Genomic DNA, 71,362 nt, shown 5'->3' with positions numbered 1-71,362 from the left:
AACAGTCCCTTATCTTTGAAAGATATTTAAATAATTTTTAAAAATTCATATATTTACCAATGTAGTCACTACCATTTCCAGTATTCTTTATTTATTTGTGTCAACCCAGGTTTCCATCTGGTATTCTTTTCCTTCTGCCTGAAGAATTTCCTTTTACATTTCTTATGGTGTGGTTCTGCTGGTGGAAATTCTCTCAGCTTTTGTATGTCTGAAGATGTCTTTATTTTTGAGAGATGTTTTTGACGGGTATGGAATGCTAGATGGACTGTTTTCTCTTTCAAGTGCTTTAAAGATGTTGTTCCAGTCTTCTTGTTTCCATTGTTTCTAATCAGAAATCCTTATCTTAATTCTTCCTCTGTATGTAATATGTCTTTCTCTAGCTGCTTTTAAGATTTTCTCTTTAACTTTGGTTTTTAGCAAATTGATTATAATCTGCCTCACTGTAGTTTTCTGCATATTTTTGTGCTTTGGGTTTTGTTTTATTGTTTGCTTATTTGTTTGTTTGATTGGTTGGTTTCTTGGACCTGTGGGTTTACAGTTTTCATTAAATTTGAAAACTTTTTGGCTCTTATCCTTTCATATTTTTCTGTTTCCCCTCTCATTTGCTTTTAGGGAACCCAGTATTAGGCTGCTTGAAGTTGACTCACAGCTCACTGACGCTGTTTTCTTTTTCCTTTTCATTTTTGATGATTTTTTTCTCCTGTGTTTCACTTTCTGAACTATGAGCAGTTTCTATTGCTAAGATTTCAAGTTCACTTAACTTTTCTTTTTTTCTTTTCCTTTTTTTTTTTTTTTTTTTTGAGATGGAGTCTCTCTCTGTCGCCCAGGCTGGAGTGCAGTGGCCGGATCTCAGCTCACTGCAAGCTCCGCCTCCCGGGTTTACGCCATTCTCCTGCCTCAGCCTCCCGAGTAGCTGGGACTACAGGCGTCCGCCACCTCGCCCGGCTAGTTTTTTGTATTTTTTTAGTAGAGATGGGGTTTCACTGTGTTAGCCAGGATGGTCTCGATCTCCTGACCTCGTGATCCGCCCGTCTCGGCCTCCCAAAGTGCTGGGATGACATGCTTGAGCCACCGCGCCCGGCCACTTAACTTTTCTTCTGCAATGTCTACTCTGCTCTTAACCCCATCTGGTATATTTTTCATTTCTGGCATTGTTGTTTTCATCTGTAAATTAGAATTACATCTTTAAAAATATTCTTCCATGCCTCTACTTAGCTTTTTGAACATATGAAATACAGTTACAATAGCTGTTTTAACATCCTTCTCTGCTAATTCTAATATCTGTGTCAGTTCTGGGTTGGTTTCAATTAACTGATTATTTTGTCATTATGACTTTTGTTTTACTCTTTCTTTGTATGCCTGGTAATCTCTGGTTATATGTTAAATGCTGTAAATTTTACCTTGTTGGGTGCTTGATATTGTGGTATTCCTATAATTATTCTTGAGCTATGTTTTGGGATGCAGTTAAAGTATCTTGGAAACAGTTTGATCCTTTGTGTCTTGCTTTTGTGATTTGTTAGGTAAATTTGAAGTACTGTTTAGCCTAGGGCTGGTTACTTCCTCCTACTGAGGCAAGGTCATCCTGAATGCTCCACCTAATTCCCTGTCAAATATGTTTCTCTTGTCTGTATAGTGGGAACAGGCACTATTCCCAGTTCTGTGTGCATACCAGATAGTGTTCTCTCTCATTCTTTCAGAAGCTTCTTTGCCTGGCCTCAGAGATTTTTTTCTTACGGGTATAATAATCAGTATTCTGCTGAACACTTAAAGGAAACCATCTTTAGATCGCCAAAGTTCCCTTTGTGTTCAGCTCTCTCCTCTGGCATTCTGTCCTATGAACCCCACCCACATAGGAGTTGAGTTCCCCCACCGACCTCCACCCCTACCCATGCTGCAGCCTGGAAATTCTCTCAAGGCAATTTGCTGGGGGCAATCATATGGCTCTACTTGCTTATTTTCTGTCTCCCAGGGTCCCAGACATTTTTTGCCTGATGTTCAAAGTCTCAAAAACTATTGTTTCATACGTTTTATCCATTTGGGTAGGGCATGTTTCTGGTGGGAGGATAAATGCAGTTCCTGTAACTTCGTCTTGGCCAGAAAGGGAAGTCCTTACTTTCATTTTTGAAATATATTTTTGCTGATTATAGACTTCTAAGTTGGAAGTTATTTTCCATCAGCACTTTATTTTTTTAATTTTTATATTTGTGGGTACATAATAAGTGCATATATTTATGGGGTACCTGAAATATTTTGATATAGCATGCAGTGTGTAATAATCACATCAGGGTAAATGATGTACTCATCACTTCAAGCGTTTATCCTTTATGTTACAAAAAATCCAATCATATACTGTTAGTTATTTTAAAACGTACAGTTAAATTATTATTGACTATAGTCACCCTGTTGTGATAGCAAATACTAGGTCTTATTCATTCTTTCTAACTATTTCTTTGTATCCATTAACCATCTGCACTCCTTCCCAACTCCACCCCCACTACCTTTCCCAGTCTCTGGTAACCATCCTTCTACTCTATCTTCATGAGTTCAATTGTTTTAATTTTTGGCTCCCACAAGTAAGTGAGAACATGCAAAGTTTGTCTTTTTTGTGTATGGTTTATTTCACTTAATGACCTCTAGTTCTATCTGTGTTGTAGATAATAGGATTACATTCTTTTTTATGGCTGAATAGGACCCCATTATGTATATGCACCATATTTTCTTTATCCATCCATCTGTTGATGAACACTTAAGTTGCCTCCAAATCTTGACTACTGTGAATAGTGCTACAGTAAACATGGGACTGCAGATATCTCTTTGAAATACTGATTTCCCTTCGGTTGGGTATATACCCAGCAGTGAGGTTGCTGAATTGCATGGCAACTGTATTTTTAGTTTTTTGAGGAACTTCTAAACTGTTCTCCAACAGTTGTCCAACACCAACAGTGCTCAGAGATTCCCTTTCTCCACATCCTTGCCAGTATTTGTTATTGCCTGTCTTTTGGATAAAAGTCATTTTATCCAGAGTGAGATGATATCCCACTGTAGTTCTGATTTGCATTTCTCCGATGAACAATGATGTTGAGCACCTTTTCATATACCTGTTTTCCATTTGTATGTCTTCTTTTGAAAAATGTCTATTCAGAACTTTTGCCCATTTTTAAATTGGATTATTAGATTTTTTCCTATAGAGTTGTTTGAGCTCCTGATATATTCTGGTTATTAATCCCTTGTCAGATGGGTACTTTGCAAACATTTTCTTCCATGCTATTCGTTGTCACTTCACTTTGTTGATTGTTTTCCTTGCTATGCAGAAGCTTTAACTTGATTTGATCCAATTTTGCTTTGGTTGTCTGTGCTTGCGGGGTATTACTTAAGATACCTTTGCCTACTCGAATGTCCTGGAGAGTTTCCCCAATGTTTTCTTGTAGTAGTTTCATAGTTTGAGATCTTAGATTTAAGTCTTTAATCCATTTTGATTTGATGTTTGTGTATGGCAAGAGATAGGCATCTAGTTTCATTCTTCCACATATGAATGTCCGGTTTTTCCAGCACAATTTATTGAAGAGATTGTCCATTCCCCAATGTATATTGTGATGGTTAATACTGAGTGTTCACTTCATTGGATTGAAGGATGTGAAGTATTGTTCCTGGGTGTGTCTGTGAGCATGTTACCAAAGGAGGTTAACATTTGAGTTAGTGGACTGGGAGAGGCAGACCCACCCTCAGTCTGGGTGGGTACCATCTAATCAGCTGCCAGTGTGGCTGGAATAAAGCAGGCAGGAGAAGATGGAAGGGCAGACTTGCTGAGTCTTCCAGTTTTCATCTTTCTCCCTTGCTGGATGCTTCCTGCCATCAAGCATCAGACTTCAGGTTCTTCAGATTTTGGACTCTTGGACTTACACCATTGATTTCCCAGGGGCTCTTGGGCCTTTGGCCACAGACTGGACTGCACTGTTGGCTTCCCTACTTTTGATGTTTTGGGACTCAGACTGGCTTTCTTGCTCCTCAGCTTGCAGACGGCCTGTTGTGGGACTTCACTTTGTGATCGTGTGTGTCGATGCTCCTTAATCAACTCCCCTTCATATATACATCTATCCTATTAGTTCTGTTCCTCTGGAGAACTCTGGCTAATACATACATTCTTGACACCTTTTTTGAAAATGAGTTCTCTGTATATGGATTGATTCTTTTTTCTGTCTTCTCTATTCTGTTCCCTTGGTTTATGTGTCTGCTTTTATGCCAGTACCATGCTGTTTTGGTTATTATAGCTCTATAGTATAACTTGAAGTCTGGTAATGTGATTCCTCCAGTTTTATTCTTTTTGTGCAGGATAACTTTGGCTATTCTAGGTCTTTTGTGGTTCCATATAAATTTTAGGATTGTTTTTTCAATTCCTGTGAAGAATATCACTGGTATTTTGGCAGACATTGCATTTAATCTATAGATTGCTTTGGATAGTATGGACATTTTAACAATACTGATGTTTCCAATCCATGAACATGGACTAAATTCCCCCACTCCTTTTTTTTTTTTTTTTTTTTTTTTTTGGTGTCCTCTTCAATTTTTTGCAACAGTATTTTATAGTTTTCATTATAGAGAACTTTCACTTCTTTAAGTTAATTCCTAGGTATTTTATTTGTAGCTATTGTAAATGGGATTACTTTCTTGGTTTCTTTTTCAAGTTGCTTACCTTTGGCATATAGAAATGCTACTGATTTTTGTATGTTGATTTTGTATCCTGCAACTTTACTGAATTTATTTATTTATCCATTCTAATAGTTCTGGTGGAGTCTTTAGGTTTTTCCAAATATAAAATCACATCATCTGAAAACAAGGATAATTTGACTTCATTCTTTCCGATTTGGATGCCCTTTATTTCTTTGTCTTGTCTGATTGCTCTACCTAGGACTTCCAGTACTATGTTAAATAACAGTGGTAAAAGTGGGCATCCTTGTCATGTTCCAGCTCTTAGAAGAAAGGCTTTCACTTGTTTCCCATTCAGTATGATATTGGCTGTGGATCTGTTACATACATCTGTCAGCACTTTAAAGATACCATTCCACTGTCTGCTGGCTCCTATTGTTTCTGTTAAAACGTATATTAAGTTTCTAGGGCTTTTGTAACAAAAGTGCCACTTGGGCCTATCTAGAGGAACAGTTTTGGGTCTTTGGCTTAAACAACAGAAATTTATTTTCTTGCAGTTCTAAAGTCCAAGATCAAGGTGTTGGCAGGGTTGGTTTCTTCTGAGACCTCTCTCTTTGGCTGTAGATGACCATCTTCTCCCTCCATCTTCACATGGTCTTCCCTCTGTGCAAGTTTGTGTCCAAATCTCCTCTTCTTATAAGGACACCAGTCATACTGAATTATGGCCCCACTTTAATGACCTCATTTTAACTTAATTATCTCTGATAAGACACAGTCTCCAAATACAGCCACATTCGGAGGTACGGGAGTTAGGATTTCAACATATGAATTTGGCAGGGGGTGGGAGATACATAGTTCAACCCATAACAAAAAGTCAGTCATCTTATTTTTGTTCCTTTTAAGATTATTTATCTTTTTCTTCCTGTTTTTTTTAAAGATTTTATATTTGACTTTATCTTCAGCAGTTTTACTATGATGTGCCTAGGTGTGGTTCTCTTTGCATTTTTCCCGCTTGGAGTTTTTTAAGCTTTGTACAAATTGTGCTCAGTCGCTCATCAATTGTTTGGAATTCTCTTGTGTTCAGTGGCAGCTTTGTCTGTGCCCCATTCCTTGGATTTTGCACGCTCTGGTTCCCTACAGCTGGCTTCTTAACTCTCCCACTTTGAAGATTCATCCCCTTTTAAGTACTCTAGGGACAGGCAACATTAACAAACCCTAGCATTTGGAAGCAGTCCCATCTTCTAAACAATGTGATTTTGCAATGGTTTCTTATTTAAAATAAAATATGCTTTTCTTCATTTAAAAGGGGTGCACTTTATTAAAGACAATTTGGAAGTGCAGAGAGTTTACAAAGAAGGAAAAATAAATCATTCATAGCCCCGTGACATGACCACTGCTGCTAGTTTTTGTTTGTTGTTTTTTGAGAGGGTCTCTCTATGTTGCCCAGGCTGGACCTGAATTCCTGAGCTCAAGTGATCCTCCTGCCTCATCCTCCCAAGTAGCTGAAATTATAGACATACTCTGCTGCTAGTATATTGATGTATTTTCTCCTTGTCTTTGTTTTAGACATAGATTAAGCAGTCTTTTAAAAACATAGTTTCATTCATGCCAGAAGTATGATTTTGTATTTGCCTTTTATATTTCATATTCTATCATTGTATTTTACTAGATTATCAAAGGGTGGCTCATATTTATTGAAAACTAAAAGTTGAGCATTGTATTAATGTATTTTTTATTAATTATCTTAATCTTCACAACTATTATATGAAGTAGATACTATCATTATCCTTACTTTACAGGCAGAAAGTTGGGACTTAGACAGGTTAAACAACTTGTTTAGGAATTGGTAGAGCTGGTATTTCCAACCCAGATCTGTTTGAGTTCAAAATACAGGCTTTGGACCACATTCTATACCACACTAATTTAAAAAATTGTGACATAATTACATACAGTAAAATCCACAGATTCTAAATGTATAATTTGGTGAGTCCTGACAAATGTATGTACCACACAACCACTTTTACTGTCTGCCTAACTCTTCTCTGAGTCTTATTTGTGTTTTGTTTTTGTTTTTGTTTTGATAGAGTCTTACTCCATTACCCAGGCTGGAGTGCAGTGGCGCTATCTCAGCTCACTGCAACCTCTACCTCCCAAGTTCAAGCAATTTTTGTGCCTCAGCCTCCTGAGAAGCTGGAGGCGCATGCCACGATGCCCAGCTAATTTTTGTATTTTTAGTGGAGACAGGGTTTTGCCATATTGGCTAGGCTGGTCTTGAATTCCTGACCTCAAGTGATCCAACCACCTCAGCCTCCCAAAGTGTTGGAATCACAGGCATGAGCCACAGTGCTGGGCCATTACTTGGATTTTCAGCTTAGTAAATAAGAGCAGAACCATCTGTGCAGCACCCAATCTGTCCTCCACTCCAGGCTGCCCTGAGCATCGCTCCCGAACCTTTCCACAATTTGGCAACTAAAAGGTAAACACTTGTATGGGGAAAAGAGAGTCGTGTTTCTGGGAAGCCAACCCTGACTGCTTGGCTTTCCTTCTCTCTCGTAATGGAGACATCGGATGCCTCCTCCAGCACACAGGGGACGCCTTACAGGCCAGCAGTGCCTCCCATTCATCTTTGCATCTTAAAAGCTAGCACAGCCTGGCACATAATCAATAGTTGTTGAATAAATAAAATGAGTATCTCCTATCTACTCTGCAGAAGGCACTGCTCTAAGTTTGTTCACATACAGTATTTTATTTGATAGCCATAACAATCACAAGAGGCTGGCTTCATTATCTCCATTTTCACAAATGAGTAAATTAAGACTCAAAGAGGGAAGAAATTTGCCTGAAGCCACGCTGCTAATAAGCTACAAAGTCAAGATTTGACTCCAGATACAATATTTCTTTCCATTACCATTGGAATACTTAATACCATAGTGTCAATGTGACATGAAAGTCAAACCATTTTCAAAACCAGTGGCTGGGGCTGTCCGTGCTAAAGTTGAAGCAGACATTGAGTTTCCAAGGCAAGGACTATGGGTCCAGACATCCAGGGAGGGGAGACAAGACTCTCCCCATTTTTGATCTGGTGCTATTGCTATCTCTATGTTAGCCTTTATGTTTGTAGAAGCCAGCGAGGTACAAGGAGAATTACAGCCTTTACATTCTAGGGCTTCTCAGAGAATGGGCCTGAGACCACCTGCATCAGAATCCCATGTATAAAAAATGCACATTCCTGAGCATCCCTACAGCTATTAAATGATATTTTCTAAGCATTGAACTCAGAATCTTGCATTTCACCAAGTGACTGTCATGAACACACACTCAAGTTTGAGAACCATTGCCTTAGAAGAAAGGGTCCCTGATCAGAGCTGAAGGCCCCGTGGAAGCACTTATAATCAGGGGCAGGTGTTCTCTGCTCATATTTGGGTGGCCAAGGCATACGAGGACTGCCCAGCATGACTGAGAGAGGGCCCTGGGCCTATCACATGTAATGTGTCGCATCTTTGACATTTAGAGCTTCTCCGTGCTGTGATATCACCAAATCAACAGTCCCATCTCAGTTGACATTTGTTGGAAGCAAGATGTCATATGCTAATTACCAATGACATTGTCATGGAAAACAGACCAGAGAAGTGGTGACAGGTTCAAAGCACCAGGTTCCTCTGTTTACTTTTCCTTCGTGCTCATAGAAATATTTTTTCATCTACACCTGGCTTCTGGATCATGTCCTGGGGCCAGAGATTGCAAGGGCAGAAAAGCAGGGTGGGGTGGGAAGTAAAGGAGGGAGGGAGAGAAACTTAATAACTTTTCAAGAGAGGAAGTAGGTGGGGCCTCTTGTTTTATCAAAAAAACCACTAGAGAAAAATGTCAGCTGTGGTTGTTTTGGGTAGAAAAGACTCTGAGGTTAAACAACTGATGTTTCTTCTAACTTTTCTATATTTTTGGATTTTCTTCAACAGACTTGAAACAATAATACCTAACATTTATTGTGCACTCTCCATGTGTCAGAAGCTGTTCTAAGCACTTTCTATGAATTAACTCATTTCATCCTCACAACCACACTATTTTAACTCCTTCTTACAGATCAGTACACTGAGGCACAGAGATGTTAAGTCATTTGCCCCGGCTACATAGCTAGTAAGTGGCAGAGGTAGGATCGGACAGTTTGGATGAGAGACTGTGTGCTTAGCTACTATCATACTAGCTACTGTGTGCTTAGATACTATCATTATCCTTACTTTACAGGCAGAAAGTTGGGGCCTAGATGGGTTAAACAACTTGTTTAGGAATTGGTGGAGCTGGTATTTCCAACCCAGATCCATTTGAGTTCAAAATACAGGCTTTTGACCACATTCTATACCATAGTAATTTTAAAAATTGTGACATAATTACATATAGTAAAATCCACAGATTCTAAATGTATAATCTGGTGAGTCCTGACAAATGTATGTACCACACAACCACTTTTACTGTCTGTATAATTCTTCTCTGAGTCTTATTTGTGTTTTGTTTTTGTTTCATCTACGAAGGAAGGAGCATGAAGGAAAAGTAAACAGATGAAACACTACGAAGTTCACGCACCTCTGTTGTGAGGGTTTGTTGCACACTGCGTGAGCAACTGGTTTCCTGAGGGTTTGCACTATACACTACTACATACCATGTGTATAATGTGAAAACATGAATAAAAAGAAAATCTTGTTATGTAACTACTCAGTCACCTGCGCACTGTCCATCTGAAGTGAAGAGGTAATAATGCCAACATTTGCCATGTACCTACTTGGGATCAGCTCATTTACCTCCATGTGCTCATGTGGAGCTATGGTCCTGAGCGGCAGCTACTCCCCAGGTGGCTGCTAGGCACCTGAAAGCTGGCTAGTGTGACCTGCGATGTGCCCCTGTAGTCCCAGCTACTCAGGAGGCTAAGGCAGGAGAATGGCATGAACCCAGGAGGTGGAGCTTGCAGTGAGCAGAGATCGCACCGCTGCCCTCCAGCCTGGGTGACTGAGTGAGACTCCGTCCCAAAAAAGAAAAAAAATACACACTGGATTTCAAAGAGTTCATATATATATGTGTGTGTGTGTGTGTGTGTGTGTGTGTGTGTGTGTACACACACATATCCCATTCATTCTTTAATTGATTACATATTAAAATGACAATATTTTGGGTATCCTGGGTTAGAGAAAAGATATGACTAAGGCCAATTTCATTAAAAAAATTTTTTGTGACATGTAGGTACTACATTTAAAAAAATCACGTAAGAGTCTTGTGTTTGTGGCTTGTGTTCCATTTCTAATGGGCAGTGTTGGCCTAGAAGGGAAGGGTTGCTCTCTGCCCTGCTTTTCGTTGAGGACACTGAGTAGTTAAGTAACCTGCGAGGGTCCCACAGCCGCAAGGGGTGGAGGCAGGGTTGGCATCAAGCCTGTGACCCCCACCTCGCCACACTGCTCTTCTTTCTGTCCTACTAAAGTCTTGAGTCTGCACTGGTCAGACAAGCATACGTGCTGAAACAAGTCACGAACAAGGAGTTTGCACCGATCCCCTGAGTCAGACATGCATGGCACCCGCTGTGTGGGAAGTGTGGTGTGAGGTGCCAGCTCCTGCTCCCAGGCTCTGTGCAGGGCGTGAGCCCACACACGTTGAGTGCTCACCACCCACCAGGCATGGTGTGAGGCACTGCGTGTGTCTATCCTGATCTGATCCTCACACTGACCCCTTCCAGTTGCAGTCAGGAGTCCTGGTTTATAGACGAGGCAACTGAGGCTTTGAAAGATGAAATCTATTGCCCAGGGTTACACAGCCAGTATTCGGTACAGCTGGGATATAATTCCAACTTTGCCTGAGCTGCCTTGCCAACCCTAGACTTAGTGGGGAGGGTGACATACATGCTCAGGTGACACTAAAACAGTGTAGAAAGTGACCAGTGATCTAGCACAGGGCCAGAGTGAAGCAGACAGGTGCCCCCTGAACTAGTAGTACTGAGAAACAAGGGACACAAGAGAGCTAAACTAGAAAGTCAATTCATCCCAGAACAAATCTAGAGACCAGCTGACTTGAGGCTGCAGAAAGACTCAACCACAACTTGGTCTATGTACCAACAAGAGGAAGAAAGCTTCCGTGATGAGGAGGGCCTCCAGTGCACGCTACAGGTCTCCCTAGAACTGAGAGGCAGAGCTTGAAGGTCGAGTGCATTCAGCACAAGAATCCTTCTAGAAGGACCTGGTGTGGTCAATCCTGGGATGAGGAAGGTCCTCTGGAAGGCTGAAGAGCCTACGAAGTTTATGCACCTCTGTTGTGAGGGTTTGTTGCACACTGCATGAGCAACTGGCTTCCTGAGGGTTTGCTTCGGTGGCTGAGTCTGTCTGTAGCCTGAAGTGGGCATCTCTCTGGGGACAGAATTTATTGCTCTGCTGACAAGAACATTCTGGACTCTGTGGCCGTCAGGTTTCTTGTGGTAAATGCATGCACGTCACTTTGGAGAATTCACTGACCTTTGTCCTGGGTTCTCTCCCCTTGGCTTTGTCTCTGCAAATCTCAGACTATCTCCAGGTCTGGATCTTTCTAGAAAAATTGCTTCTGTTTACCTGTTCCCCAGGTGCCACGACAACAGCCCTGGACAGGTGGAGTCAAAAGTGGTGCTGAGCTGCAGGTGACCACCCAGGGTTTACTGCCCAGTTCCCTGGATGGATTCCAGTGGGTATTTGTGTGTATGTGTTGGCGGGGGCAGGGGAGGGGTTAATAATGGGAAAATTCTTGCTTGTTTTGGGTCGGAAGGGGATAACTGTGTTTTTCTAAACAATTAAAAATCAGTTTCTTATGCCTTTTGGTTTGATGTGAATCATTTCTTCAGGACCTTATCATCTCAGAGAATTCACAAACTTGAGGTTCTGGGCTTGACAAACTGAGAAACAAACCCCAGGCTGAGGTTAAACTATCAAGATAACATCACTCCAGCCAGCCAGCTGCTTTCCTTGAAGGCACCCTCTACCGGAGAGTTTCTCAGCCTCAGCATTTGTGACATTTTTGTCTGGATAATTCTCATGGATGGCAGTCTTGTGCATTCTGGGGTTGTTAGCAGTGCCCTGGCCTTGATCCACTTGATGCCAGCAGCATTCCTCACCACTAGTTGTGACAACCAAAAATGTCTAGACATTGCCAGCATGCCCTGATTGAGAACTGCTGCCCTATGGATTCAAAGGTTCTTTCCAATTTCAACCCAGAGCAACTGCTATGGAAGTTCAAAAGAGAGAAAGTGCTTTTATCTGAATGTTGGGGCAGGCGGGCAAAAGAAGCATTCTTTTTTTTTTTTTTTTTTTTGAGACAGAGTCTCGCTCTGTCACCCAAGCTGGAGTGCAGTGGCACAATCTTGGCTCATGAAACGTCCACCTCCCGGGTTTAAGCAGTTCTCTGCCTCAGTCTCCCGAGTAGCTGGGATTACAAGTGCATGCTACCATGCCCAGCTAATTTTTGTATTTTTAGTAGAGATGGGGTTTCACCATCTTGGCCGGCCTGGTCTTGAAATCTTGACCTCGTGATCTGCCTGCCTCAGCCTCCCAAAGTGCTGGGATTACAGGCGTGAACCACTGTGCCCGGCCAAGAAGCATTCATTTTAAAATTCATTCATGTATTTCAAATGTAGAGCAAAGTTCAGGGCACAGGGATGGACTCAGACCTGATTTTAAATCCTTCTCCCACTTATTAGTTATGCCATCTTCAACAAGTTACTTAACATCTCCTGGCCTTAGTTTCCTCATCTATAAAGTGGGAATAATAGCAGTCCCTGGATGCAGAGATGAAATGAGATATTGAAAGGAAAGAGCTTGTAAGTGCTCAATACACATTGGGGATTATGTCCTAAAAATTAGCCAGGGCTTCCCTGGTCCTCAAGATTTAGATAAAACAAGCTTGAATCTCAAGCCCCAGGCCTGTGTGGTCTGGAGCCCTGCTCAAGAGGAATTCCCAGGGGGACGTGTGAGCCACCTTGCCTTTACCTCTGGGCTTCTGTTTTCAAACTTATGTTTTCTGTTCTGCTCCATGGGTAGCAATCTCAGTTCTTTCCTTGATTTCCACCAAAACCACTACAGAAACCAAACTAAAAAGTAAAAATCCCCTTGCATAAAACATCCATGACTATGATCGATTTCATGAAAAGGAAGGGCTCAGAGGAGAGAGGACATTGTGCCCTGATGGGACACACGATTGAATGCGCACATTGATCTTCCTGGCTTGAGAATCACGTCGGGTGCCTTGCCATGGGAGTCTCTTGTTGAGGCATCACCCTAAGGTGAAGTGCCGTTTCTCCTCTCTCCCTGTCTTCTTTCCTCACTGTTCAGTCTCCTCCTCCCTCCTTCTGTGTCTCCTTTTCACCATTCAGGTGTCATCTTACATCACCTTCTTAGATACATCCCTGACCTCATTTTTAGAGATGACTCCCTTCTTTACCACCAGCCACTTCCTTTTTATTTTATCATTTTATTTTTGAGACAAAATGTATATATATATATTTTTTGAGACAGAGTCTTGCTTTGTCCCCCAGGCTGGAGTGCAGCGGTGTGACTTCAGCTCACTGCAACCTCCACCTCCCAGGTTCAAGCGATTTTCCTGCCTCAGCCTCCAGAGTAGATGGGACTACAGGCGTGCGCCATCACGCCCAGCTAATTTTTTTTGTATTTTTATTAGAGAAGGGGTTTCGCCATGTTGTCCAGGCTACTCTTGAACTCCTGACCTCAGGTGATCTGCCCACCGTGACCTCCCAAAGTGCTGGGATTATAGGCGTGAGCCACCACGCCCCGCCCTAATGTCCTTTTTTTATTCCAGCATCTGATCCAGGGTGTCATAATTAGTTGACATGTCTGCATAGGCTCCTCTTGACTGTGACGGTCTCTAGGTAGAGGTAAGCCACTGTGCCTGGCCAAAAATATTTTAAATTAATTAATTAATTATTTTTGCGGGGGGGAGGGGTGGGCGTCTGACTCTGTTGCCCAGTCTGGAGTGCAGTGGTGTGATCTCGGCTCACTGTAGCCTCAATCTCCTGGGCTCAAGTGATCCTCTCCTCTCAGCCTCCCAAGTACCTGAGACTACAGGCACACTCCACCACGCCTGGCTAGTTTTTGTATTTTTTGTAGAGACAGGATTTTACCATTTTTACCAAGTTGGTCTTGAACTCCTAAGCTCAAGTGATCCACCTGCCTTGACCTCCTAAAGTGCTGGGATTACAGGAAGCCACCACACCCAGCCCCACCAGCCACTTCCTATCATTTCATATCATTTGCTTTTCTTTTTGTTTTTGAGATGGGGTTTCGTTCTTGTTGCCCAGGCTGGAGTGGTGCCACGATCTCGGCTTACTGTAAACTCTGCCTCCCGGGTTCAAGTGATTCTCCTGCTTCAGCCTCCCAAGTAGCTGGGATCACAGGCATGTGCCACCACATCTGGCTAATTTTTGTATTTTTAGTAAAGACAGGGTTTCTCCATGTTGGTCAGGCTGGTCTCGAACTCCCGACCTCAGAGGATCTGCCCACCTCAGCCGGGATTACAGGCGTGAGCCACCACACCTGGCCGTCATTTTCTTTTCTTTATGACACTTAATCCTACAGAAATAATCAGTTTACTTACTTGTTCAGTTGTCTGTTGCCTGTCTCCCATTCCTTACTAGAATGTAAGCTTCTTGAGAGCAGGGCTCTTGTCTATCTGCACAGGGAAGACTTGGAGCCAGTCTTCCCACTATAAGGTTAGGTCTGCAAATGGCATCACGTTGACCTGATCCCTGTACCTTCATATCCTGCACAGATTGAACAGGGATGTCTAACGCTCAGCTTTAAATGATTTGCCAACGTCGTCACCCCCTACGCGCTTGATCCCTGCCTTCTGACTCTGGATGTTTAGGAAAGTGTGCTCTTCACAGTGGGGTGTGGAGGCTGGGGTGTTGTCTAATAGGGTACATGGTGTACAGAAGGAACGGCATGAATAAGATGCAGATATAGAGGTAAAACTGGGAAACTTTAAGACCTCTCCAGAATCCTTAAGGTTTGGAGAGTGCCCCCAGCTCCGCCCATACATGGGCTGGATCACCCTGAGAAGAGGATGCCTTAAGGACATCTAAGAAGCTGACATATGATGACATTTTTCCTCAAGAGGATGCTCAGGGCCTAAGCCACACAGTGCGAATATAGTCATGGGGGAGGAGGACTTGGAAGAAGGTTGAGTTAGCTGTGTTGGGGCCCTGGTTTGCGGTTGTTCTAGCCTGGGGGACTCAGGCTGGCCAGCATGGTGGAGTGAGTGGAGTGAGCAGGAGAGCCTTTCCTAGGCCTGCCACCAGGTGGCGCCCTAAGCCAAGTCCTGGAAGGCTAAACGAGCCAAAAGGGAGCTTGTTCTCCAAGCCACTTCCCAGGAAATGACTCAGGGGAGATGACTTCATCAGTGGGATGTTCCTCACTGGGATCAGTGGGGTGAGACCCAGGAGCACTGCATCACCCCATTAGAGCTGAGCTGTTCTCAGGGTGATGAGTGCCATTGGGGGTGGTCTCTTGACTCATTCATTCTTTCTCTCATTCTACATTCATCAGCATTCTAATGAGTTGCTGCAAGGTACAAGGCAGTGCACCTGTTCTAGAGCGACATGGCAAGCATTTCCTCAAAGAGACTCCTGTCCTGCTCCCTCCTGAGTTCGGACAGTGTGGTGGGAGGGTGGGAGTGAGGGCCAAAACCTGGTGTCTGAGCATGGAAAAGGGGTGTGGATGATGCTATGGGGAACACCCTGGCTCAGCCCGGCCCACATTTCTATCTCAAACTCACTCCCAGAGTGCTGGGATTACAGATGAGAGCCACTGCACTCGGCATAAGCTTTTTCTAAGCACATATCTCATCTCCCCCACTAGCTGAACAGTAAAACAGGCCGGGTCATATCGCATTCACCACTGTCTCACCAGCTCCCACCCAGCCCTGCTTCCCCAGGATTTAGCACAGTACCTGGGACATTAGGGTGTTCAGTGAAGATCTGATGATGATGAATCCGTGAGCCATCTGCAAGGAGGTAGTAGGAATGTGACAGAGGCCCTGCCTGGCAAGGTCTGAATGTCACAGATATTACTAAAGATGTCAAAGGTCACTGAGGCAAGGAGGTGCAAGACACTGGACATGAGAGTAGCCAGCAGCTTTCTTTTTGGAAGCAGCCATATCTCAGGCAGCAGCTAGCACAGAGAGGCCTCCCAGCAAAGCCATCACCACTCTCATTTTTATTCTTGTGCCTCCATATTGCAGATGAACATGGATTACATTTATTGTAACAGTGTGGGTCCCACTAGACAAAGACTTCACACTCATCTCCTACTGGCTTGAAATCTCCTGGTGATAGAAGGATACAAGACAATATTATTCCCTGGGCTCAAGAATAGGTAATGATGTTTATTATGTATTCGTTCATGTATTCATTCATTTGTTGAGTGCCTACGACACATCACCCACTGTGCTAGGTAGATACTTAGATGCCATAATAAGCAGAAAGAGATATGGCCTGTCTTCACTGAGTTTAAAATCTTGACAGACAGCAATCAAATTATCATACAAATATAAAATGATGACTCTGATTAGTGCTATGGATAGGCACATTGTGGCATGAAAGCGTGTCACAGCAGGATTTAACCAGGAAACAAGCCTCTCCTGCACCAGTATGGAAGAAATCCAGGAAACCAGTATGGAAACAGATGTCTAAGCAGAGCTGCATGTCCTTTCAGCTGAGACCCCCTGCTTCCACACTGACTTCTGTCCCCCTAGAGGTTGACTGCTTTGCATTTGGTTTTGGGGGCCGTTATGGTCTGACGGCCAGCTAGAAACACAAGCTCTATCACATTATGGATTTGATCAAATAACAAGATACTCAATGGCCCAATGGACTGTCCAGGATTCACTAATCACTTATTCTATCATTTCAAGTGGAAAGAAATTTTCCCCAATTTCATGGAGATGAGAAAATAGGGAGATGAGAGTTTTAGGATGGCCAACGCATCCAGGTTTGCCCAGGGCTTTCCCAGTTTTAGCACTAAAAGTCCCACATTCTGGGACTGTTCTGGTTTTAGAACTGAAAGTTCTGCATCCTGGAAACTCCCTCAGCCCTGGACAAAACAGGACCTCAGTCATCTTAACTCTAGTCTCTGCCCAACACTGCTTCTCAGCTTCCTCTTCTGTAAGATGAAGAAGTTAGACTAGAACAAGGGTTCTTGGTCCTGGCTGCTAATTAGAATAGGCAAGGAATCTCTTTAAAAAATACCAATACTCAGGCTTCCCCACCAGAGATTTGGTTGGTATGACACCCAGGTGTCAGTGATTTGTAAAACTTCCCGTTGATGGTTTTGATATGAGGTCAGGAATGAAAACTATTGCTCTAGTTAATCTAAAGTTTTTTGTGGCACTCTGATTCTCATCTAGGATGAGTTAGTTATATGTGCATCCATTAATTCATTTATCCCCAAGCTCCCAGGGTTGGCCGGAGTTGCCATTGCTGTTCCTATTGATAACATAATATACTTCTTTCTCTCCTTCATTCTCTCCTTTGCTGCTCTCTCCTCCCTACCTCTTATTGCCTGAGCTTCTAAGGCTGCTTGTCTTCGACCGTGATCACAAGGTCAGGATCACTTGGTGATGTCATTTCCTCTGTCTCATCTCTGTCCTGGTCTTCCCCTTCCCCAGGATCTCTGACTCCCACTAAAGAAGCTGAAAGAGATTTCTGGGGAAAGAGCCAGGTGCTGTCCCAGAAAGTCCCTTTCTCATCCTCCTTTCCATGAAGACCATTTCCAGTGTATGCCTCTTCCCAGGTGGGTTGTATCTGGGGGTCAGAGGCTGACCCTCCTTCACACACTAATGTTAGGGACTGGCACAGTCCATGTGAAGACCCTAGTCTACCTAATATTCTGGGATCCAGCCTTGAAATCTCCTCAGTGCTAATGGCAAACGGGCTTGGTATGTGGAAGAAAGTTCCAAGAACTACAGTGGTCCACGGCCTCCACCCAACACAGACCTCTTCCTTTACATGAGATAGAAATGGCGCTTTCATCCTCTCAGTTATCTAAGCACAACCTTTTGGAGTCATCTTAACTTCATTTCCCTCATGTGATCTTGCAGCAAATCAGCTCTACTTCTAAAACAGATCCACAGCTACCAGCCTGGCCCACGCCCCCATCATCTCTCACCTAAATAATAACAGGGACCTCTAAACTACTCTCCCTGCCTTTCTCTGGTTTACCTCTGAGAGTTATCTTTTAAAAACATAAATCAGGGAGTGCCATCAGTGTAATTCACCATATCAATATACTAAAAAATATGATCATCTCAATAGGTGCAGAGAAAACATTTGACATATTTTAACTTCTATTTATGGTTTAAAACTCTTGGGAAACTATGAACTTCCTCGACTTGATAAGGGACATTTGTATCTATAGCTAACAACATATCTCTTAATGGTGAAAGACTGAACAATTTCTCCCAAAAATCAGGAGCAAGGCAAAGATGCCTGTTCTCATCATTGTATTCAACATTGTACTAAAACCCCTAGCAAGAAATAATTACATTTTAATTCAATACTGTACTAGAACAGCAAAGTACTAAAAACAAATAAAAGGTATATATATCAGAAAGAAGCAGGTAAAACTGTTTTACTCACAAACAACATCTGCATTAAAAAAAAAAAAAAACTCAAGGAATTGACAAAATATCTCATAAGTAATTTTAACAAGGCCAAAGTGTCCAAAGTCAATATGCAAAAATCAATTGCATCTCTAGCAATGAACAATTGGAAATAGATATTTTTAAAAATACCATTTACAGTCACATCGACAAACATGATATCTTTAGGGATAAATTTAACAGAATGTATGTAAGAGCTATACACTGCAAACTACAAAATGTTTCTCAGAGAAATCAAAGAAGACTTTAAAAAAAGAGAGAGATGTACTATGTTCATGGATCATAAGACTCAATATTGTTTATTTCTCCCCATATTGATCTACAGAGTTTTTGCAATCCTAATCAAAATTGTATTTGACCTTTTTTTGTAGACTTTATCAAGCTCATCCAGCTTGGTGGCTTATTCCTGTAATCCTTAGCACTTACTAAAATGTGGATTCCTTATTAGAATCCTCATGTATTGTTCACCAGAATTTGTTCCTAATTTTTCACAAGATTTGTTCGGAACTCCCAGTACCTAGCCCAGACCTTTCATATAGGAGGCCCTCAAAATTATTTGTGGAAAATTTCCCCAGAAGGTTAACAGAGTTACCATATGACCCAGCAATTCCACTCCTAGGAATATCCCCAAAAGAACTGAAAATATATGTTCATGCAAAACCTTGCACATCAATGTTGATAGCACCATTATTCATGATAGCCCAAAAGGGGAAACAATTCAAATGGCCACCACCTGATGAACGGATAAATAAAATGTGGCATATCTACACAATGGAGTATTATCCACAGTTATTCACAATACAAAGAAATGAAGTACTGATACAAGTGTCAAGTCCAAGGGAAAACTTCCGCTTCACCCTCTGAAGTTTTGTTGAAAATCACTCACATGAGGCAGCTTAATAGGAGAAAGGGTACATAAATTTATTTGATCATAGTTTTAGGTGACACAGGAGCCTTCAGAATGAAGACCCAAAGATACAGGGGAAATTGTCCATTTTTATGCTTAGGTTCAACAAACTATGGACAGCCGTGTAGAGAAATATGATTGGACAAAAAGGGTCTGATCTAATGCTGACAGACTGAGTATGGAAATCCAGTAAGGCTGTCCATCTAGACTGTTGTTGGCCCTTTTGAGCATGTGTTCCTTCCTTCTGGGTATGGGGGTCTAACGACCTACAGTCAGACAAGGTAGGCCACGTCATGTTTTATGGCCAGTTTTTACACTGGTGGTGTGGAGTTGGGGAGAGAGATTGATACTTTTAGGTTTTATGGCTGGCTTTGGAGAAAAGAAGTTTGGGTTTCTATGACCCGCTTTGGAAAAGAGGGATTCCAGTCTGGGATTCCAGTCTCCACGGCTGGCCTTGGGGGAGAATGGGACTAAGAAACAGGAGGGCAGGAGCAAGTCAGAGAAAAACTTTTGTTTCTGAGGTCTTCATTTTGAGGTGTTGTTTTCTAAGTCCCAACATAAGCCACAGTGTGGATGGACCTTGAAAACATGATGATAAATGAAAGGAGTTGGCCACAGAAGACCACACACTGCATGATTCCACTTACAGGAAATAACCAGAATAGACACATCTACAGGCACAGAAAGTAGATTCATGGTTGCCTAAGGCTGGGGGAGGGAAGTTGGGGAAGTGAGTGCTAAAGAGTAGGGTATTTATTTTGGGAATGATGAAAATGTTGTAAAATTTATTGTAATGGTCAATCTTACACAACCCTGAATATACCAAAAACCATCTAATTGTATACTTTAAATGGGTGAATGGTATGGTATGTAAATTCTATCTCAATAAAGCTGTTAAAATGAATGAACGGATCTGCCCCTTCCGATAGCCTCCTGGCTCTAGAGGAGACACAGCAGGTGGCCCATGTCCCATGAGCTGGTCTCTGGACCCAGAAATGCACAATTGACAGGTGGCAACTCATACTATTTGTGAACATGCACCCTTCCCGTCTAGCACCTCAGCTGCATGGCCTTTGGAAGTGCTGGGAGATGGTGGGAAGGGGATCTTGGAGGGCCAGACAAGGTCCAGGCTCAGGAAGCACTTCTGGCAATGTTCTCCCAGCTCTCTGCATCTAGAACAAAGCATTCTTAGTCAGCTGGGTTCACCCCACCCGGGGTAATTACCCTCCTTAGCCCCTCTGTGTGTGTCATCTGCACACGTAGGCAATTAAACTGAACCAGGGGCCGTGACTCAGCTGCTCTGCCTCACACCAGCCCTGGCCCAGTGCAGACTGGGAGAACTGGCTCTGCCAGGCACTGGGGGTGAGTGGACAGGCAGGGCACCTGGTGCTGAACAGAGGATCGGGTGGTGGCACAGGAGGACTCTCTGGTCTTCCTCACTCCTTATCCCAAAACTGGAACTGAGAGCAGGTGGGGCCCAGGTGGGTCCAGGCAGGGCTGAAGATGGTTGGCTGGTTAAACTTGGGGTTAGCCTTGAGGCTCTGAACTCACTCCTATGCCGGAATCTGTGGTTCAGTGTTGAACCAAAGGAGCCTGGGGCAGCCTCACACTCCGAGGCATGGGCTGAGGCCTAGGAGGACAGACCAAGCACAGGAAGTGGATCTTTAGCATCCTGGCCTCTCAAATACCCTGCCGCAAGATGTCAGAGGGCTGCTTTGGAATCAGAAGTTTAAGGGAACAACTGCTCAGAAGAGAGGATCTCTGAAATTCCTTCCAGTTCCTATGTTCTGTGCTTCCGATTGTTAATATTCGCTGCACACTTACTCTGTGCGATGGCTCTATCCACATGATCTCATTTCATACCCACATCCCTATACGGTAGATCCTGTTCTCCTGCCTGGGTTACAGAGGAGGACACGGAGGCTTGAGAAGTTGATTATTTGCTCCAGGTCACGGGCCTTCCATGTGGTGGAGCCTGTATTCAAATCCAGGTCTGCCTGACTCAGAGACCAAGGTCTCAACCATCCATTGCCCATACTCCTTAAATCTGTAATTCTAGAAATCCAGGCTCTCCTTCTGGTTACTTTGAAGAATGTATGTGTGATGTAAGAACCATCTCATGAGGGTAGAGCTGTGATTAATTCAATCAGGGTTATTTTATAGGACACAGTAATTTTTCTTTGTGATGAGAAGACCAGAGGAAGTAATTAAGTTATTAAGCAACTATTGTTTGGTACATAGTAGAGATTTGATAAAGACTTATTTATTGAATAACTGATTGCTTACATTTGTGCTAGATCTTCTGAGGGTATGCAAAAGAATTATATCAATTAATTAGTAATTATTTATTAAGTGCATGGTAAAGACAAAGTACTGGTCAATTTTAACAGTCAGACCAGACTTCTTTGGATTTTTAAATTCTGGCAATTAATTCAGATAATAATCCTGTCCAAATGGAATGAAATACATTTGTTAATCCAGCTTGACAGCAGCCAGTTTGCAACATTTGTTTTAGACTTTCTTAATATGTTAAAAGTTCTCACACCCAAGGCTATTGAAAAAATTATGATTAAGAGAAAAATCGTATAATAAAGTTGTATAGTGCCATATACTATCATTTTCATTGATGTTATCTCATTTAATCTTTACAACCTGAGATAGATGTCATTCTTCTGGTTTTGTGGAGAAAGAGACTGAGATTCAGATAGTAAGCTTGTCAGGAATGCAATCAGAATTCCAACAGAAGGTGGAGGAACCTGTGCACTTTACAGCTTTTATAAAAGCCGTAATCTGGTCTACACTCTGAACCATGATGTTATGTTGCCTTAGAGATAGGGAGCTGTTTCCAACAGAAAACCAACCACAGAGAACACTGGAAACTTGTCTACACAAAGCATTGTCAAGTAACCCTCTCCAAGAATCTCTGTGTGGATAGACCTTACTGAAAGCTTCATGCATTCTCTGGAGGACAGAATGACAAAAACATTTCCACATCTGAAGGTGATGTTGAATTGGGAGATTGGATAGAGAGCACAGAGCAACATTAAAAGCAGTTTCAGAAGTCAGGTGGATTTGGACGCAAACCCCATTTCCAGAACTTGTCAGCTATGTGGTCTTGGACAAATTGCTTACCCGTTGTTTTTTCTTTTTCTTTCTTTCTTTTTTTTTTTTTTGAGATGAAGTCTCACTCTGTCACCCAGGCTGGAGTGCAGTGGCACCATCCTGGCTCACTGCAACCTTCGACTCCTGGGTTCAAGCGGTTCTCATGCCTCAACCTCCTGAGTAGCTGGAATTACAGGCACACGCCACCACACCTGGCTAATTTTTGTTTTTCTAGTACAGACAGGGTTTTGCCGTGTTGGGCAAGCTGGTCTCGAACTCCTGACCTCAGGTGATCCACCCGCCTCGGTCTCCTAAAGTGCTGGGATTACAGGCATGAGCTACTTACCCTTTTTGAGCCTCAGTTGCCTCTTCATCTGTAAAATGGGAATAAAAATATCTATGCATAAGGTTGCTATGAAGACACTGCACATAAAGAGATTTCAATAAACATTAGCTATTGTTTTTCTAGCAGCAAGGCCCCAAGGTGAGGAGGGCAAGGATAAAGGGGCATGAGGCTCCTCACTGAAGGTGAAGGTCATGAGGACAGGCACAGAGTCAGGCTGTTCCTGCTCTATTTTAGTAGCCTGAGCAGTATTTGGAACATGACCGGTACACTGTAAAGAATTGTTTATGGAATGTATAAAAACTAAGCAAGATTTAGGGGCTGAGTGAGTGGGTTTTGATTTGCTAAAATGGAAGGGAGAACATCCCTGCAAAATGCTTCATGACTCTCACTTTAGGGCCACGGGTCCTGAGCCAGATATTTTGACTCAAGGAAGGAGTGCTGGCAGGTATGATAGACAATTCTGAATGCAGCCTACTCATGGGCGGTCCAAGGTGGCAACAACCCAAAAGACCAATGGAATCTGGATGTTTTCAGGGAGGATTCTGGAATTCAACTGGAAACCTTTTCCTCTCTTTGTGTTATGCCCCTCACTCAGTGCTTTTATGGTTAAAGGGTCTCTATCAGGAGCTACCAGAAACATCATAACCCCTCAGTTTGGGAAAACTAAGGCTGAGAAGGAAAACAATAGAAATCTCTAAATCCTCCAAGGCTGAACTGAATTCTGACAGGTTAGAAGAGGAGCATCTTAGAACTCACAAGTATTGGGTGAAGACAAACGGTAGGAAGATCTGTTTGCAGAGAGTTTTAAACTTACAGTAAGAATGTCCAACGTCATTACAGTACTTCAGAATTCCCCAAGATTCGTCTCACATATCACTTGATCTTTAAGGGACAGGCAGAGCAGACACATCTTTGCTGGATCACAGTTGACAGAACTAAAGTGAAGTGATTGACCAGGGTTCCACTTCTGGGGGTAGCCAACCCAGGGCTGGACCTGGGCCATGACGTGTTGTCTCTAAGAAGTACTACAGGTTGGAAATAAAGACAGGTTCAAGGGCAGTGTTTACATCTTTTTTTTTTTTTTTTAGACAGAGTTTCACTTTTGTTGCCCAGGCTGGCGTGCAATAGTGTGATCTCAGCTCACTGCAACCTCCGCCTCCCGGGTTCAAGGGATTCTCCTGCCTCACCCTCCCGAGTAGCTGGGATTACAGGCATGCGCCACCATGCCTGGCTAACATTTTTGCATTTTTAGTCAAGACGGGGTTTCACCATGTTGGCCAGGCTGATCTAGAACTCTTGACTTCAAGTGACCCACTTGCTTCGGCCTCCCAAAGTGCTGGGATTATAGGCGCGAGCCACAGCGCCTGGCCCCAGTGTTTATATCTTCACAGATGTTGTATCTATCATAGCTATGAAGGGACTCTGAGGCTGTCTGGAATGTACCATTAATGTTGCGAAGGGCATAGCTTTGGAGGTATTTTGCTGCGAGGCTCAGCCAAGCCACCAGCCTTGTGGCTTTGAGCAGGTTGTCCAGCCTCTCTGGGCTTTAGCAAGAATGGTACTTGTCCTGTGTACCTTGGAGGATTGTCCTGAGGACCAGATGAGATAAAGGAAGAGAATGTGATGTTACAAGTCTTAATATCACACTGGAAGATATCACTAAATGTCCTCTGCTGAAGACAGCCTCCTGGTCCTGTTTGCCTGTGGGTCTGACTCAGTGTGTATAAGCTTCTCTACCCAGGGCCAAATCAGATTAAGTGAGGTCAAAGGATGCAGAGTGGCATAGGCTCCTTCCGAGAGCTAGAGCAGGAATGTAACACTTGGGTTAGGAAATGGCCTTGGAGTTTGTTCCACTTTTCTATGTGCACACACACAAAAAATCTTATTCCTTTAGATGAATTTGTTCTAAACAGAAAAGTCTTTTGAAAGCTGAAAAACCAGAAAGGCTCATGTTTTCTTTCCAAACTAACTCTAGAATACTACAAGAGAAATGAAATTGTATAGCTGCATGCTCAAAGATCTGAAATTTATTACGTTAACTAGGCTTGAAGTCTGGGTAACTTTGTATGCTTTTTAAATGATTCATATTCGAAAAGCAAGAAAAAATCAAAATGCATAAAATTTCCTTTTCACTGAGCAAACAATATAAGTGTCTGTCTTTGGGTGACAGTTGACAAAACACAGCATGATTAATCTGGGGACCTGCAGGAGTTCACCTTCGGTGACTTCACACTCATCACCTGCTCGGATAAAAACACATCTGTCTGAAGCAGCTGAGAAATGAAACTGGGAAAAGAATGGCATCAGAATCAAGTATTTCTTTTCAAATACTGTGAGTTGTAAAGAGAATAGATAAAGGTTCTAGCAAGAATGTACGGATTTAACATTTTAAATTTCATTATCAAAACAGTAGATTGACATTAAGAAAATTAAAAAATACAATGACTCATTATACCTCTCTATGCCAGCTGACATTGTTATGGTAAGAACATAGATGTGGAGACAGAAAACATAGCTTTAGAACAAATCAATGCAATGAATGTGAGAATTAGCTCCGTCCTTCTTAAACTGTTGACGCTGGGAAGTGTATTTCTTTGTGTCTTTGCTTCCTTGTTGGAAGATGAAGAGGGTAATAAGAACTGTATTCGAGTGTGCTCAGAGGACGAAATGAAATAATATGCATGTGCTAGCACTTTGCAAATGTGAGTTATTATTTCCTGGTGTTCTTTTAATTTTTATCCATAAAGAAACATGTAGTTTCTCCTTATAATTTTTATTGATTGCATCTTGCACCTGTTTTTGCTTTCCCTCTGGTTCTGACCATCCTTCTGTTCTTGTCTTTCTGGACTATGCTTAAGGGCATGTTTTTCTATCTCAAACTGTGACTCTGTGTCCCCCCCCTGAGATTTTCTGTTTCACAGTTCTTTGACAAGGAGCTCCAGATCACCTGATTACCTTTGATGACTTCCTTCTTCTGTGCCAAATCTTCCTACCTGGAGACCTCTAGTTTCTCCAGAATTGAAAATGACCTCACTTTTTAAGATGAGAAAGCTGTAGTCCAGGGGTCAGCTGGGAGGAAGTTGCCCTGCTTAGAAGTAACAATCTCAACAAAAGCCCAGGTCTGAAGTCTTAAGCCAGATCTTTCTCCAACAAATCTCTAGCAAAGGATGCTTCTCTTTGGACTTCAGATCCAAAGCACATATCTTGGCCAGACATGGTGGCTCACATCTATAATCCCAGCACTTTTGGGGGCCGAGGTGGGAGGATCATTTGAGGCCAGGAGTTTGAGACAAGCCTGGGTAACAAAGTCAGACCCTATCTCTACAAAAAAAAAATTAAATTAGCTGGACATGATGGCACACACCTGTAGTCACAGCTACTTGGGACGCTGAGGTAGGAGGATGGCTTGAACCCAGGAGGTTGAGGTTGTAGTGAGCCATGATTGTGCCACTGCACTCCAGCCTGGGTGACAGAGTGAGACTGTCTCAAAAAAAAAAAAAAAAAAAAGCACATATTTTAATACTCTCCTCTCTTGCTCAGAGTCCTATTTGTTGTTGAAACCATGACCATGTACAGTATATATGTGTGTGTGTGTATAATGTGTGTATAATCATATGTGGGCACTAGGTACCAGGTCCTGTGCCATATGTGTTATACAAACGATTTCACTGAATGGACAGAAATACTCTAAGAGGAACCATTATCCCCATTTGATGGATGAGGAAACTGAGGTTCTGAGATGGCCATTAGCTTGCTCAAGGAACATAGAGGCGGTACATGGCAGAGCTGTGATTCCACAGCTGTCTGACCTTAAAGTCCCTTTTACAAACCACTCCACACTCACCTCTCTGAATGTCCCCTTGGCGGGCCTGTCAAGTGCCCCCTGGCAGCCTAGAACACCAGGCTGTCTCTCTGTGGTTCGTGTAGCCTCTGGAATCTCACCTCCTACTCGAGAAAGCCTTCTCAGGTGGTTCAAAGGGAGTTAAAGATGGTCCCGTCTGAAGGTGGGATTCTCAAGGTCACAGTAGTTGGCCACTCTCACCCTTACCCGCTCTGTGAATGTTCGACTCCAATGTGTGTGAGTGGGACCCATGCTTGTCCCTACCAGGCTTAAGCCCTGTCTGTCAGCATCACAGATCTGTCCGCAGCTGCCTCATTTCTGTGGAAAAATTAGCAGCAGCCCACTGGGTATTTCCAGTGAGCAACGGTGGGGGTTTTATGTAAAGAGTCAGAGTAAGCATGTGCAAACATGGCTGCAGCCGGCACTTCAGGAGGGCTGTGGCCCTTGGGCCTTGTTTTGGAGAAATCCACTGAGGGAGGCGTTGGAACCACCTCCCAGCAGAAGCAAGTGAAGGAACAGGTGGGAAAAGTGCAGACGCAGAGGGTCATTGAGCTGTCGCCCTCTAGTGTGAAAAGGGCTGTCTTGGGGAGGTGGAATTTGACTTCCGCTGTGGGTCCCCTCAGAGGGGAACAAGGAGCTACAGACACACCATAGGGGTGAATTACAAGGAAAAGCAACTGTATCAAATCCTTCTTTGGAAACAGGTGGTGCCTAGTCAGTCAGAACTGTCCCCAGATGGAGCGATCTGGGCACAGGCCGGGCAGCCACCAGGCAGGGGTATTGCAGAGGGTCCACCTGAGAGGGCTGGGCTGCTTTTGCCTGGGAGGTAATGGAGGCCAGGGGCAGCCTCTTCCACTGCCCACTGCCCACTCTTCAAGGGGATAGGGGCCAACTTGACTGAGACTGACAGGGTCCTGCCAGAAGCTTCTTACCTAGTTTATCCCATGTAATCATGGATTTATTTTATTTTATTTTATTATTTTATTTTAATTTAATTTTATTTTATAGACAGGGTCTGGCTCTGTTGCCAGTGCAGTGGTGTAATCATCGCTCATTGCAGCCTCAAACTCCTGGGCTCAAGGGATCCTCCCACTTCAGCCTCCTGAGCAGCTGGGACTACAGGCATGCACCACTGCCCCCAGCTAACTGGACTGATTGATTGATTGACTGACTGATTGTAGATGGAGTATCTCGCTTTGTCCAGGCTGGCCTCAAATTCCTGGTTTCAAGCGGTCCTCCTGGCTCAACTTCCCAAAGTAATGGGAAGTAATAGTAGTGAGCCACTGCACCCAGCCTTTAATCGTGGAGTGTTGATCGTGCAATGACAGGAATGCCGATTATCAGAAGAGCGGGGATTTGCCCCTCTCCGCCCCCTGTTGTCCTGAACAAGACACAAAGGGGCAGTAAACTCCATGACTAACAGAAACCCTGTGGCCCCTGCGTTTAAGATCCTAGACTGTCTGAACCACAGGCCTGCTGAGGAGTCATCAGGTGGTCTTTTGGTTTCCTGCCCACACTTATTTCCCGGCATCCCCTTCTGGGTGTGCCAGTCTTTTCTCCCTCCCCTTTTCTCTTTATCCAGGGGAGAAACCCAGTATCTGCTGGAAATAGGGATCCTCAGAGTTGCCCCACCAGCAGAGTCCCCTGAAAGCTTCCCTTAGAGTTGCTGAGAGGCTAGTTGGGGACCAGTGACTCTGTATGGACTCATGGGCTGTTTTCTCTCGGCTTGAAAAAAAAAAATGATCCACATGATCTGACCTCCTCTTATCGTATCTGGATGACCTGGCACCTGAAGCGAGTCCTGGGGCAGTGACCCTGCTGGGCTGCGCTCAGGGTTCAGCATTAAATCTTAGGGGAGATTTAGATGAGATTCCAGAAAAGGGAAAATTAACCTCTAGTGACAGGAAGCAGATTAGTGATTGTCTGGGGCTGGGATGGGGTGGAGAATTGACTGCAAGAGGTGGGAGGAAACTTGTTGGGGTGATGGGAATGTTCTAGATTTTGATTGTCATAGTGGTTACACAGGTGTGCACATTTGTCAGCATTCATTTAATTGTTAACTTATTACTGATGCATTGTTAATTTAAAAAACCAAATCTTAGAACAGATTGGTAGCAAGTGCCATGTTCAACAAATGGTCAGGCAGGCACCAGTTTGCTTAATTCTGAGGACTCCTGTTCAGCCACAAGAAAGAACATATAAGCCATGCACATTCATGGAAGACTGAAAATGAAGTAATACTGCACAGAAAAGAAGGAACTAGGGTGGATATCATAGTGAAGGCAACAGCTCTCTGGGCTTCAGGTCTGCTTTGTGCAGAGAGGGAACTCACGCCCTGGGAAGAGGCCTTCCTTGCTCTTGGTTGGCCCGGATGTTTTGAGCAGCTGGAACAATATCCTGCAGAAAGTAGAAGGAATAATCACAAGGGAAAATGGGGCCCCGCTAACATGTGAGTAATAAAAATGGGAGACAAAATCCAGATGGAAAGCTGATCCTGCCTTTACTTAAAATTCTGATATTTTATTCACCTTGGACTTTTTCCATTAATGCAGATTTTTAAAGTAGTTCATTAAAGCATGATTTATCTTGATTATTGGGGCACTCTCTTAAATTGTGCAGCCTGGGCAAGTGCCTCACTTGATCACTGATGTCCAGCCCCAGGGGAAAAGCAGGAAGAGAGAACCGGCCTCTAGTCCAGAGAACTCAGCAGCGATCAACCTCTGCAGGCCTGGAGTGGGGAGAAGCATGACTGAGACCACAGCCTGGAGGGACCCAGGACAGCCCTGGAAGGCTAAGTGGGGTGGGAGAGACCTGCCTGGGGCTGCAGCTGGGAAGACCGCTGGGCTTCGGGGGTGAGGGCAGTACAGACCACAGGAGCATTAGGTGTGCCGGGCCCAGGGGTGGCTACTGGTGACTCACCCCCTTGAGGGTGGCCCCACTGTCTCCCTTCTGCCCTGCCGAGCCTCTAAGTATGTAGTTTGTTTCCCAGCTGCCCTCAGGCCTGGAGGGAAGCCCACCTATTGTGCCAAGGGTAGTGGAGAAGCTCAGAAGTGGGATGCAAAGTGGGGAAGAGTAGGCAAGGGCTCCAAGCAGGGAGTTGGGAGGTGATTCAGGGGTGAAGCTGCTGACAGACTCAGGAGGGAGGAGCACGGGCCCAAGGTGGGAACTCCGAGGAAGACAACAAGGCTGGGAATAGAAGGCGCAGAGCTCTGTTTCCCAGGCTGGAGCCCCAGGAGGGAGCTCCCAAGGCATTGGGGTAGTGGCGGCTGGAACAGCCATGGAAGCGGAGAGCTCGGAGTTTAGTCTCAAAACAGTAGTGCGATTTTCTCACTCCTCACTCTCCTGGCCAGCTGCCAGGAGATGTGTGCTTGCTTGCACGGCTGACATTTTTTCTGTAAAACTCCCTCCACTCCACATGGAAATGACCCAGGTAGGAAATGACCAGGGTACAAATGGGCCTGACGGCTGGCCTACACTCTCCCTGGGGGGGTCAGGGAGCAGAAGGTGGGTCCCAGGTTCTGCGGAGTAGTCAAAGGTGGGCCTGGTAGGCGTCTTTCCAGAAGGCAACCAGGGAGCTGGAGGAAGAAAGCCAGGGACCAAGGCCAGAGAGAAGGAGGCAAAGGGAAGTGTGGGAGGCAGAGAGAGCCTGGGATTGTACAGTCAGGAGGACAGCAAAGGAGGCCGGGAAGAGGGGGCCAGGAAAGGGCCAGGCCAGGGTCAGGTGGGGAAGTCAAAAGCGGTGCAGGCCTCCAAGTCCAGCTCCATGGGGGAAGCATCCAGGTCTTGTGCTGCCCCAGTGCCTTCACTCTGGAAATAGGAAAACCACCAGCAAGGAATGTCATGCCTCAGTGTCTCCCTCACTGCCCACCCAACACATCAACTGTGTCTTCTCCCAGGGCAGGGCCCCTGCCTTTCTGTTCTTTGCCCACCACCCTTACTCCCTAGCAGCCACCGTGGGCCTGGTGCTGAGCAGTTAATGCTTCCTGAACTGAACTGCCCTTGAATGGGATGTCACATGGGTCAGGTGGCTTGGTCAGTGAGGACTCTGGGACAGGGACAGTGTCTCTGATGGAAACCAAGGAAAAGAGCAAGAGATGAAAGTGACATTCCTTCCCAGCCTGCCCAGTGCCCCGTGCCAGACACTTCCTCTGGTTCTATGTGTTCTCCTCATTTTCCCGATGGTGAACCTGTCAGGCCTTGCAAGTTCCCCTCAGAGTTAGGGTTCTCATTCCCCCCCACTCGCCCAGACCCCCGAGCCTGAGGTTGGTGGGACCTTCAGGGAAGGGGGCTGGGGGTGCCCTTTGGAGACCAGTGGCCTGCTTGGGGGATGAAGTGGAGGCCCTCAGATCTGGCCTGGGGGTGCCAGGGCTCAGTGGCAGCCAGAGAGGGCTGGGCTCCTCCCTAGGAGAGAGGGAAGAGGAAGAGCTGAGGACAGGAGGCTGGTCTCTCCTCAGGATGGGAGGGGTCCCTTCCTCATGGTGGGCCGGTGGATGGGGCAGGAAGGGGTTGTGGCCTGTGGCTGAATTCTGCTCTCTTTGAAAGCCAGAGAAGTGGCTCAGACAATAAGCCAAGATGAGAGAACTCTAGGGTCCCTGCCTGGGCCCCCCAGGGTGCTCTCCTCCAGCCTCTTGCCTCTGGGTTAGATTTCCCTCAAGATATCCTAAGCTGGGGCACAGTTTCCATTGTGAGCTAGAAGTTTCTGTTTTCTCGAATGTAAATGGGGAGGATAGTAGTCACTTCCTTTCAGTTTTTGCTCAAATGTCACCACAGAGAGCCCGGTCTGACCATCCTGTTCCCAATGGCCAGGACTCCGCCTCCCCTGCCTCCTCGATCCTTTCACTGCTTTATTTTTCTGAACGGTATTTCTCACTTTCTAGGAGGCTGTGTAACTGATTTATTGATTTTTGTCTGCTTTTTCCCCCAACCCCCAAATACTAGAGCCATAGGGCTGGAGCCTTTGCCTATTTTGTTCCTGTGTCCCCAGCACCTAAAGCAATGACAGGCACTCAGTACATATTTGTTGAATGAACACGTGAAGGATGCGTGTGAAGTGTTTCACAGGATTCTTGGCATCTTTAGATTATTGCTGCTGCTATTGTTTGCTGTGTGGCTTGAGCACATTCCTTAGCCTCTCTGGCCCTCTGTCTCTCCATCTGTAAAATGAGATGATTGAACCACTAAAGATCCATGAGCTTCCTTCAAACTCTAAAAATCTTGGTGCCTCCAAATGCTCAGGAAAGTTCTTCCCAAACCTCACCAGGAACTCCTTTTTCTTTTTAGCACTTCTCGGCGGCAGCTCAGCTGGGATCGGAGGTGCTAAGCACTCCTTTTGCAATAGCCCTGCCTCTACTTCTTTTGACTCTGAGGATATGAATGGGTATAGGTTTGGGACTATGAGTCAGCTCAATATTTCTTGGAACAGTTTCCATTTAGATAGTTATGTTTTATTTCATTGACTTTGATGTGTTGCTTCTAGCACTTTATTGTTTTCAATAGAGGGTGATTCATTATGTGCATAATTAAAGATCATTTGATTTTCATTTATTTGTTAAGCGTTTCATAAAAACAAACAGAGTTCAGGAAAAAACAATTGCCAGACCATGTGCCCAGAGACCATGTGCCCTGATTTGGGATTTTGACACCTGGTCCTTGGAGATGAAGGTTCCCACTGTCCTGCCATAGGTGGGGCTCTGTCCCTGGCCTGGAATGTACCCTGTGGGGTTAGGGTCATCCCTCAGAAGGCTCAGGAGCATCTGTTTCAGGGGCTCAGGTCAACAGGACCAAGACCATCCTCTCAAGGCTCTGCCCTTTCTCTCAGGGCCCCTCTGAAGAAGCAGCTCAGAACACTCCACTGCTTCTGTGGGGGCAGTTTCAGGAGTAAAGGCAGATTCAGGTTCCCGGTATTCGGAATTCAGTATTCGCTGAGTAACTGGGATGGCCTCTACCAGGAGGGGCGGAGGAACAGGTCTGGCAAGTTCTGTGTTGTTTATACTGGGGATTACTTCAGGTATCCCAACCGGCTTCCCCGCCCCGTTTGGTGGGGGCTGGCCCTTGGCCCTCCAACCTCTTTACCCCACATGCCTGGGAAGCCAGGGGCCAACATGGATCTTGTCCTCGACATCAGCTAAGCCTGGAGGACTCTTCCCTCAGAGACCATGGAGAGGGACAGCCACGGGGTGAGTGTGACCTCAGGCCTCGGACCAGATCCTCCCAGCGCTGAGGAAGCAGGGCTGAGGCTGGAAGACAGGTGGGACGGCCACCTCTGTGTTTCAGGTTCGGGGGAAACTGGCTGTGCCTCTTCTAGTTTGAAGCTACTTAGGATCAAGATCTCTTGGTCTCCTTTTAACATGGTTCTAGAAAGAGCCCCTGGGAGGAGAAGGTGCTGGGATTGGGGTCTGGCTGGTAAGCACCCCAGGGCTGTGTGGCTGAGTCGCGGGTTCCTGCTCTGTGGCCTGTGAGCACTTCTGCCGGGCGTCCATGCTGTTACAGCGTCAACTTGACTGGTTGGGAATCCAGGCTAATCTACTTTAATCTCATTTTTGCTGGTTGGAAAATCAAAAGCATTCTAACTGCAATTCAGGGTCACCTTGTCTAAACCCCTCACTACACTCCTAAACCTTCCCAGAAAACTGTGACTTTCTGTGTGCATTTAAGATTTTCAAGGGGATGTTTCAACCTCCCTTAGTCACTTCTTTTAGGGCTTAATAACTTTTATGCTTGGGAAGTGCTTCCTGATGTTTAACCACAAGTCCTGCCACCACTCAAGCTCCTTTCTTCTGCTGCTCTTGGGGTGAGAGAGAGCAGCTAGCCTGTCCTCTGTGGGAAAGCCAGTCATACACACATGAAGGCTGCCAAAGATTTTGTTCTTCTGTGCCTCCACTTTCTTTTCTTCCAGGAAATCCCTTTTGTGCTCTTATTTCTCCTTTAGGTCTTGTTTTCTGCCCCTCTCCAAATTCTCTGTACCTTACTGATATGGTGGAAGAATGGGTCAGCACTGGGTTTGGGAAACGTCAGCTCATCCTATGTTCTGGCTTATAGTTGTCTTGCAGTCCATTCTGAACCCCCAATGTGCTTCTGCAAACTTTACCATCATTTTTCCCATCATTCTTCCAGCCCCTTCTTGACTCTTCTTTCCCAGGCTGCCTCCCTTGCCCTCTGTTCTGGGCTTCTTGGTTCTTGTCTCTACCTCACCAAAGTCACTTGGCCCTAGGCCTTGGGAGGTTATCAGAGCCTCTTACTGTTGAGCAGTAAGCGGAGTACACAGGGGCATGCAGAAGTTGAACACTTAGTCACAGCCATGCGGCCTCCTCCTTGGCAATTTGCTGGGAGCGTAAACTAGATGGTCCCTAAACCCAAGAGTGAGAAGGGCTGAGCTATCAGGAGGGTGGCTATGCTCCCATTGGAGATGGATAGTCTGTCCCTGAGACAGGGTGATGGGGCGATGTCTTCCCGGGAAGCTCATTTCTTCAGAGTCAGGGACCAATCTGAGGGTTGCTGGAGGGATACAGGACAGAGAACAGACTTCACTGGGGAACTCCTAATTAATCTATGAATTAAGTGTCAAATATTATGACAGGTACCATGTTCATTCTGAAAAAAAGATTGTCCAAACTTATCTTGGAATGGAAGAATGGAATCATTACATCCTTATTTAAGGTTCTTAACTTTACTCCCCTATTTAAGATGAAACCCCCAAGAAAGTGAGCCTATAGTTGGGGCTCGTAATCCCATCTGCAGCAGATTTCTTAACCTTGGTTATATAGGAGTGGGCTGGGAGAAGCTGGTCGCCTGAGCTTGTGCCTTCTCCCTGAGGGCTTTATTGCAGACAGATGCATTGTGATTTCTGTCCCTCAACTCCAAAATGTCGTGAGGAAGATGACGGCCAGTGGGCTTGAGCCTGATGGCACTCCTCTGGCAGCTGCCGGATCTTCAGAGGGACCTTGGAAAAGAAGTGGAGAAGGGTCTTGGTTTCTCATGTTCAAAAGAAAGTTGCATGTTGTGGTAGACAGAGAACTGACCACATTCCCCGTCAGCTTTGGGCAAGCCACTTCACCTTTCTGTACCTTTGTTTCTTCATCTGTAAAATGGAATAATAACACTACTCTCAAAAGAAAAATGTTGGACAAACTAAATTTAACAGAGTTTAATTGAGCAAAGAACGATTCTCAAATGGAGCAGTCCCCCGAAGAATAGATTCAGAGAGATTCCCACACAGCTGCGTGGTTGGAGAGGATTTATGGACAGAAAAAGGCAAGTAGCGTTTGGAAAATGGAAGTGAGCTACAGAAACAGCCTTATTTGAACACAGTTTGAACAGTTGGCTGCCTTTGATTGGGCAAAATTGGTGATTGTTAACAAGAGTAGCTTACAGTCTGTGTACACGTCCAGTTGAGTTATAGTTCATTACGTACGGAGAAACCTTTTGATCCAAACTTAAAATATGTAAGGAGGCAGCTTTAGGCTAAACTTAATTTAATACCTACCTCAAGGAGTCTCAAAATAGTGTCCTTCCCATAGTAAGGCTCATTTAGAACAGCATCTGGCATAGAGAGATAGAGATAGATAGAGATAGAGTCACAGAATATTGAAATTTATCATCACTGCCTAGAATTTGGCGCTGGCTCTTACAGATTTGGACAAACACCTTCTCCCTGTGCCTCAGCTTTCCCACCAAAGAAGAAGGTTGGACAAATTCCCCCCTGAGGCTCCCTTCTGGCTCCCTGACAGTCTGGAATTACATAGAACGGGATGGCAGGTGCGCCACACCAGATATGTGCATTTGTTCTTGACAGCGCATATTTTGTGCCTTTTCAAAATGGGTCACATTTTTAATTCTCAGAGCAGTGCAATGCTTATTAAAGAAAGACTGAATTAGACCCATTGATGAAGCAATGTTCCTTTGTGGAGTGGATTTTCTTATACTGGGCCTTCTTCAAGTGGAACAGGTTCGAAATTAGCCCAAGGCTACAGGTGCTAGGGACTAGTGAGAACCGTCTAGGGGCCCAGCGCTGGTCCAGGATGAGGCACCCTTTCCAGAGGGGGCTGGGCAGTTCCCAAGATGGCTCACCCGCAGGCTCAAGTCACTCTGCCGTCTCCCAGCCCCAGGCACCCCAAGGACCCTGGCACCTGCCCTATGCCACTGCAGGTGTGCAGCCCTCACCTCGTCCTCTATTTCACATTGTCATTGGTGCGGAGCAGACTTCCCTTGGCACAGCCACCTTGCTTTCCCCTGTGTTGTCCCCTGAGACTTGGCAGATGTGAGTGTAAGCGTGTGGGAGTGTGTGTATTGGGCCCTGGGCTGGGGAGCTGGGTGGGAAGGATGACTGTTGTAACAATGGCCACTTAGCTTAAGTGTCTTGTTTTGGCAAAACAGCTTCCTCTTGGTATAGCAACAATGAGGGTGGATGTGCCTGGACAAGTGGGCAGGGCACTGGTGGCGCAGGCGCGAGGGAAGCCACCACAGGGAGCCCCGGCTTTAGCAGTCAAGCGGAGACCTTGACAGCACCAGATGGGGGCTGGTTTCCCTAGGAGGGAAGCAATACCCAAAACTTTAGCCGGGCCGCCATTATGTACCAGCCCTGAGTGACTTGCCGCCAGTCCCCTAAGACTGGCGGCAAGAGAAGGCACAGACATAGGGAAACAATGAGGCAGCAAGTTCCTGGGCAATCAAATATTATTTGTTTGGCAATAGTGGGCACGCCATGTTCTTTACAGCATTTGATGAATGAATGAATGAATGAAAGAATGAACAGGGAGGCGTCTTGATTCTGGTCTAACAGGGATTTCCCAGGCTTTTTCATGTGCACAGGAGGCGTCGGAAACTGGAGGGAACTTCAGCACTTACCCTGGCCAGTCCCTTTCAAGTTCTTTGTAGCAGCTGCCTCTTTTGTTCAAATGAATGTTACGTAGACTCCACTGTATGAAACCGAAAGGTTGATCTTCTCTGCTGAGGTGGGGTAAGGGCTCAGAGCCCACCGCAGTCCCCACCAGCTGGTCTCCAAGGCACCTCCATGGAAACTGAAATGCTCTGTAGAACCCTGTTTGAAAACCGCTGATTGTCCAACACCCTTATTTTATAGATGAGGGAGCTGAGACCCAGAGGGGGATGTGACTGTCCCCAAGGTCACATGCCTGCCTAGGAGCAGAAGTGATGCTCCCCCGGCCCCACACCCCCAGGGCGAGGCAGGCCCTGCAGCTCTGGCCGCTTCTGGAGTTCAGTCTGCCTCAAGGGCTGACCCGAGTCCCTGAGGTGTACACTGCGTGTGTGCTGGGGATGCTGGTAGTGGGTGAGGAGGTGGTGGGCAAGATGCCTGTGTGCTGAGGGGAACCTATATTTGTGGGGTTTCTCTGGGTTCAGGGAGGGGAGAGTAGGAAAGGGCCTTGGGTACCCGGAGGCACAGTGAAGCCTGGGTCTAGCCGTGAGGAAGGTAAAAAAGTCACCCAGTCCAGCATGGCCCTCTCTGGGAAAGGTTCAGGCCTCCCCTGCCACAGACCAAGGGCACCCCAGGTTCCCAACAGGCAAGGAGGGTTTTTAGGCTCTGTTGAAGGGAGCTCCTGATCTTTCTTAGTGCCCCCAGTGCTTCCAGAAGGGTTTAGGGAGGGGAGTTTCTTCTTGCCTAGCCCAGAGTGCTGGGTTGTTGGCCTATGGTCTGCCTGTGCCCACCCTATGGGTGCCCTTGATGCCCAGGGTCACTGGGAGAGAGACGCTGCCATGGGGGCTTCTGTCTGGGAAGGGTCCTTTCTCATGGAGGCTGGTAAGGGACAGACAGGGGAAGCGCAGAGTGTTGTGTAACAGCCCAAGGATGAGCGCCAGAAGATCAGGGTTCTAGAACTGGCACCGTCCCCAACTGGCTGTGTGACCGTGAGCAAGTCACACAGCCTTCCTGGGCCTTCATCGCCTCATCAATAGTATAAAGGGCTTGGGTGGGTTTTCTTTTCTTTCCTTTTCTTTGAGATGGGGTCTTACTATGTTGCCTAGATTGCTCTTGAGCTTCTGGCCTCAAGCCATTCTCCCACCTCAGCCTCCCAAGTAGCTGGGACTACAGGCCGGCACCACCACGCCTGGCTTAGAGGGTTTTCAGAGTCCTTGCAGTTCTGACAGCCTGTGATATGCCCAACCCTGGGTGATAGCTTTACAAAGGAATGGCCCAGGGCTGACGAGGGAGGCCCAGTTGGCTTAAACTGAGCTGAAAGGGGCCCTGATGCACCTGCCCTCAGGCCATGAAGATGCATCATCGCTGCTGCTGCCTGCTGGACATTCTTCAGGACTAGCGGGAGAGTTTTTTTTTTTTTTTTTTTTAAAATACTTTAAGTTCTAGGGTACATGTGCACAACGTGCAGGTTTGTTACATATGTATCCATGTGCCATGTTGGTGTGTTGCACCCATTAACTCATCATTTACATTAGATATATCTCCTAATGCTATCCTTCCCCCCTCCCCCAATCCCACCAGAGGCGCTGGTGTGTGATGTTCCCCATCCTATGTCCAAGTGTTCTCACTGTTCAATTGCGGGAGAACTTTTTATGGGATCGTTCACACTGCAAGCCCAGGCTCTGGGGGACCTGAAGTGCATATTTCCCAAGTTCAGGCTGCTGCTTATGGCTGGAGAACTCTCACTATGCAGAGCCTGGGGCTCGATCCACAGCAGCAGCTCCATAACCACTGAGACGAAGCAACCATGAGCCCACATCACTCAGCAAAAACAGAGGCCCCCCTCTCCCTGGCATCACTGGCTGGGCCCCCAGAAGGTCCAGGAGAGGCCAAGGGCTGGACATACTCAGGGGTTGGCTAACTTACTACCATCCCTACCAGGTAACGGCCCAAGGGGCAGAGTCTGCAACTGGAAACCAGAAAAACATCCCATTCGCCTCATGGGGGAGCTACCCCTGGGAGCTGTGGTGTCGAGAGCCCTAGGCTGGAAGCAGAGGGCCTTGGATTTTAGTCGGTCCTCTACTCTAAGATGGGCCTGAACAACTTTGGGCAAAGCACACAAACGTTTTGGGCCTCTACCTCTCAGTCGGTAAGGTGGGAGTAAAAATTCTTACAGACTTCTGTCCAGGGACAGGCTTTGGAAAGACTCCCAGAGTCAGGGGCTGCTCCTCTTAGCCCTCTGTAGCTTGCCCTTCACTGCTTTCCTGCGGATCCCTGCCCTGCCTTCCTGCCATGCTGCTTCCTGCCCCAAAATGTCTAGAGGGTCCTGAACAAGCCTTGGGTGAGGACCCTTGGGAGCTGCAGAGGCATAGCCAGCTGGTAGCAGTAACAGCCTGGGGTGTGGGCCTGTTCCATGGCATGGTAAGGGCTTATAATTATGTTACTGCAGGGGGTAACCTCAGAGACCACCCCAGGGGTAGGTAGGGAGGAGAGGCACAGCCAGGAAAGAATGGTTGGCAAAGTTAGGCTAGGGACGTGGCTCAGAGTTGACCACACTCCCCTGCTCCGCCCTGTGCACCTGCCCCTGAGCAGGCTGGGAAGACTTTGGTCTGCAGGCAAGTTGTGGAGACACCAGGACACATCAAGGAGTTGGTCATTTTACTTCCATTCCTGAGTCTCCAGCTCACTGCCAAAGGCGAGGATTTGGGAAGCTTGGGTTCTGGTCCTGGTTCTGCCCCTTGTAGGTTGGGACCTTGGATAAGAAGTCTCTTCCGGGCGTGGTGGCTCACATCTATAATCCCAGCACTTTGGGAGGCCGAGGCGGGCACAAGCTCAAGAGATGGAGACCATCCTGGCCAACATGGTGAAACCCCATCTCAACTAAAAATACAAAAATTTGGGCATGGTGGCGTGTGCCTGTAGTCCCAGGTACTCAGGAGGCTGAGGAAGGAGAATCTTTTGAATCCAGGAGGTGGAGGTTGCAGTGAGCCGAGATGGCGCCACTGCACTCCAGCCTGGTGACAGAGGAGACTGTCTCAAAACAAACAAACAAACAAACAAACAAACAAACAAACAAGTAGTCCCCTCCCCTTCCCATTTCCCAGCTGCTGAAGGCCTCTACTCTGAAGGTGAGTTCAGGCCTCTGGTGGGAGGCTAGAGGCTCAGCAGTTGTTCTCCAAGAATTGGGGCAAAGAAATGAGTTAGTGCTATAACAGGTTAGATATCAGGAAGAACTTCCAGCAGCATGGGACAGCAGGCTGTGAAGTGCCTAAAGAAGGCTGGTGTGGAATCTCGTACTCAGATGATCCCTGAAGATGAGAACTCTTCTTGATGTCTGGGAGGGTTTGGGTTGAGGGTCAGAGTCAGGGGGTGGAGCCGGGGCCTTACTCTGGATGCTGCTCTCATCTGGCTGGTCTGGGGGCTGCCCCTTCATCCTGATGCCCCTGTTGGGACTTGTACTTCTCTTCATGGGCAATTCTCCTTCAGGTCTTGAGGCTCCAGAACTCTCCTCTTGCCCTGGTCTGGGGGTCCAGTGGCTTTCCACCTGCCTCCCAGGCTCTGACAGCAGAGCACTTGCTCTACTCAGACCAGAGCTAGATACCCCCAGCCTCAGGGCCTGCAGGGCCTCCATTCCATTTTTGGATGTGTCGCCCTTTCTGCAGCTCTTGGCTTTCCACCCATGCTCCATCACCAACAGTTCCCTCTCTGGCCTGACTCCCTTCTCCTGTTCTAGCTTTATAGCTTTCCCCAGCTTCCTCCCCCACCTGCCCACCCATTTTCCTCTGGGCCACTTCCTGATGGGGCAGCTGGGGCTGGATGGCAGGGTCCTGTTCAGGTAGAGACAGCCCGAGCTGCCTGGGAATTAGAAGACTGCGAGAGTTCCTAAAGACCACCAGCTCATTCAGGCCGCCTGTTTGGTCTCTCTGAGCCCGGGTCCTTGTATACAAACTGGGGATAGTAATTCCTGCCCAGCTTGCTAACTGACAGACTTGTGAGGATCAAATCACATAATGGTGCAAAACTGCACATACAAGCCCTGAAGAGACGAAGGTAGGTCCTGGGGATGTTTGTGACACTGAAGGTCAAGGTCCTCCTTGCTCCTAGCAGGCCTGGTTAGAATCTGAGCTGTCACTTACCTGGTGTGTGAATCTGGGCATGTTTTTAACCTGCCTGGACCTCTGTTTCAGTATCTATAAAATGAGGCTAACCGTATCAACTGCAAAGAGCTGTGAAGAGGTGGGAATGGGATCCCGGAAAGTGCTAGTGGGCTGTTATCTTTGTCATGGTTTGACACACATTTATAGACCAGGCTCTTTCATGTGTATCACCCATTTATCCGGGGGAAGGAGGTAAGGTCGGCCCATTTCACACGCTTGGAATCAGGCACTGAAGGGTTATGTCACTTGCCCAGGAAATACAACTGGGAATGGAGACAATCAGATTCAAACAGATTTTTCCTAGCAAGCCCAGCATTCTCACAAGCAAACAAACAAAACCCCACTACTGGCTGGGTGTGGTGTGATGTCTCACGCATGTAGTCCCAGCACTTTGGGAGGCTGAGGCGGGTGGATCATTTGAGGTCAGGAGTTTGAGACCAGCCTTGCCAACATGGTGAAAGCCCATCTCTACTAAAAATACAAAAACTTGCATGTTGTGCACATGTACCCTAGAACTTAAAGTATAATAATAATTTTTAAAAAATTAACTGGGCGCGGTGGCGGGTGCCTATAATCCCAGCTTCTTGGGCAACTGAGGCAGGAGAATCCCTTAAACTCAGCAGAGGTTGCAGTGAGCCAAGATTATGGCATTGCACTCCAGCCTGGGCAATAGGGCGAGATTCCAATACAAAAAGTAGCCAGGTTTGGTGGCATACATCTGTAGCCCCAGCTACTGGGGAGGCTGAAGCAGGAAAATAGCTTGAACCTGGGAGGCAGAGGTTGCAGTGAGCCAAGATCGTGCCACTGCACTACAGCCTGGGTGACAGAGCAAGACTCAACAAACAAACAAACAAAATCCGTCCATCACAGCCACTGCTCATCACGCCCTCACTGTGTGTTGGGCATTTTACAGGTATGATCTGTGACTTCAGTACCATGAAGCAAGGTGCTTCACTCCAGCTTATAGATAGGAAACTGAGATGTAAAGAGGCGAAGTCACTTGCCTGGGGCACCCAGCCGCCTTAGAGGCAGGCCAGATTCCAACCTGGTCTCTCTAACCCAGAGCACCTGAAGACCCACCTGACCCCGCTGCTCTGGACCACTAGGCACCTCCTGGTCTTGGCAGGTCACAGGGCCCAACTGTGGGTCACACCAGAAAGTGCCACAAGACCAAGATCCCTGTTGTAACCCTCGCCCTATCCCCAGGTTCCCTGCCTGGGCCATGGGGCCCCTTTCTTAACCAATCTCACAAAGGCAAAATGAGCACTCTGTACATGCCGTTCATGAAGACTGTGCTGGGAAGCTCTTCTGACTCCAGAAGGGCAGGAGACTTAGGGACAAATAGGCTTGGGGTAGAACCCTGACTCTGTGATTCTGCAAGCTGAGCTCTGAACTTTGGCTTCCCTATCTGTAAAATGGGCTTCCAAAAGTACTAACCTCCCAGGGATGTGGTGAGGCCATCGTGAGGCCACAGATGTGAAAGTTTATTTTCAACTCTAAAGTGCCATGCACGCGTGTGATTAGTATTTTATTGTCCTGGCTTACGGGAATTCCCCCTGAAGTTGGGGAAGACTTAGAGTGTGCACAAAAGAGGAAGGGAGACCAGGCAGGCCAGTGAAGATGCCACAATGCCAGGATCTCTGGCAGGAGCCGAGGCCCAGGCCACCACCAGAAGGAAGGGCAGGGCCTTCTGCAGCTGAGGCTTGTCCATGTTATGGAAAGACCTTAGTCTGGCCTTTGTATAGCATTCTTTTTCTCCCTCAGATGAGCTCACACTGGCGCTCTGCCCCTTCAGTTGGCAGGTCAGGGCTTTTCTTAACTAGTGCTTAACTAGGGATTACAGCTCATAGTAAGAACAATATTTTATAATCTAACACACTTACATGAAAGAAAAGGATGCAGCTGTAGGAGGTAGAAGGGAAGAGGGCAGAAGGGGTTTTTGCTTTCCCCATAGGGGACCACATTCCCTTGATATGAGGTCTCATAGTGAGTGACCAGCCCAGCAGCCTCTTCCTTTAACCCTTCCTAGACATGCGTAGCCTAAGCGGGTGACCCCCAGTCCCTGGGCACATGGCCCATTTCCCTCTACCCTTCTCTGCAGGTCCTAAGTGGCAGGGGAGCCCCTAGGGGAGCTGCGGGACAGCAGGCTCTTTGAGCTTTCATTCTGTCCTTGGACACAGTCCTCCTCTCAGATGCTTCCTTATCTGGGGGGCTTTGCTCAACCCCTAGCTGCTGCCTCGGAGCATTCATGTCCTAGTGCAGCAGAGTGGACAGCTGAGGTGAGTTGGCAGGGGAGCAGCCTGAGGGACACTCTTCGATCTGCTTTCAGAATGCATCTCCAGCAAGAACACCTTCGGCTGGGGCATCTCCAGCCCAGGCATCTCCAGCTGGGACACCTGCAGGCCGGGCATCTCCAGCCCAGGCATCTCCAGCCCGACCATCACCAGCCCAGGCACCTCCAGTCCGGGCATCTCCAGCCCAAGTATCTCCAGTCAGGGCGTCTCCAGCCAGGGAATCTCCAGCCAGGGCGTCTCCAGCTCGGTCCTCACCTTCCAGGTCCTCATCCGGCAGGTCATCATCTGCCAGGTCAGCCTCCGTGACAACCTCCCCAACCAGAGTGTACCTTGTTAGAGCAACGCCAGTGGGGGCTGTACCCATCCGATCATCTCCTGCCAGGTCAGCACCAGCTGCCAGGGCCACCAGGGAGAGCCCAGGTAAGGGGGACGCTGCAGGGAAGGCAAGAGAGACGGGAAGCAGCCCATGGGCAGGGAGGAAATCTCAGAGCCCGTGTGCCCTGCTCTGATAGCAGACAAAGATGCGGGGAAGGGGAGGCAGCGGGGTGGGCAGTGAGGGACTTGGGGGCGGGGGCAAAAAGGAAACATTTTTGTGAAATGTGAAAACCTGAGACAGTGGAAAATTAGGCGCAAAGGGGGGTAGGTGATAAGAAGCCAGGACTAACAAAGCAGCGTGTCACCCTGGAGTCTGCACAACCCGGGTCAGAGCACTGGTTTCAGTAGCAAGGTCCCCCAGTTAGTCACAGTGTTCTCTCCTTGTGCTGTCCTGTGGGTCTGCCTAAGAAGCTAGGGTCTGCAGTGGAACAAGGTCATGATCAGCGGGCCCACCTGTGGGTGGGCGAGGAAAAGGAGAGATTCTGACCAGGTGTTCAAGTCCATCCCCAGCCTTCCAAATTGTGGGTTGCATGGTTCACCTATTAGGGCGTCAGAGAGATCGAATAGGCCTTGGGGACTGGGTCTGCCCTTAAGGAATCAGTGTTTCTGCCCGCCCCAATGCTGCCCTCCTCCCATCCTAGAATTCAGACTTTCCCCACCACCACAGTACACACAGGCCTGGATGATACGTGGCTTTGGAGGATCACTCGAAGTTTGGGGCCCATCCCACAGCCTTCCCTCTCCAGGGTGGGCGAGGTGCTTTGGTATCAGACCCACTGCATTGGAATCCCACCTCTGCCACTAACTCACCAAGTAACCCCGGGCAAATGATTTCACTTCCATGAGCCTCAGTTTCCCCATCTATACAATGGGCCTAATAGGACTCTGCTCATGAGGTTGCCGTGAGAATTAAGAGAACACAGGCAGAGTGCCTGGCTGGCCCAGAGAAGAGCACAGTAAAAGACTGGCTGGTGCCAGGCAGGCTGAGCTCAGTTTTTGCATTTTCAGATGGGACAAAATTCATTCATTCATTCCATTGACCTTGTGCCCCATAAAATCTCATTTCAACTTCTGGGATGGAGTGATCCTCACGGGGCCCTCCTGGGCCACAGCCTTGCTTCCCCCACCCTCTCCACCTCGTCAGACTCCTCTCCAGCCTCACCTTCCCCTGCTGCCGCCCCGCTCCTAGGTACGAGCCTGCCCAAGTTCACCTGGCGGGAGGGCCAGAAGCGGCTGCCGCTCATCGGGTGCGTGCTCCTCCTCATTGCCCTGGTGGTTTCGCTCATCATCCTCTGTGAGTTGAATGGAGGGTGCAGGGGTGGGTTCCGGGCACTGCCAGGCAGAGTGGAACCCAGGGATGGGGCAGGCAGGGGGGACAGGTGTCGGGACCACCCACTCTCCCAGCTACCGTGTCCAGAGAGGGACACTCCTGCAAATGGCTTTGGACTGTGCTGCCTCCAGGCCCCTGTGGGGCATCCAGGTTAAGAGTGTGGAAGTCAGAGGAACCTGAGCTTGGGTCTCATCTGTGCCACTTACTATGCAGCTTACTTGGGCTGGTTAGTTAACCACTCTGAGCTCAGTTTCTGTATCTTCTGATGGGACAAAATTCATTCACCCACTTCATTACTATGTGCCCCATAAGATCTCATTCCAACCTCACTAGATTAGGAGGAATAAATCAGACAACAGCACAATTCCTGGAACAAAATCTACAAATACTAGCTATTAAAAAAAAAAAACACATGAAAACACTGATTGGAAAAAGTCTGTCAAGGATATTCAGTGAATGGGATGATGTGTTCAGCATTCAGGGGTTCAGGCCCCCTCAATTTCCCCATTCTCTTCAGCAAAGATACCCAGGCATGCCCCAGGGCTCTCCGCTCAGGGGTCCACTATGAGCCCAGCACAGTGGGAAACTTTAGGCAGCGCAAATGTGCATGTACATTATTCTGCCCTGTCCTCAGGGAGATTACAGTCTCCTGGGAGAATAGCTGGAAATTTTGAAGGGCAAATGCATTTGAGTGTGACTATGAGGAGGGGATGACAGCTATGTGGGCTGGATGCAGGGGATAGCTTCTTATGGCTGTGGTGCCAGATGAAGACCTGGAAGGTGGGACAGCAATTATGCCCAGCAGGGCATCCGAGCGAATGAGCAGCCACAGAAAATGTGGGAAGCCAGGTGGCAAGGACAGCATGGGGGAGAGGAAGGGACCTGCCTATCCAGAGTGGAGAAGGAACAGTCAGGGACCTGTGGCCGTCTGCTCAGTTCAGCAAGGCTGGGCCCTGCTGTAGAGAGCTTTAAACGCCAGGCCAAAGAGTAAGGATTCTGTGAAAGAGGCAGCACCAGTGGTGAAGGGCGGAGTGGACCAGCGCGTGGAAACGTCTGCCCCCAGGGCTGTTGAAGGGGATTCTGAGGGAGGGGCAGTGTGCTGGCAGAGCAGGCTTTGGTGCCACGCAGGCCCCGGCTCTGCCACCGATCAGCTGTGTGAATTCGACAAGTCCACTAACATTCTGAGCCTCCGTTTCCCCACCTGTCTGACTGGGTGGGGTGATCACTGTCATAATGCACATAAAGGCCTCGGCATGGTGCCTGCTGTGACTTACTGCCCTGCCCTCCCTCCCTTTCCCACCACAGAGCACCTCGCTCCATGAAAGCCGCGGGAATGACCCGTGGAGGGGCGAGATGGCACCCATGGGTGGGCTCACAGAATAGAACTAAAGCTCTCAGCGTGGTTTCACAGCATTTCCTTAAGTCCCCATAAGCTCTGCCAGGGAGGTCTCTAGACCTCCAGGGCTAGGGAGGTGGCTTGACTTCTGCAGGTCACTGAGCAGCTACCTGGTGGGGTCAGGACTAGAGCCCAGGCCTCCCGACTCCCCACCTGGCCCAGCACCCTCTCCACTACACATCCATGTGGGGCTCCATGAGCACTCCAAGGGAGACTGCCCAGGGTTCCCTGGGGGTTGAGTGCCCAGGATGTGGGAGGAAGACCAGGGCACAGAGAGGAGGGGCCAGCCCAAGAGATTAGGAGGGATTTGTGTCGGGACCTGGACGGAGCAGTCACACACCGGCGAACTTTACCCTGGGTGACAGAGAGCACGGTGGGCCCTGGAGGAGAAGCAAGGGGTGGGGCTGAGGAGCTGGTGGAGGAGGAGAGGCGGGGTGAGAAGTTAGAACCTGGATCTGTGAGGCAGCCAACGGGAGGTGCCTCCAGGAAGGAGGGCCCACCGCCCCTGGTTTGGAAAGAGATTGCCGTTAGAGAGGGAGGAAGTCGTGAAGCAGATTTGCACATATGGCTTGTAAAACTGTTTTGTTTTAGCTCCAACTTGTATATGTGGGAATCAGCCACCTAGAATTGCTGATTGAATGAAAAGACATTTAAAGGCATAAAGACAAGTCATGGGGAAAGAACTGAGCATAGGCGTGTCCCTTGTGCAGGGGAGAGGGAGAAGGAAAAAACCCAGGAGCTTCTGAGACTGGAAGGATGGTCGCCTTTGAGAACAGACAGATGGTGGTTGCGTGTGTGACTGAGGACAGAAATGTATCTGCTGTGACCCTGTGGAACACAGAGAAGATGGGATGGCAGAGGGGCTCTGAGAGGGAAGCTCTGGGACACTGGAAGAGGTGGTTTCTCTGGCCACTGCATTTGCCAGTATGTAGGGAGGGGAGTTCCCAAGGTGGTCCCCATCTCCACAGCACTCTCTCTCTCTCTTTCTCTCTCTCTCTGGGTGGCTGGCTGCTCGAATCTGCCTGGTGCTGCCATGCTTGCAGGAGCTTTCTGGAGCATTCCGGAGCATTCCTGAGCAGCCTTTCTCTCCATACAGATGGGGGACGAGAGCCCCAGAGTTCAAGAGGGATTGCAGGTCGGTGTCTCAAAACCCCCAGGGCCTTGGGCTGCTCAGTATCTCATCTCTGTGGAGCTGGTCGTGACCCAGCTGTCTGCTTCTTTTTCTCTAGTCCGGTTCTGGCGGGGCCACACAGGGATCAGGTACAAGGAGCAGAGGGAGAGCTGTCCCAAGCATGCTGTTCGCTGTGACGGGGTGGTGGACTGCAAGCTGAAGAGTGATGAGCTGGGCTGCGGTAAGGGGACTGGGTGCGGGCGAGCGTGTGCGTGTGCGTGTGTGTGTGTACATGTGCATGTCTTTGTGTGCCTGTTTATATATATGTGTGTGTAGGCATGCCTGTGTGTGTGTATGTGTGTGTGCGTGCATGTGTGTGTATGTGTGTGTTTGTGTGTGTGCGTGTATGTATGTGGGCATGTGTGCATGTATGTAATCCAGACCCAATGATTCCCTGTCCACTGCCTCCCATTTGAGCTGATACACAGTTTGCACCAGTCTGTAGCACTCTGGTGACTTTGCCTTGGCTCTGTCCATGCTAGGCATCCTCGGCTTCTGAGTACTGGTTGACCCCCCATGACCCAGGCCACGTTCCTGGACTTTTCCCAGGCCTCAGCAAGGAGTGCTGTCAGGACAGGCGCTTCTCAGAGCCTCACTCAGCTCATCCAAGAGCTTGATGCTTCCTAGGTGCTGAGGACCTGCTCTGCCTTTTTCTTGCCCTGCAGTGAGGTTTGACTGGGACAAGTCTCTGCTTAAAATCTACTCTGGGTCCTCCGATCAGTGGCTTCCCATCTGTAGCAGCAACTGGAATGACTCCTACTCAGAGAAGATCTGCCAGCAGCTGGGCTTCGAGAGGTAACCCCCAACCCGGCCCCAGAGTCCAGGCTTCAGGGATGTCTCAGGCTCTTCATAGGGCCTCTCAAGCATGTTGCAGAAATGTTGTATTAAAAAGACCCTTGGGGACCAGGGCTGATCTCACTAGTTCTGGACACCCTCAAGGTATTCAGAGTCAGAAGCCCTGAGATCCTATGAGTCCGGAGCAAATTGTTTTCCTGAGGCCAGCATAATGATGTATAGATCTGTAATAGTATCGGACTCCTAGATGGTTCTTTGCCTCGAAGCACCCTGACATCCGTTATCACATTCACCATTGCGGTGGTGGCCCTACGCCTTGGGTAGGCATTTGGGCAGATCTTTTCTTCTTATATCAGGGAACTAGAAGCTCAGGTTGTGCGAAGCCCTTCAATGGACTTCGAGCTACAGCTACCGTGGCTTGAGCCAGACCTCATCAAATGGAGAATGAAATGGGCCAGGTGAGGCCAGGCAGAATCATAAGGATCTTTGGCTCTAAAGATTTTAAACAAATCAGGCACTGCCAACAGGTAGAGGAAGGAGTAGGGGAGCGATGACTTTCCACTTTAAAGAAGTGCCTGATTTTCAGCCCAGACACACATCTCCATCTCCCTCTTGGACTGAGTTTTCAGTTTTCAAGATGGGTAGTTCGGGGTTTGTCAGTGTGTGTGAGGTCGTGGGGAGAAGAGTTTAAGATCTCACTGTGGGTTCTGTACAGAAGAAGCCCTGAAAACACCTGGGCTGGGGGTTTAGGATTTGGAACTAGTCCTCTACCCCACCTCAGCCTGTCCAGAGCCACAAAAGCGGGATCAGAGTAATCCAGATGGAAGACCATGGGCATCTTTTATCCATGAGTTGTGTGTGTGGCCTTACGCAAGCCTGAACCTCCCTTGGGCATTCAGGTCTTTGAACGCCACTTATTCAAAGAATATTCATTGAGCTTTTATTATGTGCTAGATACTGTGTAGTACCTGGACACAAAGGATGAAGACAGGAGGCCAGGCTCGAAGGACCTCTAGTGTGGCTCAGTGAGACAGGCTTAAACCAATAACCACAGTATGATGTGATGTGTAATGATAAGGATGTGTGTGAAGCACTAAGGGCACACAATGGAGAGGGTGCCTGACTGCACTGGTGGAAAGAGCAGAGAAGGGAGGAACAGGCCCTCTGGGTAGAGGAGCAGCATATGCAAAGTGTCATGCCAGGGTGTCATGCAGGGGTGTACCATGTTCTAGAAATATATATAAATTCCACGCAGAGAGTAGAACACATTAGAATCACCTGCCATGCTTGTGAAAATGCATCTTGAAATCAGAATCTCTGGGATTAGGACTTAAAACCTGCTCAGCAAACATCCCAAGGTGATTCTTAGGCACACTGTGTTCTGAGATCCAGTAGGCTTGCCCCGAGGTTGTCACGCTTTAATGTACAGCTCAGTAACCTGGGATTCTTTAAAATGCAGACTCTGATTCAATAGGTCTGGAGGGTGCTGCTGCTGCTTATTCATAGATCACAGTTTGGCTAGAAAAGGGCTAGATTGGGGTTTGACAAACTTGAGTGTGCATCAGCATCACTAGAGAACCTGTTAAAATGATGATCGCTGGGCCCACACCCAGTTTCTGATTCAGAAGCATTGCTAATATTAATAACTTCCCAGGCAATAGTAATGCTACCAGTCTACACTCTGAGAAACACTGAGTAGTGCATAGGGCTGGGGGTCTTGGAGGGGAGTTGGGGGAGATGGGGGCAGTGGTGGAATATGTGGGTGGGGCTGCACTTTTTTGGGCCTTGACTGCTGCTTGGAGGAGTTGGCTGCCATTCAGACCATCACAGTCTGGCCTCTGTCAGCAGGGCTGGTGGGGCACTAAGCCTAGTGGAGGACTTGGGATGACCCTGTCTCCAGGAGGCTCATTCTTCTCCCCTCTCCTCCCTTGCAGTGCTTACCGGACAACCGAGGTTGCCCACAGGGATTTTGCCAACAGCTTCTCAATCTCGAGATACAACTCCACCATCCAGGAAAGCCTCCACAGGTATGGTGGGGCAGGCAGGCTGCCTGTTTGTGAGCAGGGGAAGGAGCGGGTGGGAGGGGGTTTTTGAGTCAGGGAGCCCCCTTCCCTGGCTTTTCTAGGATCCAGCCTCCAGGAGTCCACCATGAGTGTTCAGGGGCATCTCGGAAACAGTCCTTATTCACCAAACTGCCTCCTGACTTAAAAATTATTGTTTGAGGCTCAGTGCTGAGAGCAACTGGAGACCAGGGGTGCCCCTGAGAGTTTACCTGGTTGTCAGCGGCAATTCACGAACCTTGGGACCTCCAGTCAACCAGGTGTTTGGACTGAGAGCTGCTGCAGGGAGTGGACTTGGATTGGGGCGGGAGAAGCATCACTGGGGTTGGGGACAGGGTAGAGAAGCAGCAGTAGGGGGCTGCCAGGTGCAGGTGTCAGGGACAGGGAGGGCCATGTGGGAAGCATCAGAGGTTTGGGGGCTCTGCCAGCTGGCATTGTTTGCTCTGCAGAGGGCAGAGAAGAAGCCAGGCTCCAAGAGAAGTAATGGTGAAGGAAGGGACGTGAATTTGCTGCTTCTGGATGCCTGCTCTGTGCTGTGTGGTTTCTGCATCTGCGTTGAGGAAGTGTGTCAGAGGAGCACCAGGCCATCTGTTTAGCCGTGAAAAGATGCTGGGACAATGAAGTCCTAAGTTCAAAGAACATGGATCTGGGCCAATGTCTGCAATCCGCCACAAGAAAACTAGTTGAGGGGATGAGAGTGATTTATACTAAACCACTGCCATTCTGGACAAAGCACTGGAAGGGAGAGTGTCACACATGAAGGAGAAGCTCAGAATCTCCTGCTTCCTGTGCAAAGGGTAGCTTCCTTGGAAACAGGATAAGAACTGAGCAGGAATCAATCGGGAAGCCTTCCTGGAGGAGGTAGCTAATATACCCTTTACCCACTTTCTGTGTCTCCTCCTGCAGGTCTGAATGCCCTTCCCAGCGGTATATCTCTCTCCAGTGTTCCCGTAAGATATTCTTCTTCTTGGATTGTGGTCAATGTCGTGTGGGAGTAAAGGGCGGAGGGGCAGAACTCCTCCAAGGGAGGTGTTTGGCACTGGAGTTCAAGTCAGGAACAGTGTCTTAGTCAGCAGGCCTGCTTCAGGGCTGGAGTCCCTGTAAGGCACCGGTACACCCAGGATAACATTTCCCCTTCTCCTGACTCTGGCAGGGGCTCAGCCCAGCAACCTCTTATTCCAGGGAAGCTGAGTCTTCCATGCATCAGGGGAAGTGTATTCTTCCTATGTTTAGAAACAATAGAGACCCCCATTATAATGCTTGTCAATTCAGGGTGACGTTAGAACTGGTCTGCGTTCCTGTGCTCCTAATGGCAGTCCTGGGACTTACCATCATGACCCCAATGCCTGGCACAATGCCCAAAGCTTGGGACACTTAGAAAGCATTTGTCAAATCAGTGAAAGAATGAGTGAAGGAGAAGAAAGAGGAACCTGCCTGGGGTCAAACTTCCCACTGAATGACCCCAGAAAGCCACCCCACCATGTGGTGGCAATGGTCTCACAGGAACTGCTGTGTGTAGCAGATAAGGGAGCAAAGCCCATCCGGGGGAGGGTGGGTGCCCTTCAGGACGGGGCTGCCTGAGCCTGTCCTGGCCCTGGGAGCACGGCAGAGGCATTCTGATCAGGAGCTTGGGCAGAACCCTGGGAAAAGCAGGGTTCACAGTATATCTACTCCTTCTCCCCAGACTGCGGACTGAGGGCCATGACCGGGCGGATCGTGGGAGGGGCGCTGGCCTCGGAGAGCAAGTGGCCTTGGCAAGTGAGTCTGCACTTCGGCACCACCCACATCTGTGGAGGCACGCTCATTGACGCCCAGTGGGTGCTCACTGCCGCCCACTGCTTCTTCGTGTAAGTGCCTGAGAGGCAGGTGATTTGACACTGCCCAGGGTCAGGGACCGCCAGGAAGGACTGGCTGCAGATTGACTTCTTTGTGGAGGAGGACTCTGGGTGTGAGTCCAGCCCCCATGGGCCAGTTGGCACTGGTGTAGCTTGGGTGTTCACTTGGTCCTGAGAGTGTGGATCGGGGGTGTTTGTTCTGAGCTAGGCCCAAGGATGAGAAAGTCCCATTGATGGCCCCAAGGGAGAGAGGCAGGCAGGAAGAGGGACTAGGAGCCGACCCCTGAAGAACAGGGTGAAATGCAAAAGACTTTGGGTTTGTTGCTGCTTCCTGCAACTGGAACGCATAGCAGAGGAGCCCCTAGTTATCCCAGAAATTGAGGGCTAGGGATTGCAGGGAGAGCACTGTATCAGCTTCTAACAGTCACCAGCTGACCTAGTGTCTGGGGGCCCACAGCCCAGGCTGCTGGGCAGGAAAGAGCTCTGAGACCAGGCCTCAGGGGCACTGGCCTCTCTAATAATGAGTTCAGTATGTTACTTTGTCCTGTCTGAATTTGCTGAGGGTAATAATACTGAGATCTTATCAGTACAAGCCCTTGACCCTGCCCGGTGAGTGAATCTGTGCCCCCATCCCTGGTCCCAGCACCTTCTGCAGCCCTGTGACCTGCCAGCATCTGTCAGTTCATATCGAGGCCCCAGAGCTTCAGCATGGCAAAAGTCAAAGACTCTTATTTGATCCTTGGTGACTTGCAGAGGAGATAGTGGGGGGTGAGTGCCACACAGAGGTCTTACTCATCATTCCCTTTATTACTGTAAGGTGCAGAGCTGCAAACTCATAATTTTTGAGGGGCTGTGGGGGATTGCTTTGGCTCCAGGGATAAGATAGAGGGTTCCCTCCAGAGGTCATTTTATCCATCCTCCTGCCTCCAAGCTGGTGCTCTGACTGTGGCTCCTGTAGGTAGCAGATGCTGCCAGTGAATGCTGCCAGGCAGGTACTGGACCACGCTCCTTTGTGGCTCTTGCAGGACCCGGGAGAAGGTCCTGGAGGGCTGGAAGGTGTATGCGGGCACCAGCAACCTGCACCAGTTGCCTGAGGCAGCCTCCATCGCGGAGATTATCATCAACAGCAACTACACTGACGAGGAGGATGACTATGACATCGCCCTCATGCGGCTGTCCAAGCCCCTGACCCTGTCTGGTGAGTGAATCTGCACTCCCCGCTCTCCTGTCCCCCATCCCCAGCACCCTCTGCAGCCCTCGCGCTTGCCAGCATCTGTCAACTCATATCTGGGCCCCAAAGCTTCTGCACGGCAGAAGTCAAAGACTCTTAAAGATCCTTACATGGAACACTTCTGTTGTATAATTAGGGAAACTGAAGCCCAAGGGCTATAAATAAGTCTGCTCCAAATGACACATCTCACATTACAAATTGATGACAGAGTCAGTGCTTGGGTACTGATCTTAATCAATAGATTGAATTCTTTCACTGATATTAACTGAGCACCTAGAGGCCAAACACTATGGTAGGCATTTTACACATAGGATTTCATTTACTCTTCACAACCAACCCTGTGGAGCAGGTACTATTATGAACTTCATTTGACATATGAGGAAATAGAACTTTACAGAGAGATAATTACCCGAAGCCACAAGTAATAGGTGGTAGCTCTGGGACTGGAACTAGGTCGATCTGATTCCCAAGCAATGTTTTCCCCACCTGGCTCTAGACTGGCAAATTGCTTACCCTGCAGTCGAGAACATAAGCTGAGTACACACTCAAACAGCTAATTGCTACATCGTTGTTGCTACGGACCAAATGAGGCTACACAAAGGAAATGCAGAGGTTCTCAGATGATCACTGTGGACAGGGGACCTCAAAGAAGACTTCATTCATTCATTCATCCATTCACTCATCTGTTCACTTATCAAATACTCTGCGTCTGCTATATGGCAGTCCTATAGTACAGTTGCAAATAGAAATAAAATGGGTGACATACACCAAGATGACCAGTAGAGGTCAATTATGCGATGTTCTGGGTGAGCAGGGAGATATAGTGGCACAGGCGGGAGCAACTAATCATCCTGGGGAAGCTCAGCAGAGGAAGGATAGCCAAGGTGGGTCCTGAAAAGATTGGAGAGGACAGGTAATGGGGGCTCAGGGAGGACCCTGAAGAATGGAGCCAGAGCCCCCTGGCATAAGCAGTTTACAGGTGGGGAAGGGAGGAGGAGTACCGGGATTTCTGGAAGCCTTGGAGGACCTCTCTGGTTAGTCTAGCCATTCTCGTGCTCTGAGCTTGTGAGCTGGTGTTTCCTCGCACATTAATTGTGGAGGCGGTGTCTATCACGAGTCAGAGCAGTTAGATCATCAGAGTGGGGTGAGGAGGAGGATCCCTGGGAAGAGCTCGGTTGGGCAGCGCTAGCCCAGAACCACGCCCACGCAGCGTCACTCCCACTAGTAGCCACGCCCTGACACGACACGCCCACCAGCCTTTCTGCAACTCCAGCCTTGTCTGTGGAGCCCAAGGGCTGAGGTGAGGGATGCCCGCTGCCCCCTGCCCTGCCGCTCAGCACACAGGAAGAGCACAGTCTGCAGGACCAGAGCAGGCCTTCTCACCTTGTCAAACCCGGGCTGTATTTGGCTAAACATCCAAATCTTACCTCTCACCCACCCCCCACCCCTTAATATTATTTGGAATTCCAAAACTAAATAATTTCTAAAACGGAATGAGGGCTATTCTCACATTGCGTATGCTTTTCAAATGGACTCTGATAGGCTTTTGGGCAGGAAGCAGACCCTTAGTCTGAGAATCACAGCTCAGATGTATGTAGTCCTGTGGCCAGAACATGTGCCCTGATTTTTGGTTTAGAAATCAGTGCAGATTTTCTTAAGATTTCTTAAACTCATTTGGCAGGTAGAGCACTAGAAGTACTTTCGTTTGTGAAAGTTCACTGGTAAATTTAATTTCCCCATAAAAAACAGTGAAATATATAACAATGGATCATATATCAGTGTTACATGTTTTTAAAACTTTACATCTCAAAAAGGGGCAGAGAAAAGAAATCCTATTTTGCATTTTTGTTAATAATGCATGCTATTCCTTCATCTATTTGTTGTTTACTCTCTAGCAGACAAAACTAGGGTAGACACCAATGTTTAAAGCCTAATTCCAATTTATGGGAGAAGAATTTAAAATCATCCTTCCCATCTACCCTTCCTGCCTTCTCTCTCTCTCTCTTTTTAAACATTTATTGAGCACTGAATATGTGACAGGCATTATCTTAGGTGCAGAATACTGCAGTGAATATAACAAATGGTTGAGAATACTGCAAACATTCTATCAGCTAATATTTTCCTCCTGCAAACTCAGGTGTGTTGGTCAATGCCCTGGTCCCCCTAGGGACACCAGTCCTCAGAGTTTATGAAGTAATATATAACAGTGACTTCTAAATATAATATTTCCGAGTGTGGGATCAAGTTAGCAGGAATTCTGTGGTCTGTGCCTCTAGGAATGTGTTTCCTGTTTGGAGAGATTTCTTACTTTGTGCTGGGCAAACATTTGGAGGGAGAGCCACAGGCCCTGGACAACCAGTGGGTACCCTCGCCAGACCAGGCTGGACATACCGCTGAGATGCAACGGTCGTAATATCTGGGTCTTAGCCTGCTGCTGTTCCTTGTTCTAATGGAAAGACATGGAAGAGGCTCTGCCAGGAGAGACCCTCTTTGTGGGGAGAGACCCTCAGCTGCCCAGTATCAGCTTGTACAAGGGAGCTTCCAAGGCTTATGCATCTGACCACAGGGCAACCACTGAAATCAGAATGGCTTTCAGCCTCTGGTAGCCCCCAAAGGCTGGTGGGTTTTGATAAAGTGATCGAGTTTCGTGTCTGGTCAGTCCAAGGTTCTGGAGGATTCAGAACCACTCTAGAGTCAAGGATTAATGTTCTAGCAGCCTCCTCCTTGCCCCCAGAGTGGTTCTGCTCCTTCTTCCTCCCCCTACTGAAAGTCTCAGCCTTGTTCCTTCACTGACATCTGGAGGTCTTGTTGCAGCTCACATCCACCCTGCTTGCCTCCCCATGCATGGACAGACCTTTAGCCTCAATGAGACCTGCTGGATCACAGGCTTTGGCAAGACCAGGGAGACAGATGGTAAGCGGCAAAGATGCTTGGTTGTGTGTGTGTATTCATGTGCATGTGTGTGTATATGTGAGTGCGTGTAAGCAATGTGTCTGGGTATACAGATGAGGGCCTATGTCGATGAGAATTTGGGTATACAGATTCATGGGCCTGGGTGTGAATGTGTATGTATAGACACCTGAGTATATGCCGGTGTGGTCGCTGTGACAATGCCTTCTGGTCAAGACCACCTAGAAAACTGCTGTGGTTGAACCAGTTGAGTTCATTGCTCATTGCAATGAGAGAGAGCACACCATGAAGAACCATGGAGCATCTCAGCAAGAGCGTGTCAGAGGACTGCTCATAGGACTTGGGTGGCTTGGGGAGGGTTCAAAGATGTAGGACTTTTCTCTAAATTGGATGGTGTCAGGAAGCAGGGGTTACTCTGTGACTGGGAAGCTTCATAACCTTATCTAGAGGCCGGGCATGGTAGCTTGCACCTGTAGTCCCAGCACTTTGGGAAGCCAAAGTGGGAGAATCACTTGAGCCCAGGAGTTCAAAACCAGCCTGGGCATCACGGCAAAACCCCATCTCTACAAAAAATAGAAAAATTAGCTGAACATGGTGGTGTGTGCCTGTAGTCCCAGCTATGAGAGGGCCTGAGGCAAGAGAATCACCTGATCCCAGGGAGGTTGAGGCTAGAGTGAGCCATGATCATGCCACTGCACTCTAGCCTGGGCGACAGAGCGAAACCCATCTCAATTAAAACAAAACAAAAAAAAATTATCTAGGAGCTCCAAGCGGTAAGGAAGCAGCAGTCACTCGTATTGGCCAGGAGAGGGGGATGTTTGGTACTGTTGTGATTTGCAGATGCCTTTGTCTTTGGCCTTAAACAAGATGATGAAGTGGTCTTGTTTTCACGTCATCCCAATCACAGAGTGCCTTGTCCTGTGAGATGGCTTACTTTGAGCAGGATGACACTGCAGTTAGACTCAGGGCACTGCCATGCATTGGGACTGCTTTTCCCCCCCTCCGCGAGGCAAAGCAATGACTGATCTGGGCACAGCCTTCTTCTCGTCTTGTCTCTATACTCTACTAGCTGTGTGACTGTGGGCAGGTCACTTCTCCAGCCCCAGGCTTCCCCACCTGTAAATGGATTAATGCCACCTGCTCTCTTTAGGACACATAGCTTCCAAAAACAAACAAAGCCATGTATTCAGATGCTTAAACAAAGCGATGTATTCAGGTGCTTTAAACGTAGGCAAGTGCTGTGCAACATGTCACGTAGCCTGATAGGCTTGTGAGTGTGTCTGTGTACATGGATGTCTCTGTCTCACGTGCAACGAGCTGTGTCTTGTGTGAGGGCATGTGTGCCAATATGCCCTGGGTGTCCAACCACAGAGGGCCTCCCTTGGGTCGGAGCCAGGCACAAGCATGGCACCCTCCATTCCCAGGAGGCTGTGATTCTAGGTCTTGGGGTGGCAGCTGGACCACCAGGAAGCTATCCAGAATCTCACTGGCTTTCCATCCTCTGTCTCCTCCACCCCACTTCACTGAAGACAAGACATCCCCCTTCCTCCGGGAGGTGCAGGTCAATCTCATCGACTTCAAGAAATGCAATGACTACTTGGTCTATGACAGTTACCTTACCCCGAGGATGATGTGTGCTGGGGACCTTCGTGGGGGCAGAGACTCCTGCCAGGTGAGGGTACCTGTGGGTGGGGCTCAGGTCCCAGCACCCTGGGGATGGGGGAGGCTGGGGTGTTGGGGCTGATGTGGGAATTGGGACCCCACCCTTTCCTGCTTACGGACTACCTGTCCCATCCTGCACATGTGCCCCCTCTTCCCTGTAGGGAGACAGCGGGGGGCCTCTTGTCTGCGAGCAGAACAACCGCTGGTACCTGGCAGGTGTCACCAGCTGGGGCACAGGCTGTGGCCAGAGAAACAAACCTGGTGTGTACACCAAAGTGACAGAAGTTCTTCCCTGGATTTACAGCAAGATGGAGGTAAGATCCCTGCACCAGGACACTGCACCCAGCAGACTGGGAACTTCCTAAGGTGGGGACCCTGGAGGAGCACCCAGGGTGTAGGCAGAGATCCCCTCAGCAGTCTCGTATTCGGGGTGTTCTGGACAGTGTCAAACGTGATGCCTGGGGTCAATCCCAGCTGCCTGTGTTCCTTTCCCTGCTTTTCTTCGCTCAGAACAGAGCTCAGAGGGTTGCAAAAGGGTGGGCCTAGAAGCTGGGCAGGCAGTTGCTAGGCAGATATGCCCCCAGAAGTAATTTTTTGTGTAAGGTTGCAATGGACTTTGAAAACGTTTCAGTTTCTGCAGAGGGTTTTGTGATAGTTTTTGTTATCAAGCATTTATGCATGAGAACCCGCTCTTCATGGCCTTTCCCAGCTCTGTTTGCTGGAGTCTTTTTTATTTTCTTTTTGTTGTCATTGTTGTCTTTTTAAAAAAACACAAGGGACTTCATTTTGACTCTGACAACTTTCACAGCTGTCACCAGAATGCTCCCTGAGAACTACAATTCTTTCCCTTTCCCACTTAAAATATTTCAACAGCGCCTCACTACTATCGTCAAAGAGTATAAAGTAATAAAATAAAAACTTCTTTTATGTTTTTTGACTTGCTTTAACCTATGTCCAGCCTCAGAAGTCATTGTTCAGGTCAAACTGAACCACAAACTCTTCAGTGTGCGCCTTACCTTGCCCTTGGCCTTTGGAATACTTGATCCACCCTAGAGAGTCCCCTCTCCCACTTCCACCCTCTCATCTTCCATTTTTCTTACTGAAGAACTCTGACTGATCTATCAAAATCAGCCATTTACAACCCCTGGAATATCCTCGGTATTTACTATGTATTGTTATAAATGAAGGATGAATGAATAAACAAATAAATGTAAAGAATGAAAGGTGGGCCTAACCTCGGTGCCAGCCCCAGTGCCACTCTCCTCTCCCGGGGATGACCAAAGTGTGAGTTCACACAGGCCACTGGCGGTGGAGTGATGGGAGGCCTCCCTCCACGGCAGGAATGTGGGCGTCAGGAACCAGGGATCTGCCTGCAACTCTGCTGACCCAGTTGAGACCCTGCCTTCTCTGGGCCTTCAGCCTTTAGCTGCAAAGCAGAGGTTACTCTGTCAGCCCTCCCCTTCTCTGCCTAGGGCTCACACAGGGGTAGCAGGGAAGGCTCCGGAAATCTAGTGCAGAGAGGCCCTCCAAGCCTGTATCCATCCTTTCCTTTTACTGTCCCTCCTTGGAGAGGCAGTGCCAGGTGACAGCTGGGCTAAATTATAGGTTCTGAACCCCAACCTTAGGCTTCTGCGCTCCCCGCCCGCCCAGCCCACCATCACCTTCTTCTCCCGTTCTCTTCCTCAGAGCGAGGTGCGATTTGGAAAATCCTAACCAGCTGGCCTGCTGCTCTGCACAGCACCGGCTGCTGTGAAGACTCTGGCTACAGTGACTGGCCATGTGTGGCATCATCTGGGCTAATGGCCACCAGGCACCGTCGGACTCTCACCTCCACTGTCTGCTGTCTGTGTGTGTGTGTGTGTAGTGTGCATTGCCACTCTTGAGTTTTTCAGAAACCAGCAGAGCTGTCAACTCTTCTCAAAATCCCAGGCTGGAAATTACCTGGAGACAAGAGCCTGAGGACTGTGGATGTCCCTACAGCGGTGTCCATAGATGGATGGAGGAGGTGGAGCCCAGAGCGCAAGGAAGGGCCTGGAATTCTTGCTTCTCTGACCCTCACTTACAGACTAGCCCCGTGTGGATAGATGCCAGCAAAACAGGTGACGCCATTGCAGTCCCGGGATGGATTGCAGGTTTTGGTGGATGCAGCTGCCCCATGCCTGGACTGTCTTCTGGGGAAAGCTGCTCCTGTTGTCGTTATGGGCATCGAGCCCTCACCCAGACCTCCTGCTGGTGCCATAGATGTCCGCAGTTGAGCTGTGCTGTGGCTAACCAGGCTGACAGCTGAGATGAGGATTCACTGTACTCATTTGGTCATAAGCTGCTGGGGCGGGTTTTATTTTATTTTATTTTTATATTTAAGAAATGAAAATACGGGTATTTTTAAAGATTCTCCAAAAACTCCAGGAGCCTTGACAGCTAGCATCAATCAGCCCAAGACCCCCAGGGAACTCATGGGAAGTGTCATATTTTAAGAGTCCTACAGAATATTTCTGGCCTCAAGGGACTGGATGAAGAGATTGGACTGAGTCCCCAGGATGGACATCTATCTCCCACGTCACTACAGCATCTGGAGCCCCTAGGAGATACTCAGGGAAGCAAATACTCTTTTGGACTGGCAAGCAAATCCGACATGACAAGGTCCACAAACTGTTTCTGCATCCAAGGGCCCTGACAAAGGCATGAAGAAACGGATGCTGTTCCTGCATAGGCTCCCAAGGGCCCCAGGGAGGTCCAGGTGGAGAGCATCTCTCATTCCCAGGGACTGTCCTGGGACTTTGGAATTTCTTCTCAGCTTTCTCCACCTTTCAATTTCTCAGCTGTTCCGGAAACATAATACTGACATAAAAACTGCCATGGAGAGAAACCTAACGTGGTCCCAGGCCCTCCAGGCAGCCCTTCTGAAGGATCCAAGTTGACCATGTTCCTGCAAATCATCAGTGTGCCTGGACTCACCAGCTAAAAGCCTGGGCCTTCCGCAGCCTTTTCTCTGGGGCACCTATTCCTCTGCCAGCCCTCCTCCCCTCACCTTCCTTGGGCCCGTCAGGGTCTTTTGTGGTGCTATGCTTCTCAGAGGCAGGATCCAAGCAGATCAGCCCAGCCTAGCCCAGCTCAGGCAGGCCGTGGCCGCTCCAGGGAAAGACTGCCCCAGAAGAGCAGGTTGGAGAGGCTGGGCAGGGGCTCATGGGGCTAGGTACACTGGGGAATGTTAGCAAGACTGGGAGGGCGGCCACATTCCTGTCTGCAGCAGCCCCCAGTGATGGTCTTCAGCAATAAAAGTTGTGTGACCTGAGATACCTGTCTTTGGATGTTTTACTGGTACCCTAGGTAACAAATTGAGGTTGCCCACCCTAGTGCCTAGACACTCTCGGTTTTGGTTCTTAGTTTTGGTTCCTCGTCTCTGGCTTCTGCTCATTTAGCCATACATTCATGTATTCATCCATTCACCAACTGCATCCGTACCCCTCTGTACCCAGGTACTCATACTAGGCCCAGAAGATCCAAAGGGGATGACAGTATCCTCAAGGAACTGGGTCATGACCCAATGTGATGGAAGCTGTGATTGAGTGTGGACACCATGCTTGGAACATGCTCAGAACAACCACCAGCCACACCTAGAGATGTCAAGGAAGCTTCACAGAGGAGGTCAGGTTTGGAATAAACCTTCACAAAGCAGGTGGAGGCCGGGGAAGGGCACTCCAGGGCATATTCTTACCCTCTTCCTCTTCCTCCACTTCTGCCTTTGCTGGCTTAACAACAGGTGTGTTGACAAGGAAGCCCCAAAGCTTACTCAGCTATTTCCAAGAGAATCAGATGGGTGGTCCCACTGGCCTCTTCTGAACAATCTACCCCTTCTTGCTTTGCACTTTTCCTGTGTTTACCATATTGACCTCAACCATTCTGAGCCCACTGGTGAATCCCCAGCTCCACCTCCGTATCCCCATTCACCAGTGGGCTCATAGTCCCCAGCACACCAGCCACAAGCACAGAATTCTCCAGGTCTCCCCACACGCATCCAGTCTCTGAACGTGATTGCTTTAGTCTTGCATATCAATGCCAGGGAAAGTCCTTCTTTTGATTCCTTTCTTGCCCCATGTGCACAAGAAGGTATGGGGGAGGTGGCAGGTGCTACGCTTACTATATTCCTAGGAGGGGTGACACTGACTGTAATAGATCCCACAGTTTCTCACCATTTCAATGGTTTAACCTAATTGAAGTTTGTTTCGCATCCATGTAACAGTCCAGTAAGGGTGTTCTGATCAGAGGGAGACTTTCTTCCACAAGCTTTTTCCGTCTTGGGAGTTTGTCATCCACATTGTTGTCTACTTCTAGCCAGAAAGAAAATATAAAAAAGATTCATTCAGTCCTTAAGTGCTCTAGCCCAGAAGTCATTTCCACTGACATTTTATGGGTGCAGACATGTCATACGTGTCATGTGGCACCATCTAGACAAAGTTGGGCTGGGAAAGGCAGTCCTTGGCAGATTCCCCTGCAGGAGACAGCACTCATTTCAGAAGACAACCAGCCACGTCCACTCACCATAGGAAGGTGGCTGCATCCTCAGAAGCCCGGCCTGGGCAGAGACTTAGGGCTTAGGCCATTTCTGTTTCTTTCCCCTTAGAAAGCAGACACTGTCCCTTCTCTCTCAGGGGATTCCTAGGACATAAATTGATTGGCAGGGGTGTAAGGGTGTGGGAACGGGACAGGGAAATAAGGTAGAGAAAAAGCAGGATCTGGATGGAAAAAGAAAAATACATTCCTTTGGCCCAGGATATCTATAGAGGCTACAAAAAATATAGATGGAGTGGGGAGATGGGGCATTCTAAACTGGCCCAGAATCTCCAGGGAATTGTGTGTGTGTTTTGGGCAGGGAGGGGGTTGCAGTGACATTGTCCTGTGTCCCTGGAGCCTAGGCACCTCCAAGTACCAGCCAAGCCTTCTGGCTTTGTCGACTCTATTGACTGCTGCATTTCCATATGATTTCCCTGGGAAAGGAGTGCCAAGTGAGTGTGCTGGGCCGGAGGAGGAGGAGGCTGTTGTGGGAAGAGATGATGGCTCTTTGCAGAAGGAGCCACTTACGGCCTAGCAGGTGCCCCAGCTGCCTCTGGGCTTTGGTTGGATTCCCAGGGACCATTCTTCCCCATAATCGCTTAGCTGTGGTCCTGATACAATTGGGTGGACATGGGGACACGCATATGGAGTCCCCGTGAACGCCATGATGAGGATAATGATAGTAATAGCCAGCGTTTGCTAAACGTTTGCTGTGTGCCACATGCTGTGCTGGACACCTGATGTATATTATCTCCTGCCAGCACAAGAATCCCATGAAGTGGGCATTGTCATCATTCCTAATTTACAGATGAGGAAACAAAGGCCAAGAGAAGTGAAATAAGCCTCCCAAACTGCATGACTGCTGCATGGCAGAGGTGGATTTGATTTCAGGCTCTGACATTCAGCTGCTCTTTTATACTCTGCACCAGAGTCAGGTGGAATCCTCCCAACTGGGACCTCATAGGCTCCGCTGTCTGGCTCTGCGTATCTTTCCAGGAGTGGCAGGGTGAGACAACTCCCCAGAGAAGGCTGGGCGCACCCATCAGAGTGTGGCATGACCAGAGGCTTAAACCATGTGGTTTCTGGAAACTTGGACAAGTGCATCATGAGTGGGAGGAAGCTGTTCTCCACCCCGGTCCCAAGTGGATGGTTTCTGGGAGGCTCTGTCAAGTCACAACAAGCTGTCACCCAGGACACCTCCAAGTCTCCTTGATGTAGGTGGATGACTCTGAAAGGAACATGCCATTCATTCTCCATCTTCTGCGCACTGGCCCAGGCTTCCTGTCCCTAGGAAGGCTGCCACCCAGTCCAGGAAGTAGGCGTGTTGTACCGATCTTACAGTGGGTCCTCCCAGAGAACAGGGAGGACTGTGCTCAGGAGACAAACAGCCCTGGACCTTCCAGGACAGGAGGTCTTGTTAGGTGAGACCTCTAAGAAAGGTGAGGGCATGGCCTGGTCTATGGCCCTCCACAGCTCACTCCTTCCAATGGGACATGGGAGGTGGACATAACAGGAGGCCTTCTCTGTCCAAGCCCTGAGTCCCAGAAAAGGTTCTTTACTTTTCATAGAAGGAAGGGTCTGGGAATCTGCTTTGAATAATTCCTTCTAATTACACTGTGTTGTAGCAGAGAGAGCTCTGGGAGTTGGAATCGAGGTACCTGGAGGTACAAATTCCAGCTCTACTACTTACTTAGCTATGTGGTCTTAGACAAACCATCCTCTCTGTTTCTTCATATGTAAAATGGGTGTATCCAGCCTACATTTGTTGTGAGATTAAATGGGATGACCCAAAGAAGCATGCGGGGCAAAGTGATTGGCATATCATGACTTCTCTGCAGATGTTGAATTTGCAGCGAAAGGGTCAGATCCTTCACCCCCAGGCGCTTCATCAAACACATGACATGGGAGACAGAATTTTGGATAAATCTTCGAGTCCTAGGAAATTTGCGATGTCTCTCCATCAACTTTGTTCCTAGGCTTTTAGCAATGAACTGATCCTCCACGGAGGTGATGCTACCACCTAGGCCAGGTGGACATTCCCAGCTGGTGGTCCCTCTAAGTTGTGGTGCTCCATGACTTAGAGGAGCTCACCCTGTTCTCTCTTATCACTGACAGGGCCAGGAAAGCTGCCTGACCCTGGAAGAATTGTCCTCTGGGAGATGTTAATGTCCTGCCCTGGCAGCCTCAGACTGCTCAGCCAATAGAATCAGGCAACTCAGGGCTGTGAGCGGCATTCATCTTCGGCCCCCACAACTCCTCAATCCACAGCCATCTCCTGCCCATCATAGCAGTGTCTGGGAGACACTTCTTAGTCTTCATCTTCCTGGAACGCTTGTAGCATCTAACCATCAAGTGCCCCCTGCTTTATGACATTGCTATGACCTCTGGGACATGGACTCTCCCAGGTCCCCTTATTGCCCTCTGGCTGCTCTTTCTCAGTCTTCCACAGATTCTGAAATTGTGTTCCCAGGAGACGTCCCCGGCTCTCTTCTTTTCTCTTGGTAAATGGTAAATGCTAACCCTGGGCCATGTCATCTATTCCCAGGGTTTGCAACATACACCTATGGAGCCAGCAGGAATTTGCTCCATGTCACTAAAGAGTAAAAAATCTCACCTTTCTTTTTAAAATCAGATGAATCTGACTTTGAACTGCTGCAGCCTGGCTGAAAAACATCCCTTGTCATCTTCTTCCCCAGAAGAGCTTCTTGGCCATTGATCCCCAGGTTGGGTACTCCATCTGCAGCCCTTGTGGGTACCCCTCCGAGTACTGTACAGGTGAAGGGCATAGTTTCCAAACCTTTGTTCTCTGTGCCCTCACGCTCAGGGACCTCACTGTCCCTGGGTCAGACTAAGGCTGCACCCCTATCTTCAACCCTCAAATCTTCTTCCCCTAGCAGGTAGTTCAGGCCTATCTCTTTTATGAACAGTGCACAAAGGCTTGTAAATTCTCTATGAGATCAAGGCCATTCCTTCCTGATAAGATCATGCCAGAAATCAGGGTGAGTATAGAATTCAGTAATTGTGCACACATTTTCATGTGAACGTAAGTTTTCATTCCGCTAGGATAAATTAGTATCAGTGGGACTATTGTATCCTCTGGTAATTGTATGTTTAACTTCGTAAAAAACTGCCAGGCTTTTTCTAGAGTGGCTATACAATTTTTCATTCCTACCAACAATGTAAGCATTTCGTTTGTTCTGCATCCTCACCGGTATTGTCAGTATCTTTTTTTGTAGCCATTCTAATGGATGCAACAAGACACAATGCTATCTCTTTGTGGTTTTAATCTGCATTTCCCTAATAACTAATAATATTGAGAACCTTTTGATGTGTTTATTTGCCATCTGCATATCCTCTCTGGTGATGTATCTGTTCAAATATTTTACCAATTTCTTCATTGGGTTGTTTCTTATTGCTCAGTTTTGAGAGTTCTTTATATATTCTGGATACAGTTTTTGTTGGACATATGATTTACAAATATTTTCTCACTTTGTGGCTTGTCTTTTCATTCTCTTAATTGTGTCCTTAACAGACCAAATATTTTTCATTTGGCAAAATTCAACTTATCAATTTTTTTCCTTTTAGATTGTGCTTTTGCTATTGTATCTAAGAACTCTTTGCCAAATCCAAACTCAGGAAAATTTTCTCTGACATTTTCCCTTAAGAATTTTATTGTTTTATGTTTTACATTTGGGCCTGTGATCCATTTTGAATTAATTTTTGAATACTCTTGAGGTCTAGATTAAGGTTCATTTTTATTTGTCCGTTTGCAAAAGGATGTTCAGTTGTTCCAGTACCATTTGTTGAAAAGACTGCACTTTTTCCATCCAGTTGTCTTTACATTTGTCAAAAATCAATTGAACATATTTGTGTGGGTGTGTTGCTTGACTATCTATTCTGTTCCATTGATCTACATGTCTGTTCTCTCAATTACACCATGCTGTTTCAATCACTGTAGCTTTATAGTATGACAAAATTGGGTAGAGTGAATCCTCCAAATTCGTCCTTGTCCAAATTTGCTTTAGCCATTCTGGTTCTTTTACATTTTCATGTAAGTTTCAGAACAGCTTGCCTATATTTACAAAGAAACCTGTTACAGTTTTTTTTATTGGGATTGTGTTAAATCTATAGGTCAATTTGAAGAGTATGAACATGTTAATTATATTGAGCATGTTGCTCCATTTATATTACATAGAGCTTAGATTTCTTTCATCTAGGTTTTATAGTTTTCAGCATACAAATCCTGTACCTATTTTGTGAGACTTACAGCTAAGTATTTACAGGTTAACATAACATTTTTACTAAAATAACTATGTTTTTCAAATCAAAACAAAGTATTTTACATTGTTTACACTGCTTTACATTTTTGCAAATCTCTTTAATGTCTGGCTTAATAAAAGATAACTGGATTCTCATACTTGGTTCTATATTCAATCTGTTGTTTATGTTGTTTTTGTTGAAATATATGAAGAAAATCCAATCTCACATAGATACAGAGTTGGAAAGTGGAAGGGTATTCAGTTTCAGATAATTCTGGATCCTTTTAAAAATATTATACTTAACCTTGAGAAGTGGAAAATTCTTGAAGTTTAGTTGCAATGTGGAATCAGAAACCATATTAATTAATTTTTTGTATTGGGTTAATTTAAAATCTAATTAGACATTGGTCTATCTTGCACTCCAAAATGGGTCTTTTACCCATGCCTAATTTTATAGCATCATTCATTGATCATTTGGAAAATATTGGTTCTCTAAGTTGTAAATGACTTCCAAATGTTAGCACATTTCATTATACAATATCGAAAACCACATGTCTTAATATCACCACTGGAAGTCCTAGCCAGAGCAAACAGGCAGGAGAAAGAAATAAAAGATATTCAAATAGGAAAAGAAGAAGTCAAACTATCTCTCTTCACTGATTATATGATTCCATACCTAGAAGACACTGAAAACTCTGCCAAAAGGCTGCTAGAACTGATAAACAGCTCCAGTAAAGTTTCAGGATACAAAATCAATGTACAAAGATCAGTAGATTTCTATATGCCAATAACCTTCAAGCTGAGAGTCAAATCAAGAATGCAATCCCATCTGCAATAACCAAACATACACACAAAATCTAGGAGTACATCTACCAAGGAGGTGAAAGATCTCTACAAGAGGTACAAAACACTTCTGAATGAAATCATAGATGACAAAAACAAATGAAAAAAATTTTGTGCTCATGAATTAGAAGAATCAATATTGTTAAAACGGCCATATCACCCAAAGAAATCTACAGATTCAATGCTATTCCTATCAAACTACCAATGCCATTTTTCACAGAACTAGAAAAAACTATTGTAAAATTCATATGGAACCAAAGAAGAGTCCAAACAGCCAAAGTAATCCTAAGCAAAAGCAACAAAGCCACAGGCATCATATTACTGGACTTCAAATTCCACTATAACGCCATAGTAACCAAAACAGCATGGTACTGGTACAAAAAAAGTCACACAGACCAATGAAACAGAATAGACAACCCAGAAATAAAGCCACACACCTATAGGTATCTGATCTCTGACAAAGTCAACAAAAATAAGCAATGAGGAAAAAACTCCCTATTCAGTAAATGGTTCTGGGATAGCTGGCTAGCCATATACAGAAGAATGAAACTGGACACCCACCTTTCACCATAGATAAAAATTAACTCAAGATAGAGTAAACGTTTAAATGTAAGACCTCAAACTATAAAAATCCTAGAAGAAAACCTAGGAAACACCATTCGGGACATCAGCCCTGGGAAATAATTTATGACTAAGTCCTCAAAAGCAATTGCAACAAAAGCAAAAATTGACAAGTAGGACCTACCTAACTACAGAGCTTCTGTAGAGCAAAAGAAACTATCAACAGAGTAAATAGAAAACCTACAGAATGGGAGAAAACATTCACAGACTATACATCTGACAAAGGTCTAATATCCAGAATCAATAAGGGACTTAAACAATTGAATGAACAAAAAAACGAATACCCCTATTAAAAAATGGTCAAAAGACATGAGCAGACACATCTCAAAACAAGACATACAAGCAGCCAACAAACACGAAAAAGCGCTCCACATCACTAATCACCAGAGAAATGTTAATCAAAGCCACAATGAGACACCGTCTCACACCAGTCAGAATGGCTACTATTAAAAAGTCAAAAAGCAACAAATGCTGGGGAGACTGTGGAGAAAAGAGAACACTTATACACTGTTAGTGGGAACGTAAATTAGTTCAGCCACTATGGAAAGAGGTTTAGAGATTTCTCAAAGAACTTAAAAACAGAGCTATCATCTCTGGGCATATATCCAAAAGAAACTAAACAGTTCTACCAAAAAGACACATGCACTCATGTGTTCATTGCAGCACTATTCACAACAGCAAAGACAAAAAATCAACCTCGGTGCCCAAAAACTGTGGATTGGATAAAGAAAATGTGGTATATACACACCATGGAATACTACACAGCCATAAAAAGAACAAAACCATGTCCTTTGCAGCAACATGGATGCAGCCTGGAGGCCATTATCCTTAACAAATTAATGTAGGAACAGAAAACCAAATACAGCATGCTCTCACTTATAAGTGGGAACTAAACATTGGGTACTCATGAACATTAACATGGCAACAGTAGACACTGGGGACTACTAAAGAGGGGGGATGGAGTGGGGCAAGGCTTGAAAAACTAACCATTGAGCACTATGCTCAGTACCTGGATGGTGGGATCAATTGTACAGCAAACCTCAGCATTCCACAACATATGCATATAACAAACCTGTACATATACCCCCTGAATCTAAAATAAAGGTTGAAATTATAAAAATATTTAATATAAAAAATAAATAAAATGTTCATCATGCTTAACAACAACAACAAAAAAATCACCACTCATCTCATCGGAAAAGATTTTACAAATTGGGAAGCTGTCAAGCTCTTGGTAAAGGATGTAGATTCTCTAAAATTCTAATTTTTATTTATTATTTATTTATTTATTTATTTATTTATTGAGATGGAATCTCTCTCGTCGCCCAGGCTGGAGTGTAACGATGAGATCTTGCCTCACTGCAACCTCTGCCCCCTGGGTTCAAGCTATTCTTGTGCCTCAGCCTCCTGAGTAGCTGCTGGGACTACAGACATGCACCACCACGTCCGACTGATTTTTGTATTTTTTAGTAGAGATGGGGTTTCACCATGTTGGCCAGGCTGGTCTCAAACTCCTAACCTCAGGTGATCCACCCACCTTGACTTCCCAAAGTACTGGGATTACAAGCGTGAGACACCGTGCCCGGCCTGAAGATTCTAATTTTTAATTGAAAGTTTAAACTTTATCATTAGTGACAAATATTGTCATTTGTTTTCCTTGAGGTGATAAGCTCATTTCACTAATTTCTAAAAAATAATTGCCAATTCTCAAGTCTGCATAATTATAATTTGTCTGTTGATCTTCACTCAAGTAAAAATGGTGTTTTGTGAAAAAACCAGTTAGCTTAGCATGCAGCTCAAAAGTACAAGTCTTTTTCTTTGAGAGAAACTTAACACTTTGGTATGCAGCAGAGATCCTCTATGCATGCTTCCCATTTTGTCACTCTAAATATTAAAAAGACATGTGCTCAGGGTTAAAATTTAACCATATTAATAATTTTTAATAATAATTTTTGTGGCTTCTTCAAGGATGTTCTTAAGTGAAACTGGCAAGTGTGTGAAGGTGAACAACAGTCACTACAAGTACTATGCAGGTTGGTGCCACTGTCTGATTCCTGCTGAGGAGACTCACCTTGCTTCTATGCCATTGGTGCAGATGTCAACACAGTGAAAAAGACAAATGACATCATAGCATAATTATGAAAATAGTTTTGACCCTGCTGACTCCCTGAAAATGTCTCTGGCTGCCCCAGGAGTTCTTAGACCCTGCTACATTAGACCATACGAGACAAAAAAGAAAAATCTAGAGATATTGATTTGAACCGTACTTCCTGGAAATTCTATTGGAATCATATCTTTATCTCACCCTCACTACCTTTTCCTACTTTCGGGGAAAAGTGAACAATCTGTCATCTGAAGAGGCCTAAGTCTAGTCAGCTTTATGCTGTGATGTTGGGTCTTGTTGAAGGAGATGGATGAAAATTTAACTGCAGTTTAATAAAGAACACAGTGGGTGGGAGGAAGAAGAGTGGTTGGGAATTTGCATTTTCTTAACTTCCTGGGTTTGATGCATCCCAGGTGAGTACTCAGATTCTACTTAGAAACACTTCAATAATTCTCTCTGGGTTTCAGGAAGCATATCTGATATAGTCAATATCAGCGATGACATCTGGATGGGTTCAGTTTTGTGGTTGGGACTAGAGATCAGAATCCATCAGTTCCCCTCTGATTATCCCTCTAACTGGACCAATAGATGACCCAAATTCAATTGAATTCAACAAGTCGTCACAGGCACTTCTTAGTACCAAGGACTGTCTGAAACACTGGAAACGGAGGCTGAGGTTGGGTTAGAGAACACACACCTATTGGTAATTCATCACAGTATTCCCCTCGCTGGCCCTTCCTACTCTGGTCTTCTTGTTTTTGTTTTTGTTTTTTTAAGCTTGATTGTGTTTGTAATTTTGTAATTTAGTTTTCATTTTAGGAGCATTTAAAATAATCCAAACGGGCTGGGCACAGTGGCTCACGTCTATAATCTCAACACTTTGGAAGGCCGAGGTGGGAGAATCACTTTAGGTCAGGAATTTGAGACCAGTCTGGACAACATATTGGACCTCATATCTACAAAAAAATTTAAAAATAACCAGGCATGGTGGTGCCTCCCAGCTACTTGAAAGGGTGAGGCAAGAAGATCTCTTGAGCCCTGGAATGCAAGATTGCAATGAGCTGTGATCCAACCACTGCCCTCCAGTCTCAGTGATAGAGGTCCTGTCTCTAACCAAACCAAAACAAAACAAAACAAAAATCCTGAAAATTATGAAAATAATATAAAATGTGCCATTTATATGTGCCAAGTATTGTGCTATAAACTCATCACATTGTCACATACCTTATCTCAATCTCTCCAAACATTATGAAGTAGGTACTGTTACAAAAAAGAAAGTAATCAATCCCACCATCTAGAGGTAAATACTGTTAGCATTTTGATAAAATCTTTCTGGAACTTTTCCTACACATCCATAGATAGATATCTACAGTTGTATATTAATGGGAT

General features: G+C 46.9%; 1 protein-coding gene across 3 annotated transcripts; it reads left to right on the top strand.

Annotated features, from left to right (window-relative positions):
* Positions 1 to 32,569: 32,569 nt before the first annotated feature.
* TMPRSS13 (transmembrane serine protease 13) lies at positions 32,570 to 60,889 on the top strand. Of its 3 annotated transcripts, none has more exons than XM_023208058.3 (13): positions 32,570 to 32,684; positions 42,866 to 43,250; positions 44,395 to 44,499; positions 47,161 to 47,283; positions 47,768 to 47,897; positions 49,832 to 49,924; positions 50,864 to 50,907; positions 51,642 to 51,804; positions 52,818 to 52,990; positions 55,838 to 55,936; positions 57,463 to 57,605; positions 57,757 to 57,909; positions 59,282 to 60,889. In XM_023208058.3, exons 1-13 carry the CDS (start codon positions 32,664 to 32,666, stop codon positions 59,306 to 59,308), a joined length of 1,659 nt encoding a protein of 552 aa, XP_023063826.1. In that variant the 5' UTR covers positions 32,570 to 32,663; the 3' UTR covers positions 59,309 to 60,889. The 3 variants fall into 3 exon arrangements, with proteins under 3 accessions (XP_023063826.1, XP_023063825.1, XP_023063827.1); XM_023208057.3 differs by lacking the exon at positions 59,282 to 60,889 and adding an exon at positions 58,111 to 58,513; XM_023208059.3 differs by lacking the exon at positions 44,395 to 44,499.
* The last annotated feature ends 10,473 nt before the right edge of the window (positions 60,890 to 71,362 follow it).

The sequence above is a fragment of the Piliocolobus tephrosceles genome, chromosome 13 (assembly GCF_002776525.5).
Source record: "Piliocolobus tephrosceles isolate RC106 chromosome 13, ASM277652v3, whole genome shotgun sequence".
In the NCBI taxonomy this organism is placed as follows: Eukaryota; Metazoa; Chordata; class Mammalia; order Primates; family Cercopithecidae; genus Piliocolobus; species Piliocolobus tephrosceles.
Note: the sequence above shows the minus strand (reverse complement) of the source record. Positions and strands in the feature narration are given on the sequence as shown.

Coding starts and splice junctions, on each gene's coding strand:
- TMPRSS13 (XM_023208057.3), top strand. CDS start 32,664: ATGGAGAGGGACAGCCACGGG. Junction 32,685..42,865: donor TGGAGAGGGACAGCCACGGG/GTGAGTGTGACC, acceptor ATCTGCTTTCAG/AATGCATCTCCAGCAAGAAC. Junction 47,898..49,831: donor CAGCAGCTGGGCTTCGAGAG/GTAACCCCCAAC, acceptor CCTCCCTTGCAG/TGCTTACCGGACAACCGAGG.